Source organism: Callorhinchus milii, unplaced genomic scaffold (assembly GCF_018977255.1).
Source record: "Callorhinchus milii isolate IMCB2004 unplaced genomic scaffold, IMCB_Cmil_1.0 Scaffold9, whole genome shotgun sequence".
Taxonomy (NCBI): domain Eukaryota; kingdom Metazoa; phylum Chordata; class Chondrichthyes; order Chimaeriformes; family Callorhinchidae; genus Callorhinchus; species Callorhinchus milii.
This window is the reverse complement of record NW_024704750.1, coordinates 1492423-1564106: the sequence shown is the minus strand read 5'-3', so window position 1 is coordinate 1564106 and position 71684 is coordinate 1492423. Positions and strand designations below refer to the sequence as shown.

Here is a 71684-nt window from a genome sequence, read left to right as displayed (position 1 = left end):
TCAGTGTTTATTCGCAAAAGTAAACTACTCTTGTAATTAAAACAATTTCCTTTCCCACTAGCAGTATGTAAACATGTTTTCCACCATTCAAATGATACCTTTGGATGAGACATTAAATTGAGGTCCTGTTTGCCTGTTGAGGTGGACGTTAAGATCCCATGACACTGGGGTCTTAAAAGAAGGGAATTTCTCCCAGTGTCCTGGCCAATAATCCCCCCGATAAAACTGGTCATAAACTTCTTGGCTAATCTATTGGACATGGCTGTGTGCAAACTGTTTGCCACATTCACCTACAGTATACCCACAGTATACGTTAGCGTAAATTGTGTGAAGCGTTGACATGAAAGTCACTGCATCAAATACAGGATTATTATTACTTGTAGCTTACAAAGTCACTCCTAACCAATTATTTCTACACACACAATGTCATCATCCTCTTCCCTGTCTACTGCCCCCATTGAAACACAGATGCATTGTGCTGCTCTTATTTATTCTAAAGCAAGAGCTTTAGACCGGGATTGCTCACTGCTCTCACTGTTCCTTTCCTCCTACTATCAACAGGCTATTAAAATCCAAGCCAGCCATCATGTAACTGTTACTTAACTTCTAATGTTCTCTCCTATTCCCCCAGGTTTGACAGGACACTAGCCCTGCACCTAGGTTTATTAGTGAAGGGAATGATATAACCTTATACACCGACATTTGTCATGTATCGCTATGTCTCTGTATGAACCACTGTAAAAGTGCAACAAAATAATTACTCGCCTTGTGATCTCAAATATTTGTGAACTTTTCACATTTTTGTTCAAAACAGTTTTCAAAGTGCCTTGTCCAAATATTGGGCTTACATTTATATTATTGATCTTTTTCCTCAAGTAATCAATTAGCCTGTCTAATTACGTTGTCACGAAATTATCTTTCTTTCTATTACTGTGTGAATAATGTGTAGCCCCAACAGAGAAAGCAATCCCTTGACATTTACTTTGGTGACATTCGCAATATTCTATCTGGGTATAGACTCCCCTAATGAGTTCTTGGACTTAATTAGACTCGATTTAACTGGCTGACAGGCTCCAATTAAAACAATACTGGGAAACCGGCATGTATCAAAATGATGTATTTCGGGGACGTTGCCATTTATAAACGTCCGAAAATTTTACACTAATTACTAATTGCTAATTCACCACCTGTCAGTTTTTGGCAGTTTTTAATGAATTCTCTAAGGCTGTTTTGGGATATAGCATTGGCCGTCTACATCGCTCACCATTTGCCAATGACACAAATATTTTCCTGGAACATGCAGTATTCTCTCCATTAGAGGTGCTATAAAATAATTTGAACTGTATCATGATTTTCTTAAATGAATGCTGACACACCGCTCATCTCCAACTCCAGCTAATCGCCCAGTGGTGACATTTCCATGCAAGTGTCACCGATGTGACCGGTTTATTTATAAACTCTGTCATGAACTTTCCAGCTCTGAAACTGACAAATTAACCGCTTATATCCACAGTTCCCTGCCTCTGGCAACTATTGTAATTTGATTTTTTTCACAAAGTGTGTATATATATATATACATATATAATATAGAACATAGAATAATACAACAACAACTTACATTTATATAACATCCCTCACACAGGGTAGCTTCCCAGAGCTCTTAATAGTAATCATAATCCTTGCATTTGATATAGAGCCTTATCATATCTTCGAGACATTCCTCTTATGTGCAGAGGAGAGAATAATAATAATAATATTCCTTGCATTTGATATAACGCTTTTCACATCTAGACGTCTCAAAGCACTTCACAGGATATACTGTAAAGTGAGTTGACTGTATATTTTGTGGGTGAAACACGGCAGCCAATTGCGCACAGCAGCGTCCCACAAACAATCGTGGATAGAGTGACTAAATCATAATTTTTTTAAAAAAAATTTGAGAGATTATTACCCCCGGAAAAGCAATCCGCCAATCGACTAACAACCGGGTTCCTACTTACTGCTCGCGTGTGGGTGTGGAGTAAGGAAACTTGCCCAACGTTTCTCTCTGCCCGGGAATCAATCCCAGGTCCTCTCACTTGCGAGGCGAGTGCTCTAACCACTGAGCTACAGGACTCCACAGTTTGCCCAAGTGCATGTTCCCTTCAAATAGCGACTCCCATTGACCCATGAACATGCTTACGCCACGTCTACAAAGAAGCGTACGTCTTCTGTAAAGAGCAGTCAGGAATGTGACAGTATGTCCCTGACGGCAGGCCAGAGAAATAAACCGCTTGCGGTTAGTAGGTTTACAAGCTTGGACTACATCAGCTTCACAATGAAATCAGTGTACCTTCACTGCACATCAAAACTGTTGGCAAGGGCTGGCTTCGAGTCACCGTTAAGTTGAGTGACAGTGACAGACCCACAGACTTCCCCAAATTCTTGAGTTAACACACGTGCAGCCCAGATAAAGCCTGTACAGCGCGTCAAAGTGGCTGCGCAAGCAAGTGTTCAGAAATGGGTTTCGCCACAATGACAAGTGCAAGCCTCGCTGTCACCATCTCCCCTTCAGAGGAAAGCAGCTATATCAGTGGCTACTGACTGATAATCCCACTCAAGAGTCAGGTCAATTGATTAGATTTGCTGTAGCTTAGCATTCTGTCGTCTATTTTTAGCCCACTCTTTCCCTTGTTTTGTTTTCTCCTTTCTGTTGCTATTTCCTTCATTTCCCTACTTTCAGGACAGTAGTGAAAAAGAGCCATCTAAACACAGTCCTTTGTGTATTGAGTTAGCAACTCAGGGTAGAAGGTAGAAAGATACAATTGGGTCCTGGACACATCTCCTAGTAAGCAATCTGACAACTACTATCTAATTGAACATCCAATGCCCTGCTAGAATCATCCACCGAAAATGCTTTGAACAACATCGCCTCCACAATGTGAATAAACGTCTAATAATGTACTTGCCAAAGCAAGCACATCATATTAACAAGGATATGATAGTCCAAGAGAGTATGGAATGAAAAAAGGCCATTTGACCCATCAAATGCACTTCTAGTTTTGCCACGTTTCACTCACAAAATATACAGTCAATTCACTATACAGTATGTTCCATGAAGCGCTTTGAGATGTCTCAACGACATGATAAGGCGCACAAGGAAAGGATTACTTGGGTGTGTTTTCAATGCCAAAACACCGTACACAGAGAAAAATAGACTCTAATAGAGACTGGCATGGTAGGAATATTGGCTTTGAATTGAAGATGATCTCACTCTTAAGCACTTGCAGCAATAGATCCATTTACTTGTTGAGCACAAATAGGAATGGACATAATTATCACCTCCTAGTTGGATCTTCAGATTCTGTGAAACAATCTCTTCAATCAAACACAGATACTCCTCAAAGCCTTTGTTCCATCATCCTTGAAATGAAACTATTACATTAGTAAAATAATTTGCATTTTCAGACTAAACCCCATGCAAGATTATCAAAGTGCTATTACCCTGAAATAGGTAAAAGATTTTGAAATTAGTTTGACAAACCTTTCGGCAGTGCAGGCCGAGAATAATTACCTGACATGAATTCTATGCAAGTCAAATCATTTCCATATTCCACCAGACATTCAATAGCCTGCGAGAATGCTATGAATCGTTGATTATTCAATTAATAATGGTAGATCTGGTCGGATATTAAGGTTGTACTTGAATTCATCATGTGTTGATCGCCAGCAAGTGAAATGCACGGGAATTTGCATGGGAACTATTGGGCAGGTTATTTACTTCACTTGCTGTGAAACACGTTTCAAATGTTTGTTGATGCTATTCGAAGTGTGTTTAGGTAAGTCACTGGGGAGTCCTGTAGCACAGTGGATCGCACACTCACCTCGCAAGCGAGAGGACCCGGGTTCGATTCCCTGGCAGGCGAAACCTTAGGTAAGTTTTATTACTCCACACGTTTTTGTTTACCAGCAGTGAGTAGAAACCCAGTTGTTAGTCGATAGGCGGATTGTTTTCCGGGGGAAATAATCCCTCAACAAGACGATTGAATTGATATCAGGGAGTCTCTCGTGTAGCAAAAGTCTCTTGTGTACTATCTGATTCAATCAGTTATTCCAATTCCAAAAGGTCATTTTAAGACTCAAAGACACATGGATCTCAATTCATAGGCTGCAGTTCATTGGAGAATAGTTATGCAGTGCACTTACTAAAGTTCCCCCTTCATTGAAATCACTTGTTGGTAAACTTCCATAGTTTATACAATAAAATAAATAAAACCAAATAGTAAAAAGCAATTGTTTCCTCATATGGAGTTGTGATTAATAGGGTCAGGTACAGCCACAGTTGTCCAGTTGTATTTATGAAATCATCAGAACGTAAATTGAAAATGTATGCTGTCAGTAAGAGAACCTATTTAGCTCTGATATGAATATAGTGCTGTTTAACTTCGTCCTTTTGATTACATTTTTTGTGTTCAGGTAGGAGAATAGCAGTGAAATCATTTTGTATTTTCAATGAGATTGACACTTGCATTCTGGCTTATCTGGAGCAATTGTGCAGGGTATGTTTTCATTTGGTTTAATGTTACTCTGCACTGTTCAACCTCATGTGATTGCAAATGGAATGATGACTGCTGAAAAGGGTCCAATTTGTATATACCTCGAAATGTGTTTCTTAACTGAAACATGTCTGAACTTGTGGGAGCAAGGCTAACCTAGCCTTTAAATAAAATTGTGAAGGGCAAACCCATTCATATTTCAACAGAGGATTTTAAAGCAATCAATATTGGCTAAAATGCTGCTTTCTAGCACAAGGCAATGATTCAAAAGGCAATTGAATACAGAATTCACTTTCCAATTGTTCTTTGATCAAGTCTATTCCAGCGTATTTCCTGCATTAAAAGCCATTCTAAAAGTTACATCTCTTGGGAGTTACTGCCAGTTCATATTCTGTTTCCATTGGTGTGGTGTACATAAGATGTCTTAACATAAATGTCACAAAGTTCATGTGCCTAATCCTCAGTGTGATAATATGCTACTTGTCTCACATTTTATGTACTCCATCCTGTCACTGAGAAGTTGCTCAGAAAGCCTTAACTTATACATGAATGAACAGCCAGAATTGGTTACCACGAAGAGAGGTACAAGTCAGAACACTGGAGAAACTACTCACATCTGAAAAACTGCTTCATTTTTCGATGGAAATCTGGAAAGATTGAGATCAAATTGAGCAACTGGGCTTTCTTCATGCGAATCTCCCACGCGATATTATAAAGGAAAAGGCCAAAGTGTGTAAGATTCATTTAATAATAATACTTCTAATAATCCTTACATTTGATATAGCGCCTTATCACATCTTCGAGACGTCTCAAAGCACTTCACAGAATATACTGTAATGGGAATTGATTGTATATTTTGTGGGCGAAATACGACAGCCAATTGCGCACAGCAGCGTGCCCACAAACAGTCGTGGATTCAGTGACATAATATTATTTGTTACCCCCAGAAAAGTGATCCACCAATCGACTAACAACCTACTCATTGCTTGGTAAACAGAGGTGTGTGGAGTAAGGAAACTTGCCCAACGTTTCGCCCTGCCCGGGTCTTCTCATTTGCGAGGCGAGTGCTCTAACCAATACACTATAGGACTTCATATTTGATACCATTCAAAGCCGCATCTATGCAAAACTGCCTTACAAGATGCATCATTAAATATGTATTAACGGTGCATAATTTGTTCTCTTGTTTAAATGAATATGTCGCAAATGAGGCCACACATATCCACTTTGCTTCCTTGCATTAAATCATTAAATTACTCAGCACCGATGTACCTGCTATCTGCTTCTGTTCAGCCGGATTTATTTCACGTGACCACTAAGACCTGGGCTCCGCAATAAAAATATGGACATTGCAATCTGCCACACGTGGACAAATATTTATTTTCCAACCACTAATGTGAAATAGCTAGCAAACTCCCCGAAGCACATCTTACACGCGTTAATAGACTTCATTTAAAATGTAATCCCTATGCCCACTAAAACTCCATCCATTACCATATACTATACTATTGTTAAAGCCCATAGACAATTGCCTTTGGTTTTCTTGTGTGCACTATTCGAGTGTTTTATCCGATACTCCCCTGAAGCCAAATACTGCATCAAAATAGTTGAAATAACCTTAACCTGTTTTGCTTCCCCCAGACATCTGTTTGTAAGCTCAATTGTAAAGGGCACAAATGCCCATTATTATGATTTATTTCTGATGTCCATTTCGTTCCCAGGAAAAGTCGACATTGAACAACCACTTATATGATGAATGGTGTCATCTCTCAGGAAGACCACTCTGTTGGTAGGTGTGACTTGCCTTAAAGGTACCACAGGGACAATAACAACAATAATAATCCCTGCATTTGATACGGCGCCTTATCACGTCTTCGAGACATCTCAAAGCGCTTCACAGAATACACTGTAAAGTGAATTGACTATATATTTTGTGGGTGAAACGCGGCAGCCAATTGCGCACAGCGACGGCTCACAAACTGTTGTGTATTGAGTGCCCATGTTATTATTTTATAACATAATAAAAATATTATTACTTTATCATAAATTATTATTTGTTGGGTTATCACGAGGAACGTATTTTGAGACACTACAAATTCCAGCCCATTAATTCCAGCCCAAACTCAGGGGGGAAAAACTCGGATGTAAGAAAAAATTGGATCTTGTTTGCATGTCAAAAAAAATCTGGAAGCGTCTTCAAAGCTTTAATTTGTTGCTAAAGGTCAGGTGACTGTGTGTACAATGAGGTTGAAGCGGTATCATCCAATTCCCTGGATGAGAATACTTCTAATCCTTTCTCTGAGAGTCAAATCATTCTCTCTGTAAACTGTTATCCACTTTGGTATCAGTGTAAGAAATAGTTATTTTCATCAATCGCATTTTTCAGGAAAGTAATGACTTTTTATTTTAAAAAATAGCTTTTTACCCGTGACAGGAAAAAAAAAGATAACTCGTTTCGTATTGTTGGCCTGAAATTTTCTGTAGTGCAATAAAAAAAAATGTCAACGGTTGGGGAAAGATAGCCGAGAGGGATACCTTATTACTACAAGTGATTGGTTAGAAACATGAAACCGAGAGAAACTTGCACTCATTCTAAGGTTCGCTGAATATCCTCGCTTGAGAAAGCTGCTCAAAGCTATGTCCATGCAGGAACAGACTATGCGCATTTCATTTGTATCTTTTATTGAAGTCTTTGGGTTTTTTACCACTAGTATTTCGATTGGTACCCAGCTGGCTGAACCGTTTCGACAATAAATGGCGTGGAGCTTTTGTGCTGTTATTTTTTCCCGTAATATTTATTTGCAGGAGGCATTTGGGTAAAATGAATGATCACCCCCCAATGCAAAAAAATTAGCCTTGAAGTGGCACCGGTTTTCATAAGAATATTTCATTTTGATTAAATTACAGCGCAAAGGTTCTATCAAATAACTTTGGTCCTATCCAATATCATCAGCAAGTCTCCAGATGTACTTTTCTCGACTGAATTAGTGACACACTCTCATCCATGTGACAGAAAGCTGCCGAATGCTTTGTGTGGAATTTTGGAGAGAGAAAAAAACATCCAGTGTTCTTTGTTGTGAACTCAAAACGAAAATGACAAACAAAAGGAGACAGAAAAGCTGAACAATGTTACAAGGTTTTTATATTTGTAGTTTCCCTTTTTTCTCTTCTCCGCAGCACAATTAAAGCAAGCGGCATATTTGTGTCAGGTTGCTTCACTTTCAATGCTTCACGATGTACTCGGATAATTGGCCATTTTAGTATTGATTGTGTTCCACCTAAATAAATTACATAATTCTTCCCAAATGTTCTTAGTCGGTAAATGTTTTCGGTTAATTATAATTGGGATTAATTTGTACATTTTTTATGAAAATTTCTTTTTAATCCTTGTATTACAAAGCTTTGAATTAGAAGCTTTAAGTAGCTTCTTTGAAGAACCTAAACCAATTAAATAGTTCAAAACAGGAGAGAGTGGCGAGGGGAGGGGGCGGGAGGTATGCCAGACTGCCATTACTTCCCCTCTGTTTAAATATGCTTTGTTCTGTGTATCAAAAAAAATCATTTTAGAATTGTACATTAAAGAGCTGCAAACAGAACAGAATCAAATTAATTTATTTTCATCTGCGGAGTAATTTCCGTAATCACTTAAGATATTTTCCTCTTGTTTCTGGAGAAAACCAAACTTTTTTTTGCACCGTAAAAAAAAAAAATTGAAAAAAAATAATCATTTGGTCACTCGATCCACAGCTGTTTGTGGGTCAGTGCTGTGCGCAAATGGCAAATGGCAATAAAGTTTGCAAATGTTTCCTTGAGATACAGGGGGTCGAAACATTCCCACTACATAGTAAAATTCCTCATACATCTCTGCTCAATTCCCTGAGCACACAAAGCTGTGCTTTGGATAGCGTTGGAACCAACGCAAGGTTATTGTCGGTTATCCAGCTTGATTTACACTGATCTCGATTCTTCCCACTTTCTTTATAGTGGGATTACAAAGAAGACCGTGGTATTGCAGTAATTGGTGTAAAATAGATCCATAAGGTTATGAGGAGTTCTTCTGATTGGATTTTAAAATACACAGCGTTATTACTGATAGCGATGGTAACTCTTGCGGTTATTATGGGGAGACGTTTCCCAGGATGTTGCAACGATTCCAATTCTCATATCCGTTTCCTTGCAAAAAACACATTTCCAATTTATCCCCAGCCTCCCGGGAACTCATCAGCATATTGTTGCACAGCACTGGCTGTTCATTTTTTCTTCCAAATCAGCTTTCATACGAAGCACACAGAAGCCACGTTAGCTGCTTTTTCACGTCTGTGAAAGGACAACAGTGAAACCACTTTGTAGTCTTGCCTACCAGCCAACATATGATCAATTAGATTTCAATCCATTTGTACCCACTAGAGGGACAGTCCACCTGGGTCTAGATTTACTTAGTTTATGTAACGTTTCAGAGTGTCTAGAATATGCCAAAACTTGTTCAATCCATTCTTAACTGCAGCTGTTAAAAGAACTTCCCGAAAACTGGCTTCAAAGTTTAAGATGCAGTGTTGTTTGCGATAATGATGGTGACTTTCGCATTTATTATGGGGGATAAGTTTCCCAGGATGTTTCAGATCTTTAAGATTCTGAAGGGAATAGATAACGTAGAGCATGACAAGCTGTTTTATCTGAACAGTAGAACCAGAGGCCACGGCCTTCGATTGAAGGGGAGCAAATTCAGAACAAATCTGCAGAAACCCTACTACAGTGAGCGAGCAGTAAACTTGTGGAACAGACTCCCGAGGGAGACAGACGGTGGAACCAGAAAATATCAATTTTTCAAGAGCTAATTAGTTAGATTTCTAATTAGGGAATAATATCTGGGGATACAGTGTCGTTTGAGACACGACAGGTCAAGTGACTGCCAGGGTGGTGGAAGGCAAACTCGCTGGACGTTGGTCCTCTTCCACCAGCAGATTCTTACGTTCTTAAGATTGCATGTTAGATTTGACCAAATTAGCAACCCTCTGAAAGAAAATAGATTACATCTGGACCCTGGCGTGGGGTTAAGCTAAATGTGATATATACACATATATACCAAGGAGCCATCAAGAAATGGTGGAAGAATTCTGATCTGTATAAAATGAATGCGTTGATCAAATGTTATTTTATATGAAGGAAACATAATTGGCCATTTTTTGTTGTCGCTCCCAGCTGCATAAATCCAGCTCGAGGTTATGCAAATATATCGCGCAACGAAAAATTACTGCAAAGACTATCTTCATTTCTGGCTCAGAGTTTGCATTCTGAAAAGCTTCAGCGGTAATTACTGTGGAACGAGAACTAATTATACAATTAAGGGAATGGGACCTTCTACCAAATCTGAGGAGTTTAGATTCACTTCAGAAGTGGGGTGGGTTGGAGCAGAGGAGCTAGGAGCGAGAGCGATTTACTACAACTTTATGAGACCCAGTCCCCCGTTCGAAAGACTTTAACCCCTTCAGGAATTGTCTTAACAAATGCTGCTAATTAGGACCCCGGAGGGACAGAATTCTCATCGAGTTGAGACTCCTGTGAAACCCGGATAAACAATTCTACTTCATTTTGACTTTGGACATGACTGGTGAACACGGCAGAAATGAATCAGTGGCAGATCATTAAAGAAGTACTTCAAGAGAGTAGGCCTTTTTCTTTCATGACATTTAACAGAAAATAAACTGCTGCAAACCACCCACGTTTTATTTCATGTGCGATATGATTGCACCGATCCTTCAAAGTACTTCAACAGTTTGAGAGTTTGCTAAGTTTTAAAATGAATTCTGGGCTTCCTAATGGTTTCAGTGGGTGGGTGAGATTGGGGAGGGGAGGGGAGGGGAGGAAATATTTGTCAGAAAGGAGAAAAATATTCAAAATGAGTAACTGTGAATTTGAAGAGATATGATTCATCTGATTTTAGTTTTAAAAAAATCTAAACTTGCTGCAAGTTTTATGTAATTTCTTTGTTAAGAATGCAAATTTGTGCACGTTGTTCCTGGGTTTCGAGGATGGGTGAGGGCAAAATATCACACCGTCAAGTCTTTTTAATGTAATAATAATGCTTCCATTTTATCTAGTGTCTTATCACGTCATTGAGATGTCTCAAAGCGCTTCACAGGATATATTGTAAAGTGGATTGACTGTGTATTTTGTGGGCGAAACGCATCAGCCAATTGTGCACAGCAGCGTTCCCTCGCTTGAGTGATCAATTATTTTTCAGGGGGTGGGGATCATTGAGTACATTGTGAGTCTAATGTCTTAGTTTCAACCGCCATGCTTTCTCTTCAATCTTAGCAGATGCTTTATGCGTATGGATATGAATGGGGCTAAATCCCGACTGATGTAATAAAACAAACAAATGAATATTTAACAATTTAATTCTGATCCCTGGTAGATGCACAGCAGCAAGTAAAATACCATCTAATAACGGAGTATGCTATTCGATCAACCCATCCTTACATCCAGTGTGTTGCCTTCTACTCAATAAATTACAACCTAAGGATAAAATGAGTGGTGTTCCGGTGGATAGAAGAAGCCACTTAAAGCTACTTATATTGACAAACTGGAATGGAAAAGGAAAGCTAGTGGAGCAAGGCTGAGCAATCAAGCAATCCTATTAAACGTCAAGAATTGTTTTGTGTTATGAAAAGATCCTCCTCCAATGTTCTTCAAACAGCGCTCAGCAGTCGCGAAAGTGCTTTGTCCCTTTACAGCAGTTTGAATGGCACCCTAATAATAATAATCCTTATCATGTTTGATCACAGGGTGGTGCGAAACATTAACAATTATTAGTGAAATCAACTTGGAATCGAAGCTTAGGTTAGAAAACCAATGTCCCTTATGCAGAAGTTTGCTGGAATGCGGAAGTCTTTTTGGCATCAGAAATTAATGCTGAGTCCATCCATTCCTTAAAAAGGAATTTGATGTGTAGAAGAGGCGTCTTAAGGTTTGGGGGCAAGTGACCAGGTCAGCGAGAGTAAAACAACATCAGACGCTTGATGTCCTGAATGGTCAGAATCTGCAAAATACAGTCAGTACATTTCACAGAAAAACTCAGTCATTTCAGTGTGGAACGGCACTACCTCAAATGTTTATCATTATATATGTACATGTGTGTTGTGCGGGTGTGGGTGGGTGGAACTGAAGGTCCAGGCTGCAATAAATCCATGACGAGAGGAATTGTAATGGAGGAAAATAAATCATGGGTCCAGCTTCAGAAAGTGGGAACAGTTTAAAGTGTAACTGGCACCAAGTGCGTTGTATAATGTGCAGAAAGTAAACACATTAAGTCTGACAGCTGTTTGATGAGCACAAGTTGGATGTGGTATTAACAGTGGAGTCCTGTAGCTCAGTGGTTAGAGCACTCGCTTTGCAAGCGAGAGACCTGAGTTCAATTCCAGGCAGAGGGCGAAACCTTGGGCAAGTTTCCTTACTCCACACAGAGCCTAATAATAATCCCTCCAAAACCAAAAACAATAATAAATTGGTCATTTTCAATCTACGACTGTTTGTGGGACATTGCTGTGCGCAATTGGCTGCCGCGTTCGCCCACAAATATACAGTCAATTCACTTTACAGTATATTCTGTGAAGCGCTTTGGGACGTCCTCCCGACGTGAAAAGCGCTATATCAAATGCAAGGATTATTATTATTATTATAACAGTGAGATTAAACTTCCCTGAAATACTGCTCTATATTCCCCTGAAAGGTGAAAGCATCAATAAACCCTTGTGAATACAACACTTGAGATGGAGCAAAGCTTGCTTCAAGTTCACTTTGATATTAATATTATTAATATGTTAATATTAATAATAATAGTTAATATTATTCGATTTGGTATGAACCCGTACTATGAAATTTATTACGAATAGTTATGTCGTATTAACCTTTTTGGAGAGCGGGACAAAGATAACCATTTTGTAAAAAATAAAGGATGAAATAATAAAGGATGTGAATTCACTGTATTTTTCACTCTCCCATCTTATGAGCTGGGAAGCCCAGCATATTGTCCACATTGTCAATCAAATTTCAAATAGAATTAGAAGTCAAATTTGACATTTGCTTGATATTGAAATGTTGGATTTGGATTCTCGCCATCTGACATTAATTAAGAATTAACAGCATCTCTCGGTTAGAAGACTGATATTATAGCAGACTCTTGCTCCAGGTTTTCATTAAACACATCAATCACGACTGTCAAAATTCTTTCTTCCTAGGACAGCAACCTGAGATCTGGGAGGACAGAGAAGCTCATTAATTCACAGCCAGACAACGCTGAGGAAACTCTGAGGGTTTACTTAATCTCTCCTGAATCAGAATGGAGACCGTACTTTGAGAGTCCTTGTCAATCTCCCCATCATCTTCTTGAGGGGAACTGCAGACGTTTCAAAGACNTTTTTTTGGTTTGGAAAGTGTACTGTTAATATGAAATAGTTTCAAATCATTTTTATTAAAAAAAAGTTCATATACACACACACCCCATGTGATGTTCTGGGTCAGGGCAGAGTTTAAAGAAGATGAAGTTCGCTGCTGGGTCAAGGGGAAGAAAGACACCAGTTTGACTAAAGCTACAAATGTTCTTCAGTTTCCTGCCCAAAGTTGCTGCTTGACATTCATAACTCGCTCGTGTTTGTTGCAGATATTTGTGAACTGGCGGGCGGTAAGAGTAAGGGAGTTCCAATTGCTCAAAAGTCCAGAGATCTTGACTTCAAATGAAAGTTCTCGTGTTTGACTCCCAGGGCTGCCTGTCACTTGAAGCTGTTTGCGTCGGTTGGATGAGTTTTGTCAGTGGTTGGCTGGCCTGTTGAATAAAGACCTGTGTGAATGTGAGATGTCTGTAATCTCCCGGGGGAGGCTAAACTTGATATAGTCCAGCTGAGCCTATCTGAATTGGTTGAGGCTGGAATGCCATTGATGGTGACCCTGTGAGGAAATATTGCCACCTTGTTATATGAAACAAAAGCGGGAGGAAGCTTATTTTATTAGATGCTGGACATGGATCAGTGCAAACCCTTGAGAGTCTGTACTGCATTTCAAGCCCAAGGTTTCGGAAAAAAAATGAACAATCGGGCTGAAAAATAAACCAGGCAGATTCTCGGAGCACTGCAGTGTCTTTATGTCGAAACATCTCATGGGCATTTAATGTGTAGTGTAGTGGTTATTGGTGAGGTTACTGGTTAGGAGATAATAAGTCACTCCTCTCAGCGGAATTTAGTCACGTGAAGTTAATGAAATTCAGGAAGCAAACGGTTAAAAAGAGCATGTTTTGTCTGGCAAGGAAAGATCTGGGGGAAATTCACCTGAGTTTAAAAACTTACACGACATAATGCAGCATAAAGATGATTAATTCAATAAGGCTATTTATCACTGTAATTAATAACCTGCTGCTTTTGCCCCATTAATCTAGCATAAATATTACAGAGGAGAGCAGGGCAAAGGTTAATCCTTTTAAGGCCTTGAGAGCCATCTTTGTGCTCTGTGCTGTGTCAGTTGATAACAGGGTTGGCATTTTTCATTTATTTCCAAAGAGAGCATGGAAATCCTTCATGATGTACTTTCACCTCATCTTCCACCAGTGTGTTCATCACAGTAATAGAAGTTGCATGTCATTAGCATCATCCTTTGCAATGGAGACAGAGACATTTGCAGTCTCAACGTGCAGCTGCATCAACAGTTTGCAGGATCCATTAAAGAGCTGTCATCTTTGGTTAAGACCGGGGAGGTTTGATGGTGGAGAAAACAATTCACTGGAACTTAACGCATTTCAACAAAAGATGGGACACTGATCTCAGATGCATCAGCCATTTTAAAAATACCATTTTGCAGCAGTGAAGAGTGAAGAGAAATAATGATAGTAACAATGATAATGATAATCCTTGCATTTGTTATAGCTCCTTATCACATCTTTGCAATGTCTCAAAGTGCTTCAAAATGCCAGTAACTGCCAGTCACAGACCCTTGGCGCCCAGACACAGCAACCCCAAGCACGGAGCATTCATGGGCACTCAACATGAGTTACTCCACCACTGATTCCATTAGCCGACAACAAGAACAACAACAACAAAATTACATTTGTAGAGTGCCTTTCACGTCGGGAGATAATCAGAATCACAACACCAAGAGCATCATCAAGAGACCACAAACTACACAATCACTCCACTCGACGTCTCGACGACATGATAAGTGTGCTATATCAAATCCAAGGATTATTATTATTATTATTATTATTATCATCTTCATCTCCAGTTCCTATGAACCTGAAGGGTATGGTGTCAATCCTCTGCCCATTCACTCCTGCTATTAGGACTCACTGAAAAGCAGCTGGAAGTTCTCTGAAGGTCCGATTACATTCTGTGCAAAACTTCCCAATGTTTACAGGCTCTGGGGAGCGGTGGTGGTGGTGGGGGGGATGGTCACGCGCAGTAATGGCTTCAATGAAGCAGAGGAGAAAAGCTCTGTTCAGTGAACCCAGTTTGTGGAATGTTTTGCTAATTGGCATGCGGATGATTCTGAAAAATGAATTCTTGAATTGCAAACACCTAAAGAATTTGACATCTCGCTTCAGTTACACACATGAATGGGTGTCCAAGTTTCCTATTGTCCCTAAAGACTATCTAGTTATCCACAGTGAGGGAATGTGTCCATCGAAAACCAGAAACAATGACGTCCCACCCACCATTGCAACTCGTTAGAACCAGGTTCAGATTGTAGATCGGAACCAGGTTCAGGCAGAATTGTAAACGCTCCTTTGTAAGGGGGGTTGCGTTGGTCATCACTCCAGCCTGCAAGAAGTGAGCTCTCGTGAGTGGAATAAAGAGATCCCCGAGTAAATCAGCCTGTCAAACATCAAAAGAAAAAGTGGACCTTTAGGCCAAATGGAATTTAAAAGCATCTGTTTTCTTGCTGTGCTTCAACGGTGATCTGTCACTGGTTACCTAACATGATACAGTACAGCAGTGATGATGATAGAGATCCAATCCAAATCCAAGCTAGCAATCCAAGGACTGTGTGGTTGAATTCTGCTATTGGCAATTTGATCATCTGAACTATCGAAAATTTGGTAATCTGAGGTGGTGCCAGAAAAATAGTCACACATCCAGATTATGGTATGGAACCCAACTGATTCAGGGAAAGTCATACACATACCGTAATCCCTGCATTTGTTGTAGTGTCTCATCATGTTGTCAAAACGTCTCGATGACCTTCACAGGATTTTACTAAAGTGCAGTGACTGTATTTATAGGCAAACACAGCAATTACCTTCCACAAGGCAATGTGCTGCAAGCAGCCTTCAAGCTAATGACCAAGTTTATCTGAAAGATTGTGAGTCAGGATACCGAGAGAAACTTCAATTTTTTTCTTAAAAAAAATTCCTTCTGAAGGAAGCCACTCAGTTTTAAAATAATAGTAATAATAATCCTTGCATTTGATACAGCGGCTTCACACATCGTTGAGATGTCTCAAAGCGCTTCGCAAAATATACTGTGAAGTGAATTGACTGTATATTTTGTGGGCGAAACGCGGCAGCCAATTGCGCACAACAGCGTCCCCACAAACAGCCGTGGATTGAAGTGGCCAAATTATTACTATTTCATCCCAGACACTGAGTAGGTTCAAACGTGATCAAACACGGGTTTCAGGGGTGAATATAAGGAACATGCCACATACTTCAGTGGGTTTAGATAGCATTTCAGTTGATAAGCACAATTGTGACCGCTAATTCTTTTGTACAGAACTCCAGGCTTGACGTGCTGGGTCAGTATTCCAGAATACACACACATATATCTGCAATTGTCAAGAAGCAGTTCCTTTCTGTAACCTTAGGAAATCAAGGATAAACTGGAGCCTTTTGTCAAGCACAATGTTGGCCAGAATGATTGATGAGAAACAAAGGCATGTCGGGAATGAAATAAAACATAGATCAATATGTCTTCATGGCCCATGACGTGCTGGTACTTCGATGGTACAATATCACTGATACCTTGCTGTGTCTGCATAATGTCTGTCATTCACCTGATTGTTTTAAAGGAAACGACAACCAATTAATCATGTAACCACTGCCTCCTCGTAGCTGAGTGGAAATTGGACCATATTTTTATTTTTAGCGTCAGAAACCTAGACATTGCAAGATGTTCCCCAGATGCGATGTGTGGAGGTGGTGAACGTAACACTTGATGGATTATTGTGTCATTATATCGTCACGGTGTTAAAGTGTGTGACAAACGTGTTCTTTTAGACATGGAGAAAATACTACGAGCTCTGAGAGCAAATCTCACTGTATATTTCCTAGCGTGTAGAATGTTTAAAATAAATCAGTTTTGAAGGCAGGGATCTCGCCCTTGCCCCCCACCCCCACCGCCCCAACCCCCGTCTCTCTCTCTCTCTCTCTCTCTCTTGCTCGTTGTCGTCATTCCCTCCCCCACCCCACCACTTCCCTCCCTCTCCCCCCCATGCTCCAGCAAATCGTGATTTTAAGGAAAAAAACGTGGTGAACTTCATTTTATATCAGAGGACGTCTTCGACAAATTCAGTCTTAGAGGACATTAAACTAATAGATGTAAACGCACACGCACAGTCAAGCCAGGGAGCATCAAACACAATCTTCATGACGGCCATATTTTTGGGACAGTTTTAAATAAGCGATCGCTGTTTCGAGTCCTCTGAGGTATATCAGTTGCAGGTACACAGTAAGTGGAGTCCTGAAGCTCAGTTAAACTTTAATTAATGCCTCTGTTTACCGAGCAGTAAGTAGGAACCCGGTTGCTAGTTGATTGTCGGAATGCTTTTCTGGGGGTAATAATCCTTTCAAATCTTATCAAGATACATTCATAACTGCAATAACTCTAACCAACGATAAAAAATAAAAGTATTTTTCAGTTGCTTATACTATAATTCCCCCACACCCCCCACACTTTTTCTCTTCTCTCCTATCCCCTGTCCATTATCCTATCTTGTTGTAAAGATTAAATCTCTTTGCTTGTCTTTCTTCTATTGCATCTGTGTGCAATAGATGTGTGCAAACCATCCGTTTTGGCAAGTGGGAGTAACCTTTATTGATGTGTTTTTTTTTCCCATTCTCCATTGGCTTTAAAATGGCTTTGAAGAGATCTGAACCGATTGAAATCTTTGATGTGTGTCAGAGCTAGTAAGCGACTGCCGTCCACGACGAAACAATTCAGCGGCTTCTTGTAGCTCACTATCACTGTAAATTGCCCACAAAACAGTCACTAAACCTGTGAAGCGCTTTGAGACATCTCAACTGTAATAAGGCGCAAGCAAGGATTATTATTACTATTACAAGCAAGATTGTTTAAGGCACTCAAATGATGGTATGGATATTGTTGCAGTAAGTATCGCAAACCCAAACGACAGCTCCCTTTCATTTCCCCTCCTTCTAAGTCTGTTGACACTATTAAACATGCTCCACGCAAGGGAATACTCAAGGTCTGGTTTTGTGGACACATAAAGCTTTTTCTTTAAATCACGGTTGGTTTCATTCAGGGATAAAAGTGTCTCAGTCCAGGATATAGGGATTCGGTGGAATCAACCCAGAATTCGGAGACAGTTGTAGTCATGGTTTGCCCTGGGGGATAACTTTTCTTGCGCGAATTTTATAGCACAGATGCGAGCGTGTTTCCAGGGAAGGAAGGATGATGATCTCTATTGCAAGGCCAACGTTCTGAGATTTCTAAAATCCGGAACCAGTCAGTGAAAGTTTGCAAACTTGCGCTGTTTTACAGAAATCCAGAGCTTCTGCCTGGACAAGCGAAGCAATGGGCTCACACGTGCCCACAAAAGCAGACCTCGAGTATTCCCTTGTCCGGAGCATTTTTAATAGTGCCAACAGATGGGACGCTCACAGTATTATTTCATTATTTTAAGCTGTATCTTGGTTATTGCAACCGGGCGCTGAAACTTTACAAAGGAAAAGTTATTTTCAACCTTGTTGTGGCCTCGGGGCTAAATTTCCTTCCAGGAAATAATAATAACTGCGTGTTCTTATAAGCAAAGTTTTTCACTTTATAAATTATTCATGTGTTGTTCTGTGGGGTGAAACTCTTTACCCACATTCCAGTTTGATCCTTATAGATCTGTCAGCCTCTCTCGCGCTTTTAACTTATTCTATTCGGGCCTCTTTTAGATTAGCTTGACACAACTTGTAACTTGCTGTGGTGACCCGTGCGACTCTGCAACTTTACTAGATTGATGTGGAGGTAGTGCTACTCTGTATTTGTCATCACTGTGTGATTTTGTAATGTTGAATGCCGCAGGGATCAAATAAGTACAAGACTTGCAACAACCCACAATTGTACGGCAATGGCAACCGAGACTCCAATCACACTGAGACAGAACGTGGCTTCTACTCTCCGTGTCAAATGTAAATGCTATAGGAGGTGTCAGTGTGGGTAAAGAGGTTATTCTTAAGCATAAAACAATCTGGTCACTTCAATCCACGGCTGTTTATGGGGCACTGTTGTGCGCAATTGGCTGCCGAGTTTCACCAACAAAAATACCCAGTCACTCCACTTTACAGTATGTTCTGTGAAGCGCTTTGAGACGTCTCGAAGATGTGATAAGGCACTGTATCAAATGCAAGGATTATTTTTGTTTCATAAAGCATCAATTTTTTTTAAAACTGCAAGTGTTGACGAACAGGAATAATTCTCTTAAAAGCCGGGATAGTGTGATATGAAAGTGGTTCTGTGTTTCATTTATTTCTAAACACAGGATTATTAAGACTCTTTCACTGCCTTTAATACTCACTTCTTCCTTCTTTCCCCTCTCGCTCTTCGGTGTACATTTCAAACGATTGCATTGCAATGTTGTGTCTGGCTTAACAGAACATCTTTATTCAGCTTTTTATTTGTTTTAAAAAAAACACATTATGGCTCCAATCTCGAAGAAACTCTCACGTACCTTCCTTGATTTCCACTTCTGATGATTTATGGTCAACATTGCTTAGTCTTGCACGACACCCTTGTTTTCTTAAGAAAAAAAAGACGCTTTGGTTCCAATCCATCATTCTCATTTTATAATCGAAAATATATCTGGGATGGCCCAAACTCCCATTTTAAATGCCATCCATATACGATATATCAATGCAAATACCTCACTATGGAATCATTTCTATTTACATTATCACCAAATATATTCTGAATCTGCACCAAGGCTCTTGGATTTGTTCGATGATGTAAGAGAATGGGTTATAATTAATTCTTTCAAGGACTTGAGGCTTGAAGTACCACCCGGACTGTCTTAAAAATGTATGTTTGTGCAGAACTGTGGAAATTTCTTAAATCCAGTTTTCCTCTGGCCCTAAAAATAACCGCCTTTTGAAATTAAAATGGAATAGCGTACATAGCTTACATTTTTAAAACAACACAGTCTTAAAGGCTAAGACTAGGTGAAAGGGACTCGGAATTCAAACGCAAGGTTATACCTGTATATTTAAGTTGACCATTTATAACCCTATTCTGTCTTTGTGGAGTACATTTCAAATGAAACTCTTGTAAAGATTCAAAGGATTTAACTGAGCTGAATGAATAGAAATCCTCAGAGGTAGTTCTGAACTGAAAGAATTACACTCTGGAAAGTTGCCAACATTTATACAGTTCCTTCTCGAGACGGTCGGTGCTCATTCTTTGAATTCTCATCTCGAAACGTAGGTCTGTCTCCCTCTCTCACCTGTTCACCCACCCACGTGATGTGTGGTTCATTGTTGCTGTTGTCTTGTATTTGGAAAAGGAAACAACAGCATTTTAAAAGATATTTTCCCCACTTTCTGTATTTTCTTCGTGTTCTCTACTTTCCGCTTGTTTGAGGCTAAGTGGTTTTAGTTGGTTAGACTCCAGCAGTTACCCCCAACGCACACTCTGGGCTCCCCCCAAGCCTTGGCTTTTGCCAACCCGCGCCTAATACTTTCTGGAATTAGGTCATCAGGAAGAGAGAGAGAGAGAGAGAGAGTGTATTCCATTCCAACAATCAATCTCTGGGATTTCCATGTGTCGGTGGGATGCCGGGAGTTCTCAGCTTGTTATCCTTTGTGTGGTTGGCAGACTTCATTAGCAGCAAAGGAACAATCACTGAATTTGATGAAGTGTTGCAGCAAAATGAATACAGGTGGTTCAGCCTCCGGAAAGCAGTAATCTTTTGATTTCTGACTTGCTCTGCGTTGTTCATCCTTTGTCACCATCAGACAAGGAGTGAGAGGACGTCATGTTCATTAACTTACATCAAGCACCTCAGTCTCGCTCTGCTGCAGTTGATTTGAATAATTTATTAATGGGCCAAATAAGTATGCTTATCTATTGGAATTCTCATCTGTTTCTGTTCAGGTCGTCACCGAATGTACTTCAGTTTGTTGTTCTCCAAGAGCCCAGGTCAACTTTAGACCCTCTACACCTACATGTAATTTTCACATCACACATTCGTGGGCATTGTGACTATAGAATCCTAATAATAATAACCCTTGCATTATCACGTCTTCCAGACGTCTCAAAGCGCTTCACAGAATTTACTGTAAATTGAATTGATTGTACATTTTGTGGGCGAAACGTGACAGCCAATTGCGCACAGCAGCGTCCCCACAAACAGTCATGGATTGAGCAACTAAATTATTATTATTTTTATTTATTGATTTAGTTTTGAAGGGATTATTACCCCGGAAAAGCAATCCGCCAATCGACTAACAACTGGGTTCCTACTTACTGCTGGGTGAACAGAGACGTGTGTGTGGAGTAAGGAAACGTACCCAAAGTTTCGCCCTGCCCAGGAATCGAACCCAGGTCCTCTCGCTTGCAAGGCGAGTGCTTTAACCTCTGAGCTACTGGACTCCGCTGTAAGCTCACACAGCCAAGGTCCGTGAATTCACCAGAATTCTTAGAGGATTCTCGTGTGCATCATCTTGATGTTTTGACGGTGAGCTGTACAATTCACTTGGGGTCCTTACAATTCATAGACCCCACTACCCGAGTTACGACAATGTGATTTCAATAAAGAACAGTAACCAAAATCTGCGATGTAACCCCTTTCGCTCAGACAGTGAAGGCTGATGATAGCCCTCCAATGGACAAGCCATCTTGATGTCCATGAAATGTTAGATGAAGTATTAGGGGAAAGGAATCTTTCCTTATGAGAAATCAAGCTGATGGGATGACACTGTTGTTAGTGATGGCGGCATTGCGGCCAAGTGTTTAATAATTGTCTGGAAGCTAGACACCTCATAACAGAAGTAAATACCAAAATAATATTAATCACAGAAGCTTATGTCACAGTGCCATCTACTGCTCTGTGGATACAATTCCCTTTAAATTTCATCTGTTGGAAGTACAGACACAGCAGTAAACAAACACCAAATATGATTAGAATGGTTAATATTTAATCTTGCAAATACACATTTTGTGCTGAATTCTGAGATGGCGTATTTGTCAGAAGATACGGAAATGTCATGGGAGCATATGGTTAGGGGGGAAAAGGTATCCCTATTTAAATAATGAAGAGGGAAATTGTTTGTGGAGTCCTGTAGCTCAGGGGTTAGAGCACTCGCCTCGCAAGCGAGAGGACCTGGGTTTGGTTCCCAGGCAAGGCGAACCGTTAAGCAAGTTTCCTTACTCCACGCACCTCTGTTTACCGAGCAGTAAGTCGGAATGCTGTTATAATAATAATAATAATAATCCTTGCATTTGATATAGCGCTTTTCACGTCGGGAGGACGTCCCAAAGCGCTTCACAGAATAGACTGTAAAGTGAATTGACTGTATATTTGTGGGCGAACGCGGCAGCCAATTGCGCACAGCAATGTCCCACAAACAGTCGTAGATTGAAAATGACCAATTTATTATTGTTTTTGGTTTTTGAGGGATTATTATTAGGCTCTGTGTGGAGTAAGGAAACTTGCCCAAGGTTTCGCCCTCTGCCTGGAATTGAACTCAGGTCTCTCACTTGCAAAGCGAGTGCTCTAACCACTGAGCTACAGGACTCCACGTTGTCAGTCGATTGGAGGATCTCTTTCCGGGGCTAATAATCCATTAAAAAAAATGTGTAATTGGGTCGCTCACTGTTTGTGGGGACGCTGCTGTGCGCAATTGGCTGCCGCGTTTCGCCCAGAAAATGTAGTCAATTCACTTTCCGCAATACTGTGTGAAGGGCTTTGAAACGTCCTGACGACGTGATGAGGCGCTGTATCAAATGCAAGGATTATTATTATTCGGATTCTATAGTAACAATGCCCGTGAATGCGCGATGTGAAAATTACGAGGATTTTTATTAGTAACCTTATTTTAAACAGCCTGTAGGAAATGCTTCAAAGACTTCAGTTACTTGTTTCAGATCCAGACAAGAATTCCTGATGCAATGGAAATGAGAAAAACACTCGATAAACTGGAAAATATTGGAATATACCAGGTTAACCGGCATTTACAATAGAAGATCATTTATTATTTCAGGGTGACCCTTGCATCCAGCGTGATCAAGGGTTACATCCAAAAAGCTGACCCATCTTTTTCTGTCAGTGGCTGATCGACCTTCTGTTCATTCATCACAAGAATTGCTGCCTTTATTTCCTGTATATTGGTGGCCACGAGATCAAAAGTATTCATTGTAAATAAAAATCTATTTTTTGCTGATTTTATATTCATGGCCTCCAGTTAGACTCTGACCAGTAGAAATAGATCCTCCCTAGTCGCCTTATCAAAAAATATTAAAAGTTATTGGTTGAAAAACTGGTATTCAGATGGGAATACTGTAGTACTCAAGTTCCTGCATTTGTATAAATTGATGAATTTGTCAATCAGCCACACAGCAGTGAAATTTATGCTCGGAGTTCTTGACACCTTTCAGTCTGTTCAGATCCAATATGATTGCAAATCGAATTCCTCTAACCATAATCAAATATAAATGAACAAATTTAATCATAATGCCTCCATTATTTAAAGAATGTTCCCAGAGATGAATTATGAAGCAGGATTTTGTTCACAAACTGATCAGACAGGTGTCACCAAGGTAATGGATGCTTTTTCACTGTACACTTTAATGCAATAGGAGAAAGTCGGTCACGCACATATTTGAGATTAATCAACCATGTGCAAGAGTGATTATGTTAAAGATGGACATAATTAATTGTCCTTTCATTACAAAAAGGACTCAAAGGATATTGAAAACAGCAGCGTCTTGCAACTGCAGTTGTTGTTAATCTATATGACTGACAGCAATGAAGTACTGAGGCGGGGAAAAAAGTGATCCATTTAAGACCACAACATTTATTTTACAAATTGTAAGGGTGATGTGGTATTCCTAAAAGCATTTTGTTGCTCAATTACTTAACTAACAACGTTGCATAATTAAGAAGTAATTAACCTTTTACCTATGGAGAACAGCTCAAAAGCACTTCAGAGACTGAGTGGGAACCTGACCTGAGAGTATAGAGATAGTGGCCAAAAGCACAAAGATTTTGAATTTTTCCAGCAGAATCTTTGCAGTAAATATAAATATCAGCAATTTTGTTGCTCCACCACCCCCCCCCCCCCCACCCCCCCACCCCACCCCCGGCTCCACCACCCCACATTCGATTGCAATGCAATTTGGCAACTTCCCTAAAGATTCATTAATCTCAATGTACCAAAGCAGAAAAGCTTGTAATGAGATTTGTTATCCTATTTCAGTTATCCTATCCCACTTTAATCTCAGTTGTATCCCCATCAACTCAAATATAATGAACCGTCAGATAGCAATTACACATTGGACGCTGGAGAGCTTATATGCTACATTGTCGCCTACCACCACCCCCATTCCTTCTCCCCCACGCACCCCGTCCTCAGCTCCTACCACTGGCCCCCATCCTACATTCATTTGCCCCCATCTCTCCTTCCTCCCTCTCATCCCACCACCACCACAATAAAACCCACCACCTGCTGCTTCGACCCCCGTCCCACCCAACTGCTGATCACCCAGCGCCCCCTCCTTTGCCCACTGCTGGCAGGCACTATTGACCAGTCTCTATCCATCAGTCCGACTCGCCCTCAAAACCGCAGTCATCACCCCCCTCCTTAAAAAACCTACCCTCAATCCCTCCAACCTCGGCCACTCTCGCCCTATCTCAAACCTGCCCTTCTTTGCCAAAGCTCTGGAACGCATTGTTGCCAACTAACTCCACGCACACCTCTCCCTCCACACCCTACTCCAACCAGTCCAGTTTCCGCCCTGACTGCCCACAGCACAGAGACAGCACTCGTGAAGGTCACAAACCATTATCCTCTCTATCTGTGACCAGGGCTCCCTCTGCCTCCTCGCCCTCCTGGACCTCTCTGCCATGTTCAACACAGTCGATCACGCCATCCTCCTCCACCGCCTGTCCTCCATCATCCACCTCAGTGGGACCGCACTCACTTGGTTCGAGTCCTACCTTACAAACCGCCAGCGCTACATTTCTGCAAATGGCTTTTCTTCGCGCTTCCACCCGGTTACTTGCGGGGTAGATACCCCAACAATCCAGCCTTGGCTCCTTCTCTTCCTCATCTCTATGCCCCCTCTCAGTGACATCATCCGCAGACACGGGGTTAACTCCCACATGTATGCAGATGACACTCAACTCTACTTTTCCACCTCCAGCTGTGACCCCCAGTCCCTGATGCTCTGTCAGCTTGCCTATTGGGCATCAAGAGTTGGATGAGCACAAATTTCCTGCAGTTAAACATCAACAAGACGGAAGCCATAATCTTTGGCTCCCGTCTTCTGCCCAGAGTTCCGACCTCCTCAATCTACCCCGACTTGTCCTTAAAACTCTGAACCCGAGCGCAACGTAGGCATCAGGTTCGATCCCCAGTTATCCTTCCTCCCCCACATCCGGTCCCTGACCAGCACCACTTTCTTCCATCTCCGACAATAGTTCACCCCAAAAGCTGCTGAAACCCTTGTCCATGCCTTTGTCATCTCGGCTGGACTCTAACCCCCTCCTCGCCAGTCTCCCCTCCTCCACTAGTCACAAAATCCAGCTCATTCAAAAGTCCACCACCCGCATTCTCACCCACACCAAACTGCGTACCCTGATTACTCCAGTCCTGGCCAAACTCCACTGGCTCCTGTCACAGAGCAGATCCACTTCAAGATCCTCACTCTAGTGTTGAAATCCCTCCATTCCTTGCCTGCCCCACCCCCATCTCTCTAACCTCCTCTCTCCCCACAGCAGTACCAGCTGCCTCGGCCTCTACTGGATCCGACCTCCTCCGTGTCCCCCAAATCCTCTGCTCCACTCTTGGCGGCTGTGCCTTCAGCCATTACGCCACAAAACTTTGGAACTCGCTCAACCCCTTCGCCTCGCCTCGGGAGTTCCTTCCCCATCTTCAGTTCGCGCCCGAAGACCTTCCTTTTCGACCGAGCCTACAGTCACCTTCCCCTCCCCCCGGCTCGGCCTCGGGCTCCATCATTGCTGAGCTCTGAGACACCGCCCGGTGCGGAGGGCTCTATATAAGTGCAAGTTGTTGCTGCTGTTGTTATTTATGCTACTGGGTGGTGAAGTTGCTTCACTCTTTGAAGCACAGCTATAAAGAGTGTGAATCAGCCCCATAATGAAAGCAAAGCAGAGTCCGTGCAGCTCAGTGGTTAGAGCGCTGGCCTCGCAGGCGAGAGACCTGGGTTCGATTCCCGGTCAGGGCGAAACCTTGGGCGAGTTTCCTTACTCCACACGCCTCTGTTTACCTCGCAGTAAGCAGGAACCCGGTTGCCAGTTCATTTGCGGATCGCTTTTTCCGGCCGTAATAATCGCTTTGTTAGAAAAAAATGAGTCACTTCAACCCACGACTCTTTATGGGACACACGGCTCGTGCGCAGTTGGCTGCCGCGTTTCGCCCACAAGATATTCACTGTACAGTGTACCCCGGGCAGCGCCTTTGAGGGCTCTGCGTCACAATACAAGGATTATTATTATTATTATTATTAAATATCATCTCCGTGAGGATAACACCAAATATATAAATATATATATATATATATATTTGGGGAAAAAACACACGTTATCCGCTGTAATTTTAACCAATTGTCTCCCGCACTGCCCCCACTGATCAAACAAACAAACAAACAAACAAACAAACAAATAAACAAATAAACAAATAAATAAACAATAAACAACTGATAACAGTTCTGACACATTGTTACTCTCTCATTGGATACCATCTCTCGCGCATGCGCATCAGACCCGGCCCCGGGGGGGGGGAAAGGGGCGTGTCCGCTCCGACCTGCCGCCCAATGGGAGGGCGGCGACTGAACGTGGTGACACGTGGCGCCACCGCTCACCTCCCGACACCCGGGATGTGTGAGGGCCGCTGATTGGTCGACGCCCTGGAAGTGTGGGGGCCGCTGATTGGTCGACGCCTTGGATGTGTGGGGGCCGCTGATTGGTCAAACGTCTGGCAGGCCCACCTCCGGCCGGGGGGGGGGCGGGGCAGAGAGTGAGCCGCGTTGGGCGGGTTTCACGCCCCAATTGGGCTCTTTTGTTGATTAAATAAATAGGCGCCGCGGTAACTGCCTGATTTTTTTAAAATTTCTCTTAAAATTGAAACCCTTTAAGCGTTTTTTTTGTTTCGTGCCCCATTCACCCCTCACCCCCCCACCCCCCCCATGGGGTCTTGTGTTTGGGCTACTTTGTGGGCTGTATTGGGCTAGTTTTAGGGGCTTTTTTGGGGGCCGGGCCTTGCGTTTGGGCTATTTTGGGCTACTTTGGGGGCGGGGCTGGTGTTGGTGCTGTTGGGGTTTTGTGGGGGAGCTGTTTTGGAGACGTGTGGTTTGGGCTATTTTGGGCTATTTTGGGGGCGGGGGCAGCGGTGTTTGGGCGGGCGGGCGGGCGGGGCCTTGTCTGTGTTGAGGCGGGGGTTTGGCGGAGGTCCGGTCGGGTCGGGGCGGCGGAGCCCTGAGGGAGGAGTCGGTCTCTGTCGCTCTCTCTCTCTGTGTGTGTGTGTGTCTCTGTGTCTGTGATGGCGGCCGTTAACCCGCCGCTGAGGCGCCGCCCGGGCCCGGGGCTGTGGCTGCTCCTCCCGCCGCTGCTGGTGCTGTTGGTGTCGGTGGGCCCGGGCCCGGGGCCTCGGGGAGTGCTGTGCGGTGAGTCCGGGACAGGCCCTCCCTGACTGACTGACTGACTGACTGACAGCGCCAGGCCCGGCCTCGCTCATCAACTGTAGTGACTGTGTGGTTGGCGGGAGGAACGCGCCCCGGGGCTGAGGGCCGGTGTGGGGGTGGGGGGGTGGGAGGTGTGTGTGTGGGGTTGTGTGTGTGGGGGTGGGGTGGGGGGTGTGTGGTGGGGTTGTGTGGGGGGGTGGGTGTGGGGGGGTTGTGTGGGGGTGTGGGTGGAGGGTGTGGGTGGGGGGGGTTGTGTGTGTGGGGGTGTGTGTGTGGGGGTGTGTGTGTGTGGGGGGGTGTGTGTGGGGGTGTGTGTGTGGGGGTGTGTGTGGGGTGTGGGGGGGGGTAGGGGTGGGGGGTGGAGGGGGTGTGTGTGGGGGTGTGAGTGTGGGGGTGTGAGTGTGGGGGTGTGAGTGTGGGGGGGTGTGTGTGGGGGGGGGTGTGTGGGGGTGTGGGGGTGTGTGTGTGTGGGGGTGTGTATGTGGGGGTGTGAGTGTGGGGGTGTGTGTGGGGGTGTGTGTGTGTGGGGGTGTGTGTGGGGGGTTGTGTGTGTGGGGGTGTGTGTGTGGGGGTGTGTGTGGGGGGGTTGTGTGTGTGGGGGTGTGTGTGTGGGGGTGTGTGTGGGGGTGTGTGTGGGGGGGTGTGTGTGGGGGGGTTGTGTGTGTGGGGGTGTGTGTGGGGGTGTGTGTGGGGGGGAGCCAGGCTTTAGGGTGTGGGGTCACTCGGGTCGTTCCTGTGTGTTGGTGTTTATTGTATTGTATATAAATGTATATTAAACTCTCTGCTGTTCAACACACAGTCACTTCACTTGACGGTGTATCCCGTGAAGCGCTTTGAGGCGTCTCGAAGACGTGATCGGACGCGGTGTCAAATGCCGGGAATTATTGTCATTATGACTGTTGTTGTTATTATATTCCTGATGCTGTCAGCCCCAGAGAAGCCGCTGCAATAATAATAAAATAATAATCCCGGCATTCGATACAGCGCCTTCCAGACGTCTCAAAGCTCCTCACAGGATACTCGCTGCCGAGTGAATAAAGTCACGGTGCATTTTTATGGGTGAAGCGCAGCAGCCGATTGCGCGCAGCGTCCGTCCCGCAAACCGTCGCGGACTTTAGTTTGGAGTCAGTTTGCGCCGTTCGTGTGTGGGTCGGACGTTCCTGGGTTCGAGCTCCACATCAGGAGAGGAACTTGATACTCCAAAAATAGTGCTGGACTGGCGTGACATGAGGTGTTTTTCGCTTTGGCTGAGATGTTCCTTTCAGTTGGATGTTAGATATCCCACGGCTCTGTTTGAATAGAAGAGAGACGTCCCTCAGTTCCTGGCAGCAAACCTTCACGTTCGCCCCATGACGTGTCAGCATCAATGTCGTTATCACCCCTGGAATTGGATAATGTTATAATAAATACAATAATAACCCCGGCATTTGACACAGCGCCTTTGTCACGTCTTCGAGACGTCTCAAAGCGCTTCACAGCCACACGCTGTCGAGTGAATTGACAGTACATTTTGTGAGCGAAACGCAGCAGCCGATAGTTAAAGTGTTTTGAGGCGTTAAAGCCACTCTGTAATGCAAGTGATTCTCCGTTCAAAGTAACCTTCTGAAAAATTACAATCTCACAACTACTGTGTGTGGATTGAGTTCAGATTCCACGAGTAGAATGATTTGCTGCTGCTATGGTTTTGACAGATTGTGGTAGTACATCTTTGCTTCACTTGTGCTTCATATCATGACAAAAATGGTGATGCATTCTTTCATTCAAGTCTCTTCTGACAGCTGTGAAGAACTAACAGCTTTCCCAGCATATCATCGGTGCTGGTAATGTGCTGTTGAAGAGAACCAGTTAGACCCAGAATTACTATTTAACGACAACAGAACATCAACGTCTTTATTGACCATTTCTTCTACCTCTGCTGTTAGAGTTGACGTCCCTGCAGCCTGGGACGTCTTCCCGACATGAAGGGCGCTAAATAAGTGTAATTGTTGTATTATTGCCATAAACCCTCAAATACTGTGATTAAACCTTTAAATGGGTGATTCTGAACCTTTGTTTGGGGGTGGCTGATAGCATCCACCTGGAGTTGACGGGTGTGGGTGAATGGGTGGGGGAGTGAGGTACATCTGCGGAAATGTTGGCAGTTCTGTTGTATGTCCTTTACCTTTGAATGGAGGTAGCTGAGTGCTTGTCTGAGTGGCTTTAGATCATGTAATAATCATTGTGAAAATGCCGCAGGTTAAAATGTTTCCCCTTTTCTGTATTACACAGATGTAGAAGAAATTGATGAATCACTGGAATTGAAGGTAAATTGCTTGATTCTCACCAGCGGATGCTACAAAGTCGAGTGGCTAAGTTGCATATTCACAGGTTTTGTGACCTTCGCACCAGGGAATGTAACATATGCACCACTACAGGCAAAACATTTACCATTTCTGCCCTTCAAGGGGAATGGAAGAAAATTAAACTCACATTAATCCTCTCCTTTGCGCAAGTGATTTCACAAGTGATGTGTTCCCAGACTGTTGCAGATTAATAATAATAATCCTGGCATTTGATAGAGTGTCTTATCATGTCTTCGAGACGTCTCAAAGCGCTTCACAGAATACGCTGTAAAGTGAATTGACTGTATATTTTGTGGGTGAAACATGGCAGCTAATTGCGCACAGCAGAAATGTCATTGAATTGAGAACAAAGGTGTGTATTTTTTTTAAAAAAGTAACCGAAACCTTTACTTTATTTTTGATTCTTCAGACCGATCCCCAGAGCGAAGAGAAGGATGGGGAATATTCAGCTGGAAGTCCTGTGGTTGCCGGTCAGATAATGGACTCGGCAAAAGATCTCTGGGAAAATAAAGATGGGGATGAGCAACAGGAGCCTAATCCTGAAGAGGAAACTCCCACCAATAGGAAAACCGTGGAAAGTAAGTTTTGTTTTTATATGCAATATATAAGCAATCATTGAAGCAATACTGCTATTCACAGCTATCAGTCCACTTAGCCTTTGCATCTTCACAAGACGTTGTCCCATTTTGATCTTCTCCTCCTGCAATAGTCACCCATATCATTTTCCCACTGTAGCGTGAAGCTGTTTTATTCATCATTCTCAACAACACTTCCCTGGTTATCTGTTTCATCAGTTCATTACATTCTATGGAAATCAAATATTTCCTTGGGTTTGTCCTAAGTTTGCCCTTCACAAACCCGAACCTGTGCCTGTTTCCGATGGCTTGACCTACGTGATTAAAGTTTTGATATTAATGTTCCAATGCCCTGAAATCTTTTTTTTCTCCACTTTTTCTCAAAATATTTCTGTTCTATCCGGCAGGTGTGTTTTTTTTAAAAAAAGCTCTTGTTTTGTCAAGTGCGACGCGAACGTTGACATTTTCTTATGTTAATACAAGAGACTTGACTTTAGATGCAATCTTGAAAACAAATCCAGGAAATCATATTCTGCAGAGAATATTAAAACTGACTCAATCTACTTTGTTTCTTGATGTAAAACACAGCATTGGAGATATTTTGCAGTGTTTGTTGTGTGTGTTTTCCTCTGAACCTCTTAATACTGCATGTGTCTATAAATAAAATAGTTCGCACCAGCAATCGACCGTAATAGCACTAGATCAGCAATAGATTAAACAGATGTTTCTTAAGCTTTTTTCCCCTGAAGTTAGTTAATGCCACGTATTCAACAATATTCAAATTTTCTGTAATGCTAAGCAAAAATATGCTCTCCGTGACAGAAAATAAATTGCTATACAATTTGTTTTTTATTCATGCTATCTTACAAGACCACGTCATGGAAAGTAATTTATAATTGGTAGATTATATTTATTATGATTCAACAAAGTATAATCATTGTTCGTAAAATGGTTGGAAAATGTATGACTACTGTGCAGAAGATTAACCTTGTGCAGGACATTATGATTCTTCTAGTTATAGAGAGAATTCCAAGTGCTAACATTAACTTTTTGTGTTTTTTTTATGTAACATTCTCTTGAACTCTTGAACCACGATTTGTAATCAGTTTCAAGATCCTGGTCCTCACTTTCAAAACCCCCCATGGCCTCGCTCCCCCCTACTCTGTGATCTCCTAACCCCCTACAAACCTGCCCGCTCCCTCCACTCAGCGGGCTCCGGCCTACTTTACGTCCCCCGTCTCGCCAGCCCCACCATTGGCGGGCGGACCTTCTGCCACTACCCTCTGGAATATCATGCCACAGTCCCTCGGCCTTGCCCCCTCCCTTACCTCTTTTAAGACGTGTCTCAAGACCCTCCTCTTCGACCATGCTTTTGGTCACCCTCCTTCCCCCCCCCCCCCCGCCCTCCACCCTCCCCAATCCCGACCCCAGCTCCGGTCCAAAGCACTGATTGTCCAGCGCCTTGGGACTTCCTCACGACTTGTAAGGCACTATACACATGTAATTTTGTTGTTGTTGTAATAATAGTATAATAATAATCCTTGCATTTGCTATAGCGCATTATCATGTCTTTGAGACGCCTCAAAGCTTTTCACAGAATATACTGTAAAGTGAAATGACTGGGGGGGAATCTAAAATGTTTGGACTGTGTAATCTGATTTTTCAAAAGATTTAGTTTGAAAGAACATGGAAAGGAACAGAAAGAAACTAGGAGAGAGAATCCAGCGCAGATTACTTGTTGGCATTCCACTTCTATAGTATGGACGCAGAACACAAACTTAGATCTTAAACCCTTCAGCACACAGCTTCTGCTACTTTCCATCTTCTTGAAATTATTGTTCATTCTGGGGTGCTGGTGCCTGCCAACAGTGCCCTTGTTCATGGAGCACGGGACTGGGAGTGTTGGCAGGCAATGAAATGTCATCTCAGATCTGGAATAGTCCCAATTTCTCTCCATTTTCATAAGCCGTATGCTATGTTATTGAGTATGGTTTGTGGGCTTAGTTTCCCAAATAAATCAGTACAGAACCATTTTGCCCTAATCGGTGCTATCATTGTGATAAACACCCATAGCACATGCAAAATGTCAAGATTCAATCGTAGTGTTTGATTTGTTACTGCTATTGAATTGTGGAGTCAGTCACATTATTCTTCTGTTTCTTCTTCTGTCGAATTACGAACAGCTTACGTCCAAAGCAGTTGATCTTGAAAGTAGACGCATATTGGTTTGATTTGATATCTTGCCTACAGAAAGTTTGATTTATTCATTGCAGGTGTAATAGCTATTGGTGGCAGTGGAAACGGCGAGCCGTGTGTTTTTCCCTTCCTGTTCCTGGACCGAGAGTACATGAGCTGCACCACGGATGGACGAGATGATGACCGGTTCTGGTGTGGAACAACCTACAATTATAACCAGGAGAAGATGTGGGGATTCTGTGAAAGTGAGCTATGGGGTTCAGCCTTGTGTGACCGAACAATGCGATTGAACCGTGTTTGTAAAAATTTGTGTTCGCCTCACAAAACAAAATCAAAATGGGGGTATGATTAGGATAAAATAATAATAATAAGCCTTCATTTGATACAGCCTCTTATCACGTCTTCGAGACATCTCAAATGACCCAAACCTAGTTCTTTATGCAAGGATAGGACTGCGAAACCCATCAATAAATCAAGGGGCTGCTTTATCACGTCTTCGAGGCGTCTCAAAGCGCGTCACAGAATATACTGTAAAAAAAAGTGTAGTTACTGTACATTTTGTGGGCGAAATGCAGCAGCCAATTGCGCATCCCCACAAACAGTCGTGGATTGAGAGACCAAATTATTATTTTTACTCTCTTGACATTTTGACCCATGAAGTATGAAATTAAAACTAGGAAATATCCACTAATTTGAATATTTCCTGCTATTAGCCGACGAACAAGCAAATAAAAGAAAACTTGCACAGGAGGCAGAGAGACTTTACCATACCGGAATGAAAATGATTAATACTACAAGCAAAAAGAGTCAGAAGAAAGAGTAAGTCTGCCACGTTTTAAATCCTAGCTTTCTCCCCCCAAAGATGTTTGGGGCCACCTGACTTCCTCCCCCAAACTGGGTGAAATGGGTGAAAGTGTTTGTTTCATAATTTGTCCAACTAATGTAGTTAGTCAGCTTGAAATGCGTGGCTCCTGATGTGAAAATGTAATTTTGTATTGTGTTTTGTATTGTATTGTTGTGCCTCTAGGACATTATTGAAGCTTCCCTGAGATTTCCATTATAATTGTGATATACCGATTTGCTAACCAATGGAAACAGTACTCCAGATGCCTTCAACAAAAAAACTTGCACTTATATCGCGCCCTCCAAACAGGGTATCGTCTCAGAGCGCTTAACAGTGGTGGAGCCTGACTCCTGCACTGTTAATGGGGTCTAATTTGCAGTATTTATCAGGATATCTTAATGACTTGTAGGATCTCCACTCCACAGTAGATCACATTGGAACAGAGTTCCTCCGGCCAATGATACATACTTATAATAATAATAATCCTTGCATTTGATATAGCGTTTTTCACGTCTTATCGACGTCCCAAAGCGTTTCACAGAACACACTGTAAAGTGAATTGACTGTATATTTGTGGGCGAACGCGGCAGCCAATTGCGCACAGCAATGTCCCACAAACAGTCGTAGATTGAAAATGACCAATTTATTATTGTTTTGGTTTTGGAGGGATTATTATTAGGCTCTGTGTGGAGTAAGGAAACTTGCCCAAGGTTTCGCCCTCTGCCTGGAATTGAACTCAGGTCTCTCACTTGCAAAGCGAGTGCTCTAACCACTGAGCTACAGGACTCCACGAGGACTATTTGTGTTTACTGGAAAGAGCTCTCTTTGTAGGGCTTGTATTTTCTATCAAGGGATCTATCTGTCAGGAGATCATGCAAATTTTGCCCCCCCCCATCCCAATATCTGTTATGTGGGGTCTTGGCTTGGTTTGCTTTATTCTTATCTTTGTTTTCTTTGGAACTAGAGGATACGAAATCCTTCTCAGAGCATCTGATATGGGAAGCATTAAGGCCACAGAGAAAGTTGCCTTTGCCATGCTCTTGGGTGATTACATGGATCTGAATGTTGGGGCAGCTAAGGATCTCTTTGAGAAGCTCACTGAACAAGGGTCTCCCAAAGGCCAAACAGTAAGTCTCCTCTCAGCATGTCATAGAGGATAAAATGGTTTCTTCAAAGACTTTCCGACATGAACAGTTGTTGCCTTAAATAAACGGGCATTTAACTGAATGTTAATGCCGTGGATTTTGAGCATATTTTTAAAAATAATAAATAATCCTTGCATTTGATATAGTGCTTTTTATGCAAGCTGCATAATCACTTACCAGTAACAACCAGTGTACTGCAGACCTCCTATAGATGATTGTCTCCTGTTACTGAAGGTGTTGGTCTTAATTTGTAACTTGGGGTAGAATTTTGTGTTTCACTTATCCAGTGCTCGGTTTGAAGTGTTGTGTGGCTCACTTCTATTCAGTCAAAGGGTACGTGATGTTCTTTATGAACTAAAAATATCTTATGACCAAACCGAGTTGCAAAGGCAGTTAGCGTTGAAAGGACAATTTAACAACTTGGACTTTGGCCCGTTCTTGAAGATGTAAAGTACGTTTTGATTCTGAACGCTGATGGGTGACAGTTATTCCTTGGCTTCTTTGGGAGTTTATCTGAATCAATCGCAGGGCTGTGTGTGACTGAATAATCCAAGATGTTCTCTCTCATAGTGCTAACCTGAAAGATATTAAAGGTTTGAGTTGCTTCACAGTAGAATCTCTGTTCCAGTTAGTAATCATGAAAGAGGTAGTCTTACCAGGTAGCCTTGTTAAGACTAACTCTTTCATGATTAAACTATTTATCATATAAATATTTCATCATATAAAATATTTCACCTTCTTCCCTCCTGAATAGAGAACCTGATTTTTTCGGAAAGTCACTTTTTGTTCTTTAGATCTCCGTGGCAGTCCCTTTCCCTGACAAAAAAAATAGTCAAACGGGCAAAATGTTTTGACAAGGCAAGGAATCTTAGCTTGATAAGTGACAAGTGTGAGCCCAGAGGAAAAAGTGGTTCCAAGCAATACCTATTTCCAATCATGGGCATCCGGCATGTTCTGATTGATCGCGTTTGCCGCAGATGGTGAAAGTATAATAACAACAGCAAAAAAATTACATTTATAGAGCGCCTTTCACGTCGGGAGGACGTCCCAAAGCGCTGGACAGTCAGTCATTTTTAAATTTAAAACAAAGTTTTTTTTAATTTATTTTGAAAACAGTTTGCATTTAAGACTTTGCATTTTTTTTCACAATGTCTAAAATAGTGTTCGAATTACCAAGTGATTATTGGTAGCCGGGGTATGCTCACCTTGTCTACGTGACAATTCTTCTTCACGTGTTAGCTTGGAAAGCTCTCTTGTTTACTGTCCACGTTTCAGTTGGTGTTCAGGAGGGGAAACGCTGGCTGATTTAATCCCTCCCTGGCCTAAGATATCTGAGACCAGTTGTTGTGTTGTAACCACTGTTTCATTGAGATCTGCTGACTCGAATGTGGTACTTTGATATTTTGTTTTCTCCTGCAACTTGCAGTTAGTTCCCTTTACCTGCTAAGCCATCAGTGATTGCTATCAGTGATGCACAGCGTTTGCTGTGAACCGCAGTGTCCGATTATACGAGAAAGGATCATTGTCAGATTCAGATTTCATTTTTTACTACCGCTAGAGGGCTGCTACAGAGGCTACTGTTACGAGACGTAATGAATATAATTTCAATGGGATCCCACAAAGACTATGTAGGTTGCTTTTTGAGTAGCAAGGGAATTGAAGCACTAGTGTTGCGTAATGTACGTTTTGGAACCATTAAGCAAGTAGAAATGTGAGTGCATTATGAAACTAGTTCTGCAAATGTTCAAATTAATATGGAAGCATTTGAGTTTTTCTCTGCAAAGTACTTTAAATACTTCAGTTCACACTGCAATATTGTGAAGTCTCTAGCACAAGAAAGCTTTTACCCACTACTGTTCCTTCTTGTCTTGTCTTAGGCCCTTGGATTTCTTTATGCTTCTGGAATAGGAGTCCATTCAAGTCAAGCAAAGGTATTATTTTTCCCCTTTTCCCCCTTCTCTTTCGGATCTTAAATGGCATAATTCTGCATAATTAAACCTGCCTTCTTCCCCTTGGTCTTAGGCCCTTGTGTATTACACCTTTGGAGCACTTGGCGGAAACCTGCTGTCACACATGATCTTAGTAAGGAATCGTCTGATTTTCTTAATGTGTTCCAATGGTATTAATAATAATGTAATGCAACCTGTTTGTTTTCCTTGCATTTGTTTTTCTAATAATGCAATATATATTTTTAATTCCTCAGGGATATCGCTATTGGGCTGGGATAGGCGTCCCTCAGAGCTGTGAATCAGCACTGACTCACTACAAACTTGTGGCAAATTATGGTAAGTAATAACCCGGTTTCAAGATTGTCTTCTGTTGTTATAGTATCATGGACAACTGCAAAGATTGCAATCCTGGGTGCAAACACTCTTCCTGTTTTCATGTCCTGATGCCTGGCCAGACTTTAATAGACGTGTTTATATCTGTTTTCATTAAATTGCAAAGATCTGCAATGATGAGACTCTTTTCCATTTCCATCTTTAAAGCGTGTTAGTCATTACTCAGGCACTGAGCGTAAATGAAGATTCTATCGCTGTGGAGTAAAAGATATTTCACCCGCTTGCCCTTCAGACGCATTGTGTTTAGTTATAATAATAATAATAATAACCCTTGCATTTAATATAGCGCCTGATCACATCTTTGAGCCAACTCAAAGTGCTTCACAGAATATACCATAAAGGAATTGACTGTGCATTTTATGAACGAAATACACGGCTATTGAAGGAATGAGTTGTTAAATGTGATTTTTAAGCATTGTTTTCTGTCTTTTCGTAGTTGCCAGTGATGTGACTCTGACTGGCGGTAGTGTTATTCAGAGGATCCGTCTTTTTGATGAAGCTGAGAACTCTGGTGTTGGCAGTGGCATGCTCGAGGAAGACCTAATCCAATACTATCAGTTCCTGGCTGAAAAGGGCGATGTCCAGGCACAGGTAGAGTATTGAACCATCATTTTTTGTAATGAATTCTTCAACAGCAACAGCAAGATTACATTTGTATAGCGCCTTTCACGTCGGGAGGACGTCCCAAGGAGCTATACAAGTCAAATTTAAGTCTGCCTTTGAACCAAATAAGCATCTATGAGGTAACTAAATTATAAATGATTTTAGCATCTGCAGAAGAACTTGATGTATAGTGCAATGTTCCATATTGTGGTGTCTCAAAGTGCTTTGTAGGCAATTACTGTCAAATGTAGTCAGTTTTTGTCATTGAAAGTGACAGTAATTTGCCTGAGCGAGGGTTCATAAATGGCCATGAAGTGAATAAACAGTTTAATCTGGAGGATTGTTAGCCAGGGCAATTATATGAGATCTGTAACATCCACGTGAACAGACAGATGGGACTTCGGTTTAATGTCTTATTTGAAAGACGTTTCTGAAAGTAGATTTTCGACATCAAACCCTTTAGCAACATCAGGACATGCATAAAAATGTGTATTTGCATAGTGTTGCTACACCCTATTAGAATTCTGTGTTTCTTGCAAGTTAAAACTCGTCAAATATGGCAGAGTCCTTCAAGTAGACCAATGGAACAAAGAAATTCAAAGCTTCACCTTTTATTTATTTCACTAATAAAGGTTGGACTAGGCCAGCTACATCTGCATGGAGGCCGAGGCGTGGAACAAAATTATCAGGTAATCCTTTTTAAGGTTTGCTCGAAACGTAGAGTTTTTTTTACGCGGTCCTGATGTCATGTTTCGCCCACAAAATACAATCAAACCACTTCACAATATATTCTGTGAAGCGCTTTGAGGTGTCTCAACGACCTGATGTGGCGCTATATCAGATGCAAGGATTATTATTGTGTTTTTATACACGGTGCTTTCATTAGAGCACGTTTTCTGCTGTATTTTCCATCAATCTCCCTCAATAGAAGGTGTTGCTGAATGATATGTAGTGGCATTTGTTGTAGAAGCTACAGGCCTACAAAAAACCCGCTGCAGCTGTATAAAAGATTGTTGTTCTTTTTAAGTAGCAACAATTGGGAGGCCCTGGATCGAAGGCAGACCAGTTGTCATCGTGTGTGTGTGTCACTTGATGTTAATTGAGAAGGCTCTCGCGTTGCTTGAGTGGACATGTATCACGGAGAAACAAAGGGGCAATTTTTTTTGAAAAAAACCTTGTTACAGCATAAAAAAAGCCTGCACAAAAAATCTGCTTCAGCTGTATAAAACATTGTTGTTTTTAAGTAATTTGTAAGTTTTTACTAAGTTTTATTTCTTGTGTGTTTTATTTTAAACTTTCAGCGAGCCTATGACTACTTCAGCCAAGCAGCAAACACTGGGAACTCACACGCAATGGCATTCCTTGGCAAGGTAGGATGAAACACGACTGTTTGTGGGACACTGCTGTGCGAATTGGCTGCCGCTTTTCGCTCAGAAGATACCGTCAATTCACTTTACAATACAATCAAAATGACATTTGCACAGCGCCCTTGACTTTCACGTCGGGAGGACGTCCCAAGGTGCTGGATAGTCAAGGATTTGGGTCCGAGCTGGGGGTTGGGGTCAGGGAGGGTAGGAGAGTGGCCAAGTGGGCGGATGAAGAGAAGGGTCTTGGGACGTGCCTTTAAAGGAGGGAAGGGAGCGAGGTGAAGGGACAATATTCTGCAAAACTCTTTGAAACGTCTCAACGACGTGATAAGGCGCTATATCAAATGCAAGGATTATTATGACTGGAGACAATTATTCTGCTTCATGTAAAGATAGGATCAGATTGTGACTGTAATAGGATCAAAACTGGATTTATTTTTAAAAAGCTTGACTGTTAACTTTATGTGAACAGATGTACTCCGAGGGTAGTAATGCTGTGACCCAGAACAATGAAACGGCTCTTCATTATTTCAAGAAATCGGCAGATTTGGTATGTTTCACAATGGCTTTTTAAAAAAAATTATGCGAGCAGAGGACTTAATTTGAATCATTTCACACTATACCACCCAGTATGTTGCTCCAAAAATACTCAACTTTCCAGGCAATGCATTTATTAGTATTGATTATGTAGTATTTGTTTAAGTACAGTTCTTGTACTGTACACAGGACATTTTTCCGGGGATCTGAGGATCATGGATAACGGCAAGGTCACAGGCGTTTACAACTTGCATCCCCCTGATTTGTATTGTGAAATGTAACCTTGTGGTTCTTGAAAGCAAAGCGCCTGTTACAGCTTTGTTTCAGATTTCATCTGAATAGCCATGATTTAAAACATTGGATGATGGACGATTTTTATTTTCAATTCCTAGGGTAATCCAGTTGGACAGAGTGGCCTGGGGATGGCTTACTTGTACGGCAAAGGAGTTCCAGTGGTATGTATCATGCAATTGTATTGCATAAGTGTTGGTACGATTGGGCTGCTTCAACCTGGATAATCTGTGGCTACTCTTTTGAGACCAGTGTCGACATGTTTAGGGAATTTCAGCTTTCCTTGGCAGCCAGACATTTCTTTTACCTCCCAGTTCCTGTATGGTGGTCATAAAGTATTGACATAATAGCACCTCATTATAACACAATAGTTGGAGTCCATAAAGCCCCAACCAGCCTCGTAGTCAGTCAGTGGCGGGACTCTATGTACTGGTATGTTTGTATTTTAACTTTGACCGGCTCAACTTTGATATATTGTTGGATCTCAAACCAATAAGGAATGTTGGAGGGCCAACTAATTAAGTCAAAGCAATCTCACTAGAGTTGTCTTAATTTATCTGTGTCTCTGTGGCTAAGGATTAAATGAGAATTTTAGTCCACAGTTTAATATTAGTTTACAGTCTGTGTAGAAGATAACTAAAATATGTGTGTGTACAATATTTTTTTCCCCTTTTCCAACAGAATTATGAACTAGCCATGAAGTATTTCCAAAAGGCTGCTGAACAAGGTTGGGTGGATGGGCAGCTCCAACTGGGCTCCATGTATTACAGTAAGGCATAGTTTACTAATTCATGTCATTGAACGGGTATTTCTTAACGAAATTCGATAGCAAGGGATGAGCGAAGCCTGAAATTCTAATTGTATTCTACCTTGTAAGAAAAGGGTGATCTCCATTTAGGTAATTAATTTGTTTATGGTGTCGGTCTTGTTCAAGTTCAACACTTGCTCTTAGTTCTAGGAAAGTGGCTTCATGAAGCATTGGGAAGAAGGAAATACAGTCTTTCAGCTTTCACGTGTATGAGGAGAATTCACTGGGTGAAAATCACAGCACAGTGTTTAATGCAAATTTTCCATAAAAACTATATAATCTTCTCAAACTGTGGCTCACTCTTATAAATGTTTTCTGCTATAGAATCGGCCACATTAGTGGTATCTTTATCTTCATGTTAGGAACTGTGCAGGCGTAATGTGCTCTGTGTTGGGTCATTATGTGGTGGATGTCTTTTCTGATTGAAAGCATGTTGGTGAGTTATGATCCTCAATTTTGCTCACTGCTTTCCAAGTCAACTTATTCAAGACTCTTTCAGATAATTGATAATGACAACAGAGAAACTATTTCCACTGGCGGGTGGGTCGGTAACTCCAGGGCACCGATTTAAAATAATTGTTAAAAGAAACGGGAGGTGAGGAGAAATTGTTTCACGCAGCAAGTTGTTGGGATCTGGAATGCATTATCTAAAGGCTGGTGGAAGCCGATTCAATAAGATCTCTTAAAAGAGAAGTAGATAATTATTTGGGGAGGACAAGTTTGCAGAGCTATGGGGAGAGAGCGGGGGAGTGGGGTTGATGAGGGCTATGGGGAGAGAGCGGGGGAGTGGGGTTGATCAGGGCTATGGGGGGGAGTGGGGTTAATCAGGGCTATGGGGAGAGAGCGGGGGAGTGGGGTTGATGAGGGCTATGGGGGGGAGTGGGGTTAATCAGGGCTATGGGGAGAGAGCGCGGGGAGTGGGGGTGAGGGGGTTGATCAGGGCTATGGGGGGGAGTGGGGTTAATCAGGGCTATGGGGAGAGAGCGGGGGAGTGGGGTTGATCAGGGCTATGGGGGGGGAGTGGGGTTAATCAGGGCTATGGGGAGAGAGCGGGGGAGTGGGGTTGATGAGGGCTATGGGGAGAGAGTGGGGGAGTGGGGTTGATCAGGGCTATGGGGGGGGAGTGGGGTTGATCAGGGCTATGGGGAGAGAGCGGGGGAGTGGGGTTGATTTGGAAGCTCTTTTCAAAGAGCAGCACAGACACGATGGGCCGAATGACCTCCTGTGCTGTATGATTCTATGATCATTGAAAGCAACTTGTTCTGCCTTTCAAAGAATCCAACTTCTCAAAGTGCAAATCATTTATTCAACCACAGAGCATTTATTTAATATGTGAATTTCACCCACAGAATCTAGTCCATTCATTTCATAGTACATTCTGTGGAATTCTTTGAGATGTCTCAATTATGTGATAAGGCGCTATATCAAATGTAAAGATTATTATTATTATTATCATATGAATGACTAAAGTCCTGGAGAGGCTTCTTAGAATATAAGAAAGTTTAACTGATACATGTTGTAACAATAAGATTTCATTTATAGAGCGCCTTTCACGTCGGGAGGACGTCCCAAGGCGCTGAACAGTTGGGTCGGGACCCGAGCATTGGGGGGAAATGGTCAGGGTGAGGGCAGGGAAGGGAGGGAGCGAGGAGGGGGTAGAGAGTCGAGAGGGGAGCTGAAGGCTTGGTCGAAGGGAAAGGTCTTGAAGGAGGAAAGGGAGGAAGCGGCGAAGGCACTGGGGATGGAGTTCCAGAGCCTCGGGGCTGAGAGGCTGAAGGCCCGACCACCGATGGTAGGGCGGTTGGGGCGGGGGATGTGGAGCAGACCGGAGCCAGAGGAACGGAGGGTATGGGCAGGTAAGTGGGGGGATAGTAGGTCGGAGAGATAGGAGGGAGCGAGGCCGTGAATGGCCGTGTCGGTGAGGATGAGGAGCTTGAATTCGATCCTCTGGGGGATGGGGAGCCAGTGGAGGTGAGCGAGGGTGGGAGTGATGTGGTCGCATCATCAGTAAAACATTAAAAGGGCAGTGTAAGAAAAATCCGTCCTCTAAAATGCTTCCGGCCCCTTTTTTATAAACAGCTGCTTTTGAAAGCTTAAAATTTGTTGCTCTTTCTGTGTTTTGTGAACTTGTACGTGTTGTGTTCCAGATGGTATAGGTGTGAAGAGAGACTACAAGCAAGCCTTGAAATATTTCAACCTTGCCTCACAAGCTGGGCACATCCTGGCCTTCTATAACCTGGCTCAAATGCACGCAACAGGAACCGGTGTAATTCGATCCTGCCACACAGCTGTTGAGGTGAGCGTTATATCTAAGTTGAGTGCCCAAACATTCTCCGTTCTTGTTGGGGATCAAAGTCTTTTACACGCAATATATTTTTTCAAAAAGCCGAATGGAATCTGATTACATGCTTGTAAAAGTTGTGTACAAGATGATTCTCCTTTACTGTTCGGTTTGGAGATCTTCTACGTTTACATTCAACAACAACAACAAAACTACATTTATAGAGCGCCTTTCACGTTGGGAGGACATCCCAAAGCGCGAACAGTCAGGTGTCGGGGCCTGAGCATGGGGGAGGGGTGATAAGGGAAGGCAGAGAGATGGGAGGGAGACCAAAGGCAGGGTCAAAGAGAAGGGTCTTGAGACCGGCCTTGAAGGAGGTGAGGGAGGAAGCGAGGCGAAGGGACCGTGGGATGGAGTTCCAGAGTGTGGGGGCAGAGAGGCTGAAAGCCCGGCCAGTGATGGTCGGGCGGGAGACATGGAGCAGCCGGAGTCCGCTGAATGGAGGGAGCGGGCAGGTTGGTAGGGAGACAGCAGGTCAGAGAGGCAGGAGGGGGCGAGGCCATGGATGGCCTTAAAGGTGGAGGAATAAACCAATTCCTCTGTTGGTTTCAAAGAGTTGAACCACAGTAACATTATGCAGACTGTGGTACATCATTATTGTTGAACCTTTCTGTTCTCTGGTTCTGAACGCATTCACTTTGGTTTATGAACCGTTGAATTTCTGCTGCTACGGTTCATTGTTTGGGTGCATTTCCAATCTCTTCCATAACATTTTTTTGTAAAAAAAAGCACGTTGGGAATAATTATCCTCATCAGACGAGAACTCGGGGAGTGCTGACTGTCAGTTTATACTGCCTTTACAGTTTATTTAGCGCTCTGAGACGCTCCCCTGCACGAAGCGGCTCTGTATAAATTCAAGTTGTAGTTGTCGTTATATACATCTTAGCCCCCCAGCTCCCTCAGGCCAGCAGTTCGAATACAAAGTAAGCAGAGAGAAGTGAGGTACACAAAAGATGCTTGTCTTCAGGCAGTCATATTTAATGCATTTATTCAGCACAATACCCTTCCTCTTTAAAAGCTCTTATCGTTTGATCACATCGCACGCAGTTGGCTGTAATTAATTGAATTCCATTCTCCTAACCTCTTTTCTCTAAACTCTCCCACTTGTGCAGCTATTTAAAAACGTCTGTGAGCGAGGCCGATGGTCAGAGAGACTGATGTCTGCCTACGGCAGCTACAAAGAGGGAGACACGGATTCGGCGCTGGTGCAGTACTTTATACTGGCTGAGCAAGGCTATGAGGTGGCTCAGAGCAATGCTGCATTCATTCTGGATCAAAGTGAGGACAAAAGCCGGGCCTGACACTGTTTAGATCGAAAATGATCAGCACATTTCTGAACTTCCTACACTTGCAAACCTCTTTTGTGGCCTATTCAGTTTTTGAACTAAGAGGTCTTGCAGAATATAACAATAATAATCCTTGCATTTGATACAGCGCCTCATCGCATCTTCAAGATCTCTCTAAAGCGCTTCACAGGATACACCGTAAAGTGAATTGATTGTACTTTGTGGGCAATTATGTAATAGTTCTTGTCTAGTCTTTGCTGTAAAAACCGTAGTCAATTGTATTCCTAGAGGCTAGATCGATGACCTCCCTGCTAATGCGTCCTGGAAAGGTGAGCGCAACGTATAGCTCTTGAACTACTTGAAATAGCTGTTTTTAAAGGAATCTAGGTTAGCCCCAAACATGCCACCTTTCTCAAATCATTAATGAAATGAAAGGTGCGTCCCACAAACAGTCGTGGATTGAGTGACCAAATTATTTTTTTTTTTTGAAGATGAACCCCATTAAAGTTTGTTGCAAGTTAACTCTGTTTTCAAACCTTTTCATTGACTTTCTCATTTTTCTGCAGGAGAAGCTAAAATCTTTGGTGAGAATGAGACCTATCCCCGAGCATTGCTGCATTGGAATCGAGCCGCAGCACAAGGTAAGGTTTCCAGATCAGCTGCTGAAATGAAATGGGAATCAGGTTGAACATAAACTGCTTCAGATTAACTTGTTGCACGTTGACAATTCCAGTTCCAAACAGTGAGGTCTTTAACCTAATCCTATATTGACCTGGAACTCTGTCACTGTTTTTCTGCTTCATTGTAATATGCGCCCCCTTTAGATATTGGGGCCCCGATGACTTTGTTATATTGGGGCTTGCCTGTGTGTTTTGCAGAGGTTGATCTTAATAATAATAATAATCCTTGCATTTGATAGCGCCTTATCACGTCTTCGAGACGTCTCAAAGTGCTGTTGGAGACGGGATGCTGTTAATAACTTTCACTAACTTGTGTGCAATCGTTGGTCTTGTTTTAGGGTATACAGTTGCAAGAATCAAGCTGGGAGACTACCATTTCTATGGCTATGGCACGGATGTTGATTATGAAACAGCAGTGATCCACTACCGATTGGCCTCTGAACAGCAGCATAGTGCCCAGGCCATGTTTAACCTGGGGTACATGCATGAGAAGGGGCTGGGAATTAAACAGGTAGGAGCCTGTTTAATGGGGGTGGGGGGAGGGGGAGGTCTGATGTTCCGATCGCGTGGAGTCAGTACTGTGTTGTCACTAATCTTTAATTAACTCATTCATTTCCCTGTTCATGTTCTTGCCTCACTGCGAGCTGGACAATCACATCTGCAAGACTGAGGTGGATAGATAGGTGTCAGGTCAGGGGATCAAGGGATACGGGGTGAGGGCGGGTAATTGGACTTGAGGTGCAGATCAGCCATGATCTTATAGAATGGTGGAACAGGCTCAAGGAGCTGAATGGCCTAGTCCTGTCCCTATGACATAGTGCAGTTGAGAGTTGCTACAGAGACGAGTAGTAATTGCTTATAAAATCTGCTTCTCGACCTGATGTGAAAATGCTTGCTGCATTCGACTTCCTCTCCGAGACTGAGAATTTATTAATCTTCGTACAGTTAGACCTTTCATACATAGTTCACAACACCCTTCAGGGAAGGTCCTTACTCTGCAGCAATGCAGACGGACAACAAGGAATGTTGCTTTGTAGGTACGGCAGCCGGTTCTCATGGTGTAATTCTACTTCGCGAGTGGGAAAGAATCTTACGCGGTGAGAAGCAGCTCCTAACCATGTAAGTTAGAATTGTATAAGTGAACGCTGATTGTGTTTACAAGGTAGGAAATTGTGATTTCCGCTGTATAGCTGACATGTGACCATGTTTCCTCAAAGGACATCTATCTTGCAAAGCGTTTCTATGACATGGCTGCAGAGACAAGTCCCGATGCTCAGGTCCCTGTGTTCCTGGCACTGTGTAAACTGGGGCTAATGTACGCGCTGGAATATCTGAAGGAGAACAAAGTAAGTCAGCAGTTATTATCTCTTTGGAATAAATTTCGTCGTCCCCTTATTCCCCGCTTATTGTAAACTCTGAACTTCTTGTAGGTATGTCTGTCGAATATCATTCGGTCTTGTTAAAACTCCTTGTCTTGTTGAAAAGCAGTTTGAAAAACTTTTAAAAAAAAAAACACTTCAGTGCGCTTTTCAGTCAACTTGCCACTATTTTCAAATATAAGATCGGTTTCTAGTGTTCCAGTCCACTCGTTGCTCCAACCTTCCTAACAACGACAAATTACATTTATATTTTTAAGTTTGTTCATTGCAACAAAGCCATTTATTTATATTTATATTTATTTATCCCCAAGCAAACTTCCCTAAAGAGAGAAATGGTCTCCATCTCAACTAATTTTCTCTTTGTTGAAGCATTTCTTCACTGCGCATCTGTGGTCCCACTTGGTGATCAAAGCAAACGGTCTTGCAATAACTCAAAGCAGTAAGGAGTATATAATTCTTGACGTTTCCATAATAATCCTATTATTGATCTATTTTCTTTCCAGTTGACCCTCCCCCCAAAAATCTTGGATTCCTGTCAGCGCAATTGAAACTCTCATTGATCTCTCGTTTCAGGTCCGGGAGATATGGACGCAGGTTGACTTGGACCAGTTACTGGGACCTGAGTGGGACCTTTACCTCATGACTGTACTGGCTTTACTCTTGGGAACTGTAATCGCTTACAGACAAAGACAGCAACAGCCTGAGTTGCGACCAGCAGGCGCTCAGAGGGCAGAACCCCAACACGAGCAGCAATAGCTAACGTTTTCTTTCATTTTTTTAAAAAAAGCAAAAAAAAAACAAGTTCTAGGCACAGCAGGTTTTTTTTTGTTTGTTCAATACCAACTCCTGCAGCGACAGATTAAGACTTATCAGTCATTTGAACACTTTTGAGTCAAATTGCAACTATTTTTAAATATACGAAACTTATTTTGGGTTTACTAAGACTTTCCTAGTTATGATGAACATTGAAAGAGTGGATAAAAGAAGCCTACTAAATGCTTTGGTCTTACTTACTAAACACCTTACTTTAGTCACTTGAATTCACCTGATTCCCCACACGTACACAAACACACACACACACACACACAACTTTATTTTTGCTGCCAGTTTTGAGCTTTTAGTTGTGTTCATTTCTGCAATATAATGTTAAGATTTATGTAATTTAAATTATGAGTTTCAACAAACTACTGAATCCTTCAACAGGGTTTGATTTCATCTAGAAGTGCCACTACAAGAGTACATTGCACAGCCACTTCAAAGGGGCAATGTAGTTGTCCAGTATGTCTTTGCTATTTGTTCTGCTCTTCTGTGAAGAACTGTGTCCTCTGTTACATTTGCCAAACATCTGACTCAGCTTTTGAACTGATGTTCCTTTGATAACGGCGTGTAATATTACTTGATGTGTTTCCATTTTTTTTTGCTACTGAAAAAGCCATTAAAGGAATACAGTGAAGCTAGTGACCTATCTCAGGATGAACTTACATTGCCACTTTAGGGAAAAATTGTGCGTGAATGGAAAATGAGTTACAAAATAAAAATCGCTTTAATGTGGCCCATCCTGAGCCATGTAAACACGGATGTATTATGTGTTAAGTGTGCAAAGAGGGAATTAATCAGTGAGATGGCTTAGTGAGATCGCAAATTGCACCATTAAAGAAGTCTCCTTTTCACATGCATTTCCACATGGCACGGAAAACATTTATGCTTACACTTGGCTTACACAAGACAAGTCGACCCTGTCGCTGTAGCTTCAGATTTCCAGTTGGACCGACGCACATTTTTGGCAACCGAGTATGTTTTGCCTTCGCAATATTTGATCAATAGAACAATTTAAAAGATAAAACTTATTGTCCTGTCCAGGGGGTCTAACCCCAAATCATGAAAAAAATAGTTTTTGAAAGAACCAGGCTTTTTCTTTTTAGGGTCACAAAATATACGGTCAATTCACTTTACGGTATATTCTGTGAAGCGCTTTGAGACGTCTCGGAGCTGTGATATGGCGCTGTATCAAATGCAAGGATTATTATTATTATTTGGAGTGTTTTGAAGTGTAATTGAGTTGTTTTGCTCGGCGGGCTACTTTTAAACCTGGTTAATGCAGAGAACCAACAGCTGAAAAGGCGGGCAGTCAGTTTGCCCTGACACGATGTTGGTTACCACACGAGCAGCCGCCAGACGTTTTAAGTTGTTGTATTTCTGACTGGAAAAACCACATCAGTGTGTATGTCGTCTTGCTCCACTGGGTTCATAAGTACATCTAATTTGTGGTATAATAATGCTGTGCTTGAAAGATGGTGTAGGTGTTTTACAAATGCTACAGAGAAAACCCCTGTTAAAGACATATAGACTACGTTAAAGCCACGCACGACTGGCTACCTTGTTCTTTTCTAACGAAATGGAGAGAATTGCGTAGTTGGCAATGGAAGAGCTACTGCATTAAATGTTTTTCCTCAATTTAAGGAACCAAACCCATGATCAAATGTCCAAGGAATTCGGGTGGTAATCCTGCTCCATAGCAAACGGCATTTTGATTTTTTTTAATGTAAAGATCGTGGGTTTTGGGTTACAGTAGTTTGTGTTTGCTGCTTTAGTTCCTTTTTGGGAGGTGTAGGTGTAATGTGTCTCAACTGGCAATTGTAATCAAATCGGATCGCGTATTGTAAATGTAATGTATTATAAACCAATAAGTAAAAGCTGATGTGGTGTAAAATAATTGTTTCAAAAAAGAAGTTAATAAGGTGTACAGACTGTTTTATATGGTAAATCTTTTGTGAATTGAAAATTCAACCTAATTATTAGCTGCAAGCTGTATATTATGCGCTTTAAAAAGTTTTAATAAAGTGTCCAGCATCAGCTGTAGACCCTGATTTGTGGATTTTGTTTCAGTAATGCACTAGTCAAACCATAGCCTTTGGAGAATTGCACATCTCTCACTAATGGTCGACCCATATAAAACATCTCCTTTGTAATCTGCTTTTTGTGTTCCTAAAGATGGTACGCGTGAAAGAGAGTCTGGTGTGTGTTTTTTCAGATACATCGCTTGTTAATAATCATTTGGTCACTCAAACCATGACTTTGTGGAACGCTGCTGTGCACGAATGGCTGCTGTGATTCGCCAATAAAGTATACAGTCAATTCACTTTACAGCATCTCCTGTGAAACACTTTGAGACGTCTCAGACATGATAAAGCTCTGTATCAAATGTAAAGATTATTATCATTGGAGAAAAAGAATCTTGGAAAGTATGCAATGAGAGATATTTACCTATTTGTTCCATAGACCAAAAGACCATATCCGGCTATCGTGAACTATTTAACACCCGTTAATCTTCTGTGGAAAGGTTCGGCAAAATACCTTGGAAGTTTATTGAAAAAACTAGAATATAGTTCCTTATTATGCAACTTTCTGAGCCTATCCGATTTTAATCTGCTGCTTTTGAACTTTTCAAGCGTTCATTTTACGTATTTCCTGGCCATTCGACTCTGGTAATTTGATTTTACACAATGGGTCGTTATCGTTTTAGTCTTTTGTGTATTTATTTGTCCCCTTGTCTGGATTCCTGATCTGCATCTCCTCGTACTTTAAATAAAGCTCTGTTGTACAATCACGTAAATCCATGTGAAAGTCCGGGGCCGTGTTTTCTGTTGGCATTTTGTGCGCGACTGGCAAGGAAAATCTCTGTTGGACGTATTGAACAATTTCACGTTTGAAACGTTTTTAAAGCAAGTGAATAAAAAAAATGTTAGTTTATCGTGAATGTATTGGAAGAGCGCAGACGTGGTTGTCTTCATTTCTTTTATGGATTCCATCTGAGAGATTGTTGCCCAAGACACACAGAGAGAGAGAGAGAAAAACTCACGTTTTCGAATAGTACTGTAAGATCTTTTAACGTCCATTCAAAAAACAATACGCAAATGGGACCCCGGTTTAACATCTTACGGGATGGAACGCATCCAGCACAGCACGGGTGTCCCATCGTAGACTAGGACATCAAACGTCTGAGGCGGGGATTGAACCTACGACCAGAGACGAGAACGCGAGGAATTAAACCCATGACACGGTGGAAGTTCAGATGACGTACAGAAAGTGGTCAAGCTTTATATCAAGTTTCTGGTGTCAACATGGATCCCTCAGTTGGATTCCTGCCATGCGACGCGCTTTAATCCGCCCATTGTCCCCTCCGCCATTGTTCTACACTGTTGTGCGTTTCACGGACATTCAGTACTTTCAGCATTTTGATTTTTATGCTTATTCAGAGAATGCTGCATTCTGTGAAATGTTCCTAACCTGGTAGAAATATTTCAAGTTGAAACCATGTCAATGTATAGTGAGGTGGGGGCGGGGGGGAAGGAATTCCTGCAGATCTTTATGATTTACATTTCAATCCACAGTAAAATGACATTCGAATGTGTTGAGTCTGCACAACTGCGCTTAGTACTTTTCAGCGATGTTTGCACATAAGTGGATCCAACCGTAGTTTATGTGTATGATTTAAAAGGTTTAAGTTTGACGGAAATGTTCTATTAAAAGTGAGTGTCACACGTGACGCTTCAGAGAGTGCTTGAAGTGCAAGAAGTCCCAATTCCAAAGTAACTTGAATAGAATAAATGGATGAAATGTTGGCGTGGAAAGTGTACTCCCTCGCAAAAATGGAGGATTTTGTCTTTTGCATTGACGCTGCTTAAAAGAACAGCATCTGACAACCTAAGTGAGTTTGGGCTGTGCACATGGCGTAACCCCTGCATGTTTGTGCACTTAAAAGTTTTGCTCACTTGTCAGCATCAGCATCCAAGGCCGCACTCTCCACCTCTCGAAGCCGGTCAGGGACCTCGGGGTTCTGTTTGACCCTGAGCTCTCCTTTCTTCCTCATATCCGCACCATAACTGGCACCGCCTTCCATCACCTCCGGAACATCGCTAGAGACTGCGGCACTCCCTCACCCCTCACGCGGCTGAAACTCTGGTCCACACCTTTATCACCTCAAGGCTGGACTATGGGAACTCTCTCCTCGTCGGCCTTCCCGGCCCTCCCTCCACACTGCAGGTCATTCAGAACTCTGCAGCTCGTGTACTGTCCCGCACCAGACACCGCGACCACATCACTCCCACCCTCGCCCTCACACTCACTCCCACCCTCACCCTCGCCCTCGCTCGCCTCCAATGGCTCCCCATCCCCCAGAGGATCGAATTCAAGATCCTCATCCTCACCTACAAGGCCATTCATGGCCTCGCTCCCTCCTACCTCTCCGACCTACTATCCCCCCACGTACCCCCTCCGTACCCTCCGTTCCTCTGGCTCCGGTCTGCTCCACATCCCCCGCCCCAATCGCCCTACCATCGGTGGTCGGGCCTTCAGCCTCTCAGCCCCGAGGCTCTGGAACTCCATCCCCAGTGCCTTCGCCGCTTCCTCACTTTCCTCCTTCAAGGCCGGTCTCAAGACCTTTCTCTTTGACCTTCAGCCTTCAGCTCCGCTCTCGACTCTCTACCCACTCCTCGCTCCCTCCATTCCCTCCCCTCACCCTGACCATTTCCCCCCAATGCTCGGGTCCCAACCCAACTGTACAGTGCCTTGGGACGTCCTCCCGACGTGAAAGGCGCTCAATAAATGCAATCTTCTTCTTGTTGTCAACTGCACGTCGCTTTATCGCAGCAACGTGCGTTTTGTGCGACGATTTACACGTAAAATTATGCCGCGTAACAACGTAAATGTGGAGAAGGAACACAAGGGCGGGTGGAGTTTCATGTGAGCCAAAGGCAGAGGGAGAGATGGGTCTTTGTGAAACGGAGGCAGGTGTTTTCTTGGAAGAGAATTCCCGATGAGCAGTAAACGAGTTCGAAAAGATTGTTCTTACCCCAAAAAAAAAGATTTGGGACGTTAAAAGTTCCCATGGCACTATTTGAAAAGAGCAGAGTGTTTCTCCCTATATCCTAAGCCAACAATTCTCCCGATCAAATTGGTGACATTCACTCCATGACTGTTTGCAGGACATTGCTGTGTGCAAACAAAATTGCCCTCCATGTTCACCTGCAAAATCCTGCAGAAGTCACTGTTCTTTGGAGTACGATTCTTCCTGTCAAGTGCTTCGAGACGTCCTCTCGACAACAAATATCCATAGAGGATATCAGGATTCAAGTACAAATGCAAAGTATTCTTTTTGCAAAGTGCATCTCGAAGGCAAGAGTAATTATCCACGTGTTGAGCACAGTTTGTTGAGGAAGCCTTTGGGTGCTGGTTATTATGTGTCATCGATATGGAGTGAGTGCACTGTGTGTGTGAATCTGAACTAAATCCCAATGGTCAGCAGAAAAAACAGAACAATAACTGAATAGAACCTCTCCGTGCACTTTGCAGTATTGAAAGTAATCTAATACCACAAACTACACAGTGGGTGACTGACTACACAGCAGTAATTTAATCAGAGTTCAAATGACTTTTCTCAACGTCTCCATTCACGCACATTTCTATCATGCTGTCTTTCCCTCATTCCCACTCCCAATCCCACCCCCAACCCCCCCACACACACAGACACACACACAGACACACACACACAGACACACACACACAGACACACACACACTCACAGACTCACACACAGAGACATGACTGCCCTGCACTCACTCCTAGTTTTCAAATATATCGTGTACAATGTGAAGAATTCTACAAATTGAAAGCCTCGGAAGGAAATTCAGCACTTCAATGGTTAAAACAGTGTTCACTTCGTCAAATAACTGCGACACCTCCACTCCACAGTCAGCAGATTGTTATCTGGATTATTTTTTTTCATATAAAAATGTGCTCGATGTATCTGATCTTGGCATTAATCTGGCTCGCTTCAAGATGAATGGCATTTCCCCGGGGAGAGCCTCGGTGGACAGTGAGCAATCTGACTTTGCAGCACAATAATCTCCGCTGCGTCTCTCAGCTTCTCTGTTCCACAGGGGCTTTAGGCAACTGCTGACCTGCTGCCTTTCATTGACATGTGAGCGATGGAAAACCCAGCACTGTTTCTCTCCATTTGTGCCCTGGTCAGTGCACACGCACAAGGTGAGTCCCTCGGGAACGTTACCTTCAAGAATTCGGACCCTTTTCAACATCTTTCCCCAGTTGCTTTTTTTTACAAAAAAACAACCTCTCGATGCCTGATTTGACCCGCAGGCTCCCGCTGGTGGGAACATGATGCGGATGGGATCAAAGATGACGTTTCACAGTACGGAACCAGGGTAAGTATCTGCTCTGATAATGTGGTGGTGTACAGAATTTAAACACTCTCACGTATTAATGCTGAATCATCTCCCCCTCCCTCTCCCCACATCATTGAGCACTTTATATATCCTGTGGCCTTTGTGGCGTTCCAATGCTCAACGTTGTGTTTTTTTAACAATATCGTTTATAAAAATAATAATAACAATAATATTAATCCTTGCATTTGACGTAGCGGCTTATCGTGTCGTTGAAAAAACGTCTCAAAGCGCTGAGCAAAGATATACTGCAAAGTGCTTTGACTGTACTTTGAGGATGAAACGCGGCAGCCGTTTGCGCACAGTGGCGTCCCACAAGCCGTCACAGAGCGAGCGACCACATTTATTAGTCTGAGGGATTTGGTTATTCAGGAGAGAGACACTCCCATCGCTTTTTAACCAGTGCCACGAGACCTTTATCATCCTGAGCAGGCTGACGAGACCTCGGTTCCACCAGTTTATTGGATTGTGGCAGGTCTTTAATACCTCGACGCAACCAAGTATCTGTCTGTCGGAAATTCAGGTTAAGGACACGATTTGCTTGAGTGCATACATCGCATTTCTGTGAATCATTCAAACGATTTGAACGACAAAAACATGGTAACGGCCTCTCCCTCCCAAGGATTTTCACGAAAACGTGATTGAGAAGCAGACCGCTGAAAACTCCTCCTTCGTTTGCCCTGATATGACGCCTTCAGACACCGTGCCCACCTCAGGTAAACAAGCCTGATACGTACGCGAGCGTGTGTTCGATCAGCCTCACCCACGCAATTCAAATCAATCGTGAAATCAAATCGTGGCTCTGATTTTGGTTCCCCGATGGCTCGGTCGGTTTAAGCCGTCAATCCGGGACGTAAACATTAGGCCGGAAATTCCCAGCTTCAATCCCAGACCGGGCTGAGTATCTTTTTTCCAAACAAGATATATATTTATTGATAGGTGGAAATGATACTTACATTTATCTCAACAAAACATTCCCCGTGACGTAAAGAAGGGCGCAATCATTTTTATCCTGTTACAGGACGCAACAGACCGGACGCTTATTATTTGTTTATTTATTTTGAAGGGATTATTACCCCCGGAAAAGCAATGCAACACAAAATTACATTTGTAAAGCGCCTTTCATGTTGGGAGGACGTCCCAAGGTGTTGGACAGTCAGGGATTAGGCCCTGAGCGGGGTGGGGGGTTGGGAAGGGGATGTGCAAGGAGGGTGGTGGTAGGAGGGTGGCCGAAGGCACAGTCGAAGAGGATGGTCTTGAGGCGTGCCTTGAAGGAAGCGAGGGAGGGAGCCACCAATTGCCTAAAAACCAGGTTCCTACTTACTGCAAGATAAACCGAGGTGCGTGGAGTAAGGAAACTTGCCTGATGTTTCTCCCTGCTCCTGATTACTATCAAGTGACCACCCAAACCCTCCCTCCACCCTCTCATCCATTGGAAACTGTCTTGACTTTGGCTGAGGACAGGAGGAGGTTCAGCCACAACATCCCCTACAGTGTAATTGCCCGTCAGCATTCACTGCCTTGGCTCACAGTGAAGGACAGCGCAAGTTAAGAGCAGAGAGTAAAGCACTCAAGTCAACCCCAAAGAATTAAGACTGCTATTGTAATAAACTACATTTATCCTGGTCAAAACCACTGAACACGATGATTCTGTTTGCTTTCCTCGTCTAGTTCACACTCTAAAACCAGCAGATATTAAAATCGTCGCAGCGCTGGGAGATTCTATGACAGTAAGTTGCCCTCTCTGGAAACAGTTTGACTATAAGTGTGTAACCGCGTTATTAAAAGCCCAGTCAGGAAAATGTGTCAGCAGCGTTTAGTGCTATAGTTTCCAGGCGGTTGTTACCGGCTGAGCCGGGAGCTCAACAACAACAACTTGTATTTACACAGTGCCCTTCATGCGCGCGGGGTAGCGTCTCAGAGCGTTTAACATCGGCGGAGGGTGACGCTGAGCAGGAGAGAGGCGGGAGGTATACCGTAGACCCGGTCAAAAAGGAAGGTCTTCAGATACGAGGTGAGGATGGGCGAGGAAGGGGGCAAGGCAGAGGGATCGAGGGGTAGAGAGCAAGAGTTTCGGGGCCTCACTGGAACCGTGAGGCCAGAAGTTTTCTTTTTGAAAAACAAATCCAGGTTCTTTGGCTGAGAACTCCTTTCTTTCCTACAGACGGCAATTGGTGCGAACGCTACAAATGTACTGCAGTTGGCAATCGAATATCGACACGTTTCTTGGAGGTAAGTTAAGTGGAGCGTGGGCCAAGCTCCTCACTTCAGTTTTTGTGCATTCCTACAATTCCGACTGTCGGCCGTGAGATGTGAAACAATTTCTACGTTTTATCTCTTTTTTTAACCGTTTTGATTTTCGTCTGTAGTATCGGTGGCTACGGGACTTTCCACGAGGTTATTACTCTTCCAAGTAAGTGTGAGGAAAAGGACTTTGTGCAGCTCTGCCATCACGGTTGTCGAACCTGACCCTTGAGGGGGCGCGAGACTGAGATCTGTAAATAAAGAGTCAGAAGGGGGTGGGGGTGGGGGTGCTTTTGTCACGTGTCTCATTTCAACACAGACAATCGCCCATAAAATACACAGTCACCACACTTCACAGTATATCCTGTGAAGCGCTTTGAGACGTCTCAATGACATGATAAGGCACTGTATCAAATGCAACAATTATTATTATCGAGAGGGAAAGAGTGAGAGAAGCTTAGTGAAAATGTCATCTGTTTTTAGATATTCTCAAGCTCTTCAACCCCAACATCACCGGCTACTCCAAGTCCAAAACTTACCTTCAAATCTCCCCCACGCTGGACCAGACGGGGTTTAACTTTGCAGTGACGGGAGCCAACACATTGTGAGTAACACGAGATCTCTACTCGCTCTCTGGAACTCCATCCTGGAATCCCTCCAACTTGTTCCTTCCTTCCTTCCTTCCTTCCTCCCTTCCTTCCTTCCTTCCTTCCTTCCTTCCTACCCCCAATCAAGGTTTGTCTCAAGGCCAACCTCTTTCACTGCGCTTTCCATCATCTAATCAGCGCCTTGGGAAGTCCTCTCGATGTGAAAGGCATTATACAAATATAATTTTATATTGTATTACTCCTCTCCCCACCCTTCTTATCTCCCGCACCCAGCTCAGGTGGCCAGCCAACTGTGTTGAGTGCTTTGAGATGTCCTCCCACTGTATCTTGGGGCACCTATACCTTATTATTTCTCCTCTCTGTACTAGTGAAATCTGAGTTTATCATCGAGAATCTTTATACCTTTTGCTGTCGATGATGTTCTATGTCTTTCATCCCCCTTTCTCCAGCCAAATGCCTCAGCAAGCAAGACGGCTGGTTGACATTATGAAAGCATTTCCCGTAAGTAACCCGGCAGGATGTTTGTGTCTAAAGGAAAGCAAAGAGTTGCCATTTTTCAGCAGTTTAAATAATGCCGTAATGCTTGTCATTTCTTGTCATTTCTTTTGGGTCATTGTCAATTGCTCTCGCGTAAAAAGAACAAATATGTTAATAATAATGATAATCCAAGCATTTGATAGAGCAACGTGCAGCAAAGTCCCCAAAACAGCCTTGAAGTGGAATCACCACAGTTTTTTTTTAATCTGGAAGATTATTGGACAGGACATTGGGAGAAACTCCCTTCTCTGTTTCGAACAGCATCGCCGGATCTTTAACATCCACCTGAACAGGCACAGACACGACCCTGGTTTAAATAGTTGTTAATCAATATTTGTGCGGTTTGCGCGAGGGAAAATTGAAAAAAAACGTGTCATTTGGTTCTGAGAGCGAATGCCACACGGCACTGTTTTTTCACCAACTCGTTCAAATTAAAAATGAACAATATTTAAATAATGAGTGATACAGCACCTCATCATTGTCAAAACCACCTCTGATTCTTCATACTTTGAGTTAGAGTTCAGAGATTATTATTATGTAATAAACACTGAAGCCAATCTGTCCTGACAACATGTTGCACGCAGAATGGAGATAAATCACCAATTAATCTATCGTGGTCCTATCTTCAGTGTAAAGCAACTTTTCCTCTTCATGCCCATTAGGCCTTAAAACATTGTGTGAAGATTTAATATTGTATATTTGTCAAAATGCAGGGGATCAACTTTGCAGAGGACTGGAAATTGCTGACTGTCTTCATCGGAATCAATGATTTATGCGACTACTGTAAAAATAAGGTAAATATCTTCCTGGTTTAATTGCGTAGACAATTGCACAGTGTTGCAAAAGGAGCAACATTATTAACCGAGCACCTTGGAGATTAAAGCATGAGGGAAAAGTATGTGAAAATATAATTTGGCCCTTGTATTCATAAGCATGTGTTAAATGAATTTGTCGTGCACATCACGTCTTGAAAGGTTTTGACAGGATAAATGGTGAAAGATTATTCCCTGTGGTTGGAAAATCAGCAACGAAGGGGGTATAAACTCAGGATTGAGGAGTTAAGTAGGTTTCCCCCATCGTCCTCACCCCCACCGCCAGCAGTAAGGATCTCGGAAACATAGAATGCTTTGCATTGAATAGTTATTGAGGCTAAACCATGTGTTTAAACCATTAAGGAATCCTATTAAGAAATATTGCAAAATTGGATGAGTATTGGAGGAATTGGATTTTTTTTTGGTAGTAATCATAGTACTACGAATTTGAAGAACCTGTGGTTATTTTTATAATAATCCTTGCTTTTGATATAGCGCCTGATCATGTCATTGAGACGTCTCAAAGCGCTTCACAGAATATCTGCTAAAGCGAATTGACTGTATATATTTGTGGGCGAAACGCAGCAGCCAATTGCGCACAGCAGCGTCCCACAAACAGTCGTGGATTGAGCGACCAAATGATTATTAGTATTTTATTTATTTACTTTTTTTGAAGGATTATAACCCCTGCTTAGTGATCCGCCAATTGACTAACAACCAGGATCCTATTTACTGCTGGGTAAAGAGAGGCATGCTCAGTGAGGAAACTTGCCTAACGTTTCTCCCTGCACGGGAATCAAACCCAGGTCCTCTCGCTTGCTCTAAAGCCTGAACTACAGGATGTTTACATTTAGACCTATTTTTTTTACGGCAGATCTAGATCAATGCTTGCTTTATGATTTTATTAACGAGATACATTTTGTCGCAGGTTCTCTATTCACCTTCCAGCTTCATACACAATGTCACTGAGGCCTTGGATATACTTTCCAAGGAGGTAAGTCATGTCTCAAAAAGATCTGAATTGTTTCCCCATCCCCACCCCAACTAAATGTTCTTTGGTCCCTTTAACCATCACTGGAAAGAAAATAAGAGTTGAACCGTTTTACGATCAGTTCAACGATGACACTTGGACAGGTATACCATTCTTTACGCAAAATAGTATCTCAGCAATGGTGGAGTGAGTCCAGTGAAAGTTCGTATAGTTTTTTTTGGCTTCTAACTGGACCATCCCATAATAACACGATCACCTGCTTCTAGTTGAAAGCTTTCATTATTTAGCTTATAAGGAACAGTGGACGACGCCTCTTAAGATCAATGGAATCCATTGCCTTCAGTCATTAGGTGTTTCCACACACGATCCTCACCGTCGCATGTAAATCCCTTTCAATCTCCCAATCTCTCTGATCTCATAGCCCACTCCTCTGTGGCACCATCTCTGCTCCCCCACCCTCTCGTGCCTGCCTTCAGTGGCTGATTCTTCACTCCTCTCCTACATCAGCCTCCTCTCTATCAATCTCCAAAACCCCACCTTGAAACCTACCTCCGACTGCGCCTATGGTCACCTTCCCCCCAGACCTCACCCCTCACCCCCTTCTTCCTTGCTTGGTGTCCCACCTCGCCACTGTGAAGCGCTCTGAGGTGCTATCCCAAGTGTGAAGGGCGCTATATAAATGGATGTCGTCATCTCAGTTTCATTCATGTGTTGAGGATCACCATCAAGACGAAAGTGGTCTGTGAGTCTTTCTTTCAGTGAGGGAGGGAGGGAGGAGGGTTGGAATCAGTTCTGCAATCGTTTTATTGTGTGACTCACAGCCATGATGTGTTCGGGGGGGGTTTAGTTTTCTTAATAGTCCTGAGAATTTTCTACCCACATCAACTGTGCTCCTGAGCGCTGGGTAGAACCTCCTTTTGTTCTGTGCTCCGTATTCTATCTTCAGTCATAAATCAGGCCGGATTTTCATCAGTCATAACCGCACTTGATTTATAATGCATTTATTCTCAATTTACAGTGCGCACAGTAACTGCTAATTACACAATGAAGTGCACTGTTCAACCACACTTGTCAGCAGATATTTACAATAGCCTTAATTGAAAGCAGATTGCTTAAATATTTATCTAATTTGCTACAGAACGTCTCCTTCCTATTTTAGCAATAGTACAAAGCGGCCCCTGACATCTCCCTCCTGTGTGCCGTTTAGCTGTTGAGTAATGTTCTGGGTCTAGATTTTGACCTGTTCTTATTGGGATGATGATGATAATAATATAATAATCCTTTCCATTCAACGTAGGGCCTTATTGACTTACACCATCGATGTGTGATTGACAGAGCACTTTACCTTTTTTTTCCCCCTGTAAACTGTAGAGACTGTGTGTTTTGTAGGAGGAAAGCAGCAGCCAGTTTGCGGACAGCTGAGTGTCCCACCAACAGCTGTGAAGTGAACGATTGATATTGTTTTATTGTTGGCCAGGATTCCGGTAGAAATCCCTCTCAGACAGTGGCAGGGAATCTTTAATATCCACCTGACCTGACAGGACCTGATTCAACATCTCGTCCAAAAAGGAGGGCACCGGCAGAGCTCGAGCTCTCCCTCGCCTTCTCCCTCACCCTCCCACCCCCAGCCCAGAGTGTGGGCTCAAAGTCATGATGCGAGGCTTGAACCCAAGACCTTCTGACTCCGAAGCCAGCCAGACTGACACCACCCACAGCGGAGCGCGAGAACAAAGCGAGCCATTGAGAAAATGTTATTGACGAATTAGAAACTGAACACACAAACCTTCTTTCGCGCAGATGCCGCGAACTGTAGTGAACTTAGTCCAGTTGCTGCCAATAGAGGGACTTCGCGTGGTCAACGATGGCTCCTTTGGATGCTTACTTCAACGGTATGGATTGACTTTTACCTTTAAAGCCTCTGTGTGTTATTCAATGGAGGCTTATTATTTATCAGTCCGGAACTAAGGGCAGCAGCAAAGATATTTTTTCCAGTTCTGCCACCTTTCTTGTGCAAAGCGGTTTCCCTCCAGCGTTGGATCCCGGTTCGATTACTGGATCCGTTCAAATTTAAAAATTCACGTTGTCTAGACTGAGGTGGAGAGATGTTTGTTAGTTCAGGGGATATCAAGGGATATGGAGCAAAGGTGGGTAATTGGGGTTGAGGTACAGATCAGCCTTGATCTTATAGAATAGCACAACAGGCTCGAGGGGCTGAATGGCCTCACTCCTGTACCTATGTTCCTAGTATAAGAAACGGAATATAAGCAAACGGTCAATATTTGTTATTGCTGCAGGAAATTCTGCCCGTGTTTAGTGAATCCAACTCCCGGATCGGTGGAGCTGAGAGAGCTGCGAGGAATTAACGAAGAGTTTCAGGTAACGATAATAATAATATAATTAATATATTAATGGTAGGCGATCATCGATGACAAAGTTCCCTGTCTGTAAATATAACCAGAAAGAGTGCGTTACAAAGAGCAAAGGGGGAGGGAGGAGGGGGGGGGGGGGCGGTCTGTGTTTTTAATTTAATTGTCTATCGAAAGCGCACACACCCACGCAAAACAAAAAGAACAGCAAAGTATTAATTCCTTCGGATGATGGGGAAATAATCTGCTGCTGCCCTACACAGAGGGGCACAGGAGCTGTTGCCCACCTCCATTACATTAATCAATTCGAGGACGGAATAAAGCAGCATCTAGAGAGGCCTTTAATTGACGATGCACAAGAGAATGTGTATAAACTCCATCCCTGGAGAATCCAGCACAGTTATCTCCCGTTCAAAGGACACGTGAAAAACTCGCTGACTCTTATCTTCCCCACAGATAATACACAACAAGAAATAAATAATAATCTGTGTTTGTTACAGCTAACGGCTCAAAAGTGTTTCTCACGATGGGTTTCCTTTTGAAGTGTGGCGACTGTACTATTGTAGTAATAATAATAATAATCCTTGTGTTTGATACAGTGCTTTGTCACGTCATCAAACTGATGCAAAGCACTTCACAGGATGTAACTGCGGAGTGTAGCCACTGAACTTTGAGGGTGAACGTGGCAGTCAATTTGTGCACAGCAACATCCCATAAACACCCAACTGAATGACCGATTTTATTTGGGGCAATTGTTGGCCAAGAACTCGGAGAGAGAAACTCCGTTCTCCTTTTCAAACAGTGGCAATTGGATCTTGACATTGACATCACCTGAACAGGCAGACACGACCTTAGTGCAATGTCTGATCCGAAGGACGGCACCTGTAACAATGCAGCACTGCCCCCAGCACTGTATTGGATGACAACTAAAAAACTTGACAACTAATCTCCGCTAGAAATATCCCACAGAGTGCAATGGTCACATTGAAGCTGTGTTATTTATTGACGTGGGGTATGGCCGGCACACTGGCTGGGACACTGATGGAGAACTCCATGCTCTTCTTCAGGAATAGCACCTTTGGGTCTTTAACAGCCAACAAGCGAGTCCCTACTTGCTGCTCGGTAAACAGAGGCGTGTGTGTGGAGTAAGGTAACTTGCCCAACGTTTTTCCGTGCCCGGGAATCGAGCCCAGGTCCTCTCTCTCGCTTGCCAAGCGAGTGCTCTAACCACTAAGCTACAGGACTCCAAAGTAAAAAAAAGGCCAATTCTACATGAAATGCAAGGATTATTATACTTGTTTTTACAGTGATCAGATAATTGTAAGTCTTTCTTTCTCACCCTCAGACCAGTCTCGAAGAACTAATTGACACGGGGAGGTATGACCACAAACAAGATTTCACCGTTATCCTTCAACCTTTTCTGAAAAGTGCCACACCTCCATTAAATGCGGTAAATCGTGTGTTCATAATAGTTTGCCCCCCTCCCCCAACTCTCTCACTCGCCCCCTCTCCCTCTCCTCTTTGAAAGCCTATCTCTTGTACTTTTTACCACCCTTTTCCCTCCATCCTCACCCCCACAGCTCCCAAACAACGACCAGCTAATTGGCTTGAAACATAGGCCAATGTTCAACACATTGTCGCTTCAGCTCCTATTGAGGGTCAGTTCACCAGTTCTGTTAAGCGCTCCAGGACGCTCCCCTGTGTGAGGGTGCTGTATAAACACTGGTTGTTGTTGTTGTTGTTGTTAGATTGCGTCAGATCTTTCAATCCCTCGCGCTATGCTCCTTTGCAACCTCTCAAGTCCCAACCTGGCTCCATCGTGTACAGAATGTGCATATGAGCTCCTGTCATGAAAAGCAGGTTGCAGTCGGGCGCTGGTTTATTTGACCTCACTCTTCCTGCGCTGATTCCAACGTCAAAACAGTCGGTCGGAAAGTCATAATCATCCAGAACAGACCCCAAAAAGCCATGACTCGGTTTCTCTGTCTCTGTTCAGGCCGGAGTTATTGACTACTCCTTCTTCAGCCCTGACTGCTTCCACTTCAGCGTGAAAGGGCACGAGGAGATGGCGAAGGCATTGTGGAACAACATGGTACGAAAGATCGCTCCGAGCCTGACGGCATTTAAACAAGGTCGCTAACTCTCGCGATACGCAAGGTCATTACTTCGCCCACAGACCAAGCGACCGGCGCTGGGAGCAGATTGGCGGCCACTTTTGGCCATGAGACCCACAACGTAAAGATACGCTTGGACAGCAAACCCTGAGAAGCGCTTTGGGACGTCCTCCCGACTGGAAAGGCACTGAATCGAATCTAAGGATTAATTTTTAGATCTGAGGGGGCGCGATGGGCTTCTTACTCTGTGCATCCCACAGTATTCGTCTGCATTTACGTTCGCAATCGCGCTTAAGTGTTTGAGACGCAAACCCCGAGAAGGTCCCGCTTTGAGGAACCTTGGGCAAGTTTCCTTACTCCACACAGAGCCTAAATAATAATCCCTCCAAATAACAAAAACAGTAATAAAAATTGGTCATTTTCAATCCACGGCTGTTTGTGGGACATTGCTGTGCGCAATTGGCTGCCGCGTTCGCCCACAAATATACAGTCAATTCACTTTACAGTCTGTTCTGTGAAGCGCTTTGAGACGGCGAGAAGACGCGAAAAGCGCTATATAAAATGCCAGGATTATTATTATTATTGTTATGCGTTGTCTCACGAGACTGACTATGGTGATTTGGGCTTTGGTTTGCGTTGCAGTTCCAGCCCGAAGGGAGCAAAGTGGAGATTTATTCGGTTTCAAAGCCGGTGCAGCTCATTTGCCCGTCAAAGGTAGGGAGGGAAATCCTGCTCTTCGCATCTGTTGTTGCATGTGGCCTGTGCCTTCAGCCGCTTCGAAACTCCGTCACTTTCTCCCTCAATCCCTCCGCTGCCCTCCTCACTTTCAAATCCTGCCAAAAGACCTTTTTTTTGATCGTGCTTATGGTCACCTCGCTCGCGCCCTCTTCCCCCCCGCCCCCCACCCCCTCCTCGTGGCTCAGTGTCAGACTCCGCCACTCTCGAGCGCTCCAGGATGCTATCCCGGGTGAAGGGCGCTGTGTAAATACAAGTTGTTGTTGTTGTCGTTTTAACCAGTTGTAAACCATTGGAGTATTGTTGGGCATCCAGGGGTTACCACTCTCGTCAGGTGTCACTTAGCGCTCGGTTTAGGAAATGTCTCAGTTGTTGTCCTTGTGGTTTTGTGGGGCGACATGTGGTGCTGATCGTGTTATAATTATACGACTACAGAATCTTGAGATCTTTGGCTCTGATCTTTGAAGAATCCAAGTCAGAACATCATCGATACACGAAGGAGAGAGAATAGAGACAGAGAGAGAGAGAAAATAGAGAGAGAAAGAATAGAGCCAGAGAGAATAGTGAGAGAGAGAATAGCGAGAGAGAAAGAGAACAGAGAGAGAGAGAGAGAGAGAATAGAGTATTGTATTGATGACGCAGTCAATTCACTTTACAGTATATACCTTCAAGTGCATTTAGACGTCTCGATGATAAGGTGCTGTATCAAATGAAGGATTATTATTATTGTAGGGGTGGGGGTGGGGGCTGTCTGCAGTATAAGTGCCGGCACAAAATAGTCGGTCCAAATAGTCTTGTTTGGACGGTGTAATGTTTTGTGTAACTCTTGACGGTTATGGCCCATCGTTTGACTGAATAACAACATTCGCTTTCACATTGATTTCGATTGTGTAATACTCTTTGAGATGTTTACCTCTCTGTGGCTTTTGTGAAAAAAAATGTCAAAAGGCCACTGAAGCAAATGCAGGCGGTTTCTCCACACAGAGCACTCTCGCTCTCTCTCTCTTCTCTCTCTCTCCCTCTCTCTTGCCTCTGAGCCAGAAGGTTGTGGGTTCAAGCCCCGCCACGGCAGGACTTCAGAGTTACGTAGTCTCAGCTGACGCTCCAATGCCGTGCTGGAGATGTGAGGCATTGTCGGAGGTGCGTCTGCCTGCTCAGTTGGGCATTAAAAATCTTGCGGGATGCTATTCGAATAGAGAAGGGAGTTACTCGCTCCTGGTGTCCTGGCCGACAAATCCCCAAATCGCCCACTCCCACGGGTGTTTCTGTGACATTGTCTTTCACAAACCGGCTGCCGCGTTTTCGCCCACAATACACGTGTTCATTCCACTTTACAGCATATCCTGTGAAGCGCTCGGAGGCCCTGATAAGGCGCTGTATCAAACGCAAGGATTATTTGTGTTATTGCTGTGGCCGCAAGCCGCGGTGAATTGATTTCCAAACTCGTTGACAGCTTCTGAGAATGCGATGCTGCTTGAACAGAGGACAGTGACCCCACTCTCTCTCTCTCTCTCTCTCACCACCTTCGCAGGAACGCGCCTACATTTACACCAGACTGAACAGCCTGGCTCACATCTTCCCTCCAGCTCCCACCGACTCCGCCACAGCCTCGAGCACGGACCTTTTCGCTCTAACCCTCCTCCACCTCCTGCTCTCCATCAACATCCTCTGAACCCTCTAACCCCCCTCAGCCCAGCCCCTCAGGCCTGACGGAAAACTGTTGTAAATGTAAATAAGGAACGAGGGAGCCCAAGTGCTCTTCCCCAGCGATGATCTCTCTGCAGCAGACACTGTGGGCGATGCTACAGATCCGTTTTGGCGAGAGACGGATCTATTTTTTTTTAACGTTGCTCACTCCTCGACAAACCTGTCACTCCAATTAAAAATTAATTCCAGAACGACTTGGAGATTTGTTTCTTTTTGTTTCTTCTCTGCTCTCAACAGCAATAACAACAAATTATGTGTGCGTGTGCGTGGTGCGTGTTTGTGGGGTTGTGTGTTTGTGAGTGTGTGGGTCTGCGTGGCTGTGTGTGTGTGTGTGGGGGGGGTGGGGGTGGAATGGGTGTGTGTGTGTGTATTTGGTGTGTGTGTATATGGGGGGGGATGGCTGTGTGGAGTGTGGTGTGTGTGTGGCTGTGTGGAGTGTGGTGTGTGTGTATGGGGGGGGGGTGGCTGTGTGGGAGTGGTGTGTGTGTGTGTGGGGTGGTGTGTGTATGGGGGGTGGCTGTGTGGAGTGTGTGTATTTGGTGTGTGTGTGTGTGTATGGGGGGGGGTGGCTGTGTGGAGTGTGTGTGTATTTGGTGTGTGTGTGTATATGGGGGGGGTGGCTGTGTGGAGTGTGTGTGTGTGTGTATTTGGTGTGTGTGTGTGTATGGGGGGGGTGGCTGTGTGGAGTGTGTGTGTGTGTGTATTTGGTGTGTGTGTGTGTGGGGGGGGGTGGCTGTGTGGAGTGTGTGTGTGTGTGTGTGTGTGTATGGGGGGGGAGTGGCTGTGTGGAGTGTGTGTATTTGGTGTGTGTGTGTGTGTATGGGGGGGGTGGCTGTGTGGAGTGTGTGTGTATTTGGTGTGTGTGTGTGTGTGTGTGGGGGGGGTGGCTGTGTGGAGTGTGTGTGTGTGTGTGTGTATTTGGTGTGTGTGTGTGTGGCGCTTTTTCACGTCAGATGGACGTACAGGAAGATGTCCTGTTTTCAGAAGGTGGGGGTGTCGGAAAAGGTGTCTATTTTAACCCGAATGTTGTTTCAGAGCAGTATTGCTTCGTGACCAGCAGAGGCCACTGCGAGACCATTCGTTTGATCTCCGTCGGTATCTGTCTGACTTCGTTCTCTTTACTGTCTTGGATCTTACGTTACTGATCAGCGAGTGAAACCCGCACAATAATCACTGTACTCGCCATTTGAAAACAGATCAAATGCCTTACGGCAAAATATGTCTTCAAACAGAACGTGTGAGGGCACTTGTATCGGCCTGAACACCGCGATTACTGCAGGAAAACGAGTGACAGACAGCTCCCTGCAGGAGGAGTGTCGGCAATGCTTTTTCTTTGGTGCCGCTTACATTCTGTGATTCTCTTAATAAATAGCAATCCCTGCGTTGGATACGGCGCCTTATCGCGTCGTTCAGACGTCTCAAAGCGCTTCACAGGATATACTGTGAAGTGTATCGTGCTTAGTGCAGACGGTTCAGTGGGCGAAAGGCAGCAGCAGCCAATTGCGCACAGCGGCGTCCCACAGACAGTCGTGGATTAGAATCATTAGAACACAGATTGAAGTGACCGCATTTTTTGGGGGAGGATTAATACCCCTGGAAAGCGATCCACCAATCGACTAACCACCGGGTTCCTACTGACCGCTGGTAAACAGAGGCGCGTGGAGTAGGGAAACTTGGTCAACATTTCGCTCTGCCCAGGAATCAAACCCGGGTCCTCTCGTTTGTGCTCTAACCCTTTCACTACGGGACTCCTTGCATTTGACATAGCGCCTTTACAGTGCAAAACATCTCAAAGTCGTCTGCGAAGATTCCTTTCGTGTGTAAAGGTACAGTAACATTTCCTAACACTGCACGAGAGGTGCAATTTAAGTCGTATTAGCAAATCACCACAAGATGGCAGAGGAAGAAGGGCACTTACTACAGAAATCTCTCTGCCCATTAGGTGGTGCAGAAACACTTTGCATTTAGAAAGGCTCTCCCTCTCGTGGTGACCAATTAATATTGTAACCCAATGGCTTAACCGCCGCAAAGTTTTCGCTGTGTTTTATACATTTTAAATGCAATATCACTCAGAGTTGAGGGGAATGTTTTAATCCGGTCTTAATTCAAAAGCTCGTGGTTCTTACAAACAAACCGCAAAAATACTGCCTTCTAAATTAGAGCAAAATTTTACCCAGTTACTCGCGATTCTTAACTTTTAGGAGGAAACAAGCTCAGGTCAGGTGGGATGTTGGGAATCCTCCCCCTCAGCTCCTGTTAACCCCGCAGCCAAAGCCCTAACTAACGGGTTGGGCGGTCGTAGCTGGACAAGCAGCGGGAAAGCTTGTCAGACAGCGCTCTCAATGGCTAAGCTCTGCGGTTCTAGTTGGTTAGACCACAGCAGTTACCCCCAACGCACACTCTGGGCTCCCCCCAAGCCTTGGCTCTCGCCAACCCGCGCCTAATACTCTCTGGAATTAGGTAAGCAGGAGGCGTCTCTCCAGGGAGAGAGAGAGAGAGAGAGAGAGAGAGAGCGCATTCCATTCCAACAATCTCCCTCTGGGATTTCCACGTGTAGGTGGGAGACCGGGAACTCTCAGGTGGGTTTGGATGCGCTTAGAATGTCAAACCCTATAAACTGAGAAAACAGTAACTTTGCTGCTGCAAATTGGGACTCTTAAGCGCAGGGAGGAGGTTCCACTCATGTTCACCACACCCCCACCCCAGGGCCCCCCCCCCCCCCCCCCCCCCCCCCCCCCCACCACACCCCCCACCCCAGCCCCCCCCGCCCCCTCCGCCCCCCCCCCCCCCCCCCCCCCCCCCCCCACCACACCCCCCACCCCCCCCCCCCCCCACCCCCCCCCCCCCCCCCCCCCCCCCCCCCCCCCCCACCACACCGCCACTCCCCCACCACACCCCCACCCCAGCCCCCCCCCCCCCACCACACCCCCACCCCAGCCCCCCGCCCCCCCACCCCCCCCCCCCCCCCCCACCCCCCCCCAAAAGCCCCCCCCGCCCCCCCCCCCCCCCCACCCCCCCCCCCCCCCCCACCACACCCCCACCCAGCCCCTCCGCCCCCCCCCACCACACCCCCACCCCAGCCCCCTCCACCAGCCGATTCAAAGAAAAATAGCTCGAGCGCAAAGCGACTTAAGTGTCCCAGCACTCAGCGTTTGAACTCACTTCAAAGTAATTATTTTCTAAATCAATTCAAAATCTTGTGGAAAGAGAGAGCAAAGCCCCAGCCCTGGGACGTAGGCCATTGAGGTCTCGTTGCTAGACACGGGATTAACTGACTCAGCACCAACAGGCAAGGAATTATCAGAACCCAGACAGTCACGACTGAGATCGGGGAACGCGTTTCATTACGGAGACGATATTGAAGATGTGCTCTTCTGCCCCACAGCGCTGTAGAGGTGGAACCAGTAGGGGATGTGGAAACGCTTTGCAACGTCTTGAAGAACGTGATAAGGCGCTATATCATTATTATTATTATTATCGTGGTTAAGCACTCCGAGACACTGCCCCTTGTGAAGGCCGCTGTATAAATGCAAGTTGCTGTTGTTGTTTGCTGTCCTCGTCGGAATCGTGAGTGACCTTTGAGCTCTGACAAAAAAAAACTCCTGACACTCCCTCGCTTGACGGATATACTCGTAACGTTTTAAAATTTGGGGGAAACAAACTCTTCAAATTCATTCATTCTCACCCGAGCGAGAAACTGGTTTCCCACAGTGAGGCTGGAGAGGTGTTCAATCTACTGTCGAAGCGCTCTGGGACGCTAACCTGCTTGAGGGGCGCTGGATACACACACGGTGGTGGTGGTGGTGGTGTTGTTGAAGGGTGAGATCAGATAGGCCGAAGGGCCTTCTTCATCCGAATCGCTTTTGAGCTGTGAGTGTCGTTGTCGCTTGTTGTCCCAGAGGCGAAAACCAGGTGGAATTCAGGGCCTCTGACCTCTCGTATGTTCGTGACGAGATGTTGTCTCCTTGCTCTCGCTCTCGCTCTTTCTCACCTCCAGCTCCGCTTGCCTCAGGGCTGAATTCCTCTTGCAGTGTTTCCTAATCTCTGCCAGTGACACTCGCTGAGTGTCAATGAGCCAATTCTCCTTCCAAAGAGATAACGGAAAAATGTTAGAGACAGAAAATGTGGGCGTTTTACACCGTCTCTCAGGCACCTCAGAGTAGTGGCCGTGCACACGTACACGCTCGCACGCACATGTAACACACGGTCGCACACAAAATCAACACTCTCACCCGCACAAACACTCTTACACACTCTCTCAAATGCATGCACACACACACAAATACACACGCATACACACCCACATACCCACACAAACACACACACAAACGCAAACACACGCACAAACTTCTACAAGCAAGAGAGTGAATAGTTAGCCATTGTTGACCACTAGAAGATACTATCGGAATTGACCGAGTTGCCCACCTCCCCACAGGCAATGCCATTCTGACCATCATCTCTCTCCTTCCTTCCCCACCCACCGCCCCTTCATTAATAACATTCAGAAAGAGATGGTTGGACTTTTACCCGATGTTGACTCTGCGCTTTGAGATGTTTGGAGTGATGTGTAGATGTTATAGAATTACGCACCAACGTTGCCTAAACTCAGGCTCAAAGAGACGTTTTGTTTCAAGAGAGGTTTAGAAAGCCAGGCCAAGGGTGAAGGGTTGACACCCGCAAAACCCACAGTCACTACACCTCACAGTAAATCCTGTGAAGCGCCTTTGCTCCCGTGTGTTGCAGTTGCACAGGTGTGTGTTGTTTGTGTGTGGTGTGTGTGTCTCTCTCTCGCCGTCTCTCGTCTTGCTCCTGGATTCAAAGTAAGTGGTGGGCAGTGCTCTGTTGTTTTCAACGGATTTGTGGGAAGCTTTTGTGGGAAACACCAATATGTCGGCCACGATTCCATAAAGGAAAGAGCGTTGACCACGATTCCTTAAGGAAAAGCGCGTTGACCTGGGATCGAGCTGGCAGCGGTAACCGAGGGAGTGAGAGATACATCGAACAACTCAGAACGAGAGAAAGAGAGAGATGTTCTCCCTTTCCTCACTTTCTTATAACCCCGAGAACGATCCTTTATTTTCTTAGCTAACAGGACAAAGTCTCTACCCACCCTCATCTCCTCTTCGCTTTTGTCCTTCCTCTCTCATCGCATGCGTCACATCGCATCGCACGCCCCTTTCCCCCTTTCCCCCTCTCTCTCCCCACCCCACACCCCGCCCCGCAACCTCCCCCCGACAACGCCCCCCCTTCCCTTTCTGCCACCCTTTCCGAATCAGCTCAAGGTTCCTAAACCTGGCGCTGACGCGAGATGTGACAAAGGCCTGGTGCCGGCTTGTGCTCTTGTGTCTGCAGCCAGGCTGTTAATGAAGAGATTGATGATGAAAATGTCAGGATGAGACAGTTCAACAGAATTGCTCCCCGTGAGTGGCAGAGGGCAAGCTCTGCTTTTACAGCCAAGAATACCGCCACCAGCTGAGCACAGCCAGGCTCCGCGAGGCATTGCCAAGACAGCTACAGCGATCAGCCGAGCAGAGTCAGACCTTCCACCGCCTCAGTCAATCTGCCACCACTCACACAAACCCTCCTTTTTTCTCGCTAATCCATGATTCTTTGGGGTCCTGTCCCCCCACCCACCAACACCCCGTCCCCCCAAACACCCATTCCCCGCTGGCCCCCAGCCCTCCACCTCCATCGCAACGAACACCTGATTTTATTTTGTTTAGATTTACTTCTCCAGGAGTCGGTGATGATCCAGAAACATCTCTTCCTGTAACTCATTGTCTCATGACTCAACTACCACTGGACCAGTAAATGGTGGACTGTTACCGAGTTACTGCCATTGGGCGGAGGGTTTCTGTGCAGGAGAGGGGATGCTGTGTGTGTGTGTGTGTGTGTGTGCGTGAGCATGTGTGTTGGGCGGTACGTGTGTGTGTGTGTT

General features: G+C 43.9%; 2 protein-coding genes across 2 annotated transcripts; both read left to right on the top strand.

Moving 5' to 3' along the window:
* The first annotated feature begins 27394 nt into the window (after nucleotides 1-27394).
* LOC103187377 (SEL1L adaptor subunit of ERAD E3 ubiquitin ligase) lies at nucleotides 27395-50007 on the top strand. The gene is made up of 21 exons (XM_007906841.2): nucleotides 27395-27640; nucleotides 29927-29961; nucleotides 30410-30578; nucleotides 32849-33016; nucleotides 33485-33590; nucleotides 34580-34742; nucleotides 36638-36691; nucleotides 36783-36842; nucleotides 36964-37045; nucleotides 37539-37693; nucleotides 38338-38394; nucleotides 39007-39075; nucleotides 39545-39622; nucleotides 40002-40064; nucleotides 40582-40669; nucleotides 42856-43004; nucleotides 44162-44327; nucleotides 44902-44976; nucleotides 45354-45526; nucleotides 46233-46361; nucleotides 46968-50007. The coding sequence occupies exons 1-21, from the start codon at nucleotides 27517-27519 to the stop codon at nucleotides 47148-47150; spliced, it is 2346 nt and encodes a 781-aa protein (XP_007905032.2). The 5' UTR covers nucleotides 27395-27516; the 3' UTR covers nucleotides 47151-50007.
* A 3190-nt stretch (nucleotides 50008-53197) lies between these two features.
* Nucleotides 53198-65937, top strand: si:dkey-177p2.18 (phospholipase B1, membrane-associated). Its single transcript, XM_007906839.2, has 16 exons — nucleotides 53198-53438; nucleotides 53550-53614; nucleotides 54255-54348; nucleotides 55304-55362; nucleotides 55797-55864; nucleotides 56002-56045; nucleotides 56360-56480; nucleotides 56934-56985; nucleotides 57735-57815; nucleotides 58762-58827; nucleotides 60622-60713; nucleotides 61119-61200; nucleotides 62536-62640; nucleotides 63187-63282; nucleotides 63947-64018; nucleotides 65571-65937. Exons 1-16 carry the CDS (start codon nucleotides 53381-53383, stop codon nucleotides 65709-65711), a joined length of 1296 nt encoding a protein of 431 aa, XP_007905030.2. The 5' UTR covers nucleotides 53198-53380; the 3' UTR covers nucleotides 65712-65937.
* The last annotated feature ends 5747 nt before the right edge of the window (nucleotides 65938-71684 follow it).

Bases quoted from the DNA above. Each gene is read 5' to 3' on its own strand.
- LOC103187377 (XM_007906841.2), top strand. From the start codon at position 27,517: ATGGCGGCCGTTAACCCGCCGCTGAGGCGCCGCCCGGGCCCGGGGCTG. The intron at 33,017-33,484 runs GTGAGCTATGGG...TCCTGCTATTAG, and splicing joins GATGTGGGGATTCTGTGAAA to CCGACGAACAAGCAAATAAA. The intron at 39,076-39,544 runs GTAGGATGAAAC...TTATGTGAACAG, and splicing joins CAATGGCATTCCTTGGCAAG to ATGTACTCCGAGGGTAGTAA.
- si:dkey-177p2.18 (XM_007906839.2), top strand. From the start codon at position 53,381: ATGGAAAACCCAGCACTGTTTCTCTCCATTTGTGCCCTGGTCAGTGCA. The intron at 55,363-55,796 runs GTAAGTTGCCCT...TCTTTCCTACAG, and splicing joins CGCTGGGAGATTCTATGACA to ACGGCAATTGGTGCGAACGC. The intron at 62,641-63,186 runs GTAAATCGTGTG...GTCTCTGTTCAG, and splicing joins CCACACCTCCATTAAATGCG to GCCGGAGTTATTGACTACTC.